The sequence below is a fragment of the Brienomyrus brachyistius genome, chromosome 8, assembly GCF_023856365.1.
Source record: "Brienomyrus brachyistius isolate T26 chromosome 8, BBRACH_0.4, whole genome shotgun sequence".
Lineage (NCBI taxonomy): Eukaryota > Metazoa > Chordata > Actinopteri > Osteoglossiformes > Mormyridae > Brienomyrus > Brienomyrus brachyistius.
Window position 1 is genome coordinate 11,450,154 of NC_064540.1, and position 72,089 is coordinate 11,522,242.

A 72,089-nucleotide genomic window follows, 5' to 3' on the forward strand; every position below is an offset into this window, starting at 1 on the left:
AAATTACCTCCTCTTGTAAAAGCACCAAATTAAAAACTGTTGGAGGCTTTGTGTTCTATGTCCTGGGCTAAAACATATGCTTTCACAGAATAACCACTAAATCAAAGAGTTCTGTTCAAAGGTCCTGGAAATATTTAAATTTTTAGATGGATTTGGACCCTTAATAAAGTCCAAGCTCACAGCCTCAGTATAATAATTCAATTAGCCATGTAACAAACAATAATGGTTAATTCCATCCATCGATTCCATCTATTAATCCATCCATTCAGCCACATTTCCTGGTTATGATCCCACTTGGGCTGGAGCCTATCCCAGGGCACAATGCCGGGGTATATCCTGGAAAGGATGCCAGGTCATCATCTGGCCCAGAGCTGTATACTAAGGACCAGTGTTAGGGCTTGGAGATTCAGCCAAAAATGTTATCGTGATAAAATAATTTAATATCAGTCAATATCAAGAATTATCACAATTTATGATAACCATTATTTCTTTTCAGTTTAAAAGCTGAGTTTTGCTTATAAGCGAAAATTCTGTGAAACCTTAATTTTGTGTCATTTGTAAGTTCTACCTTAAGTTGTATCCAAGTTGTTCTCTGAAACATCCTTATCTATGTATCACCTTATCTTGTGTCCGAGATACGAAGTTTGCTGTAATCCGGTCTTAGCTATAATTTATAGATATTGTCAGCTCATTATGCTAGTGGCCCCCATTGTTTGGACCACAACCTCTTACAATAGTGTACATCTTCAGTAAGGTATATCCCTCAAGTCTTCGTCACATGCTAAGAGACACTGATTTTGGAGATCTCACCCCAGATGGTTACTCATGGTTTTGAACTATTCTTTATCATGCGATAAATAACAAACACTTGCCAAGCAGCATTTCACATTTCACAAATCTGAGGTAAAAGTTGAACTGGTTATTTTAGATATCACCAAAAAACGCCACCTGTCATGCCCCAATCATCCAATCCTCCCATCTACCCCATGTGGATTCCCCGTGTTTACCAGCTGTTTTTGATCATTGTCATTAGTCCAATGTATTTAGTCTGTGCTAGTATCACCACCATACAGTAACACCACCGCTCACATTCTTCCAAGCATTTTTTAATTCTCTGTGGATTATTAGTGCTTGGTTTACTCGCAGACTGAATATTACTGTGGATATTCATTTTGGATTACTTTAATTTGTAAGACACATTAGGTCTTAAATTATATTGAAGTTTTATTAAGTAACTGTCATATTGATATAGAGGAAAAATGATTATCGTTATTGTTTTATTGCCCAGCCTTAGCCAGTGTTTCGATGAAGTTCACCTTAGATGATTCAGATTCAAGACCATATTTTTCTCAAACTGAGTCAGAGTCAAGACCAAGTCTGGACGGCAAATCTCAGATGGGACCAGGTTCATTTCAATTCTAGACCATGAATTTGAATAAAAATCATAAACTGAAGTGAATATAGATCTAAAAAAATCCACATTTTAAATTCACTATAAATATGTCAGATAAATGTAAATGTCCCCAGCCAGCTAACTTAATGTCCCCTCCTCCTGCATTACATGTTCAATGAATTCACACTTGCTTGCCATTTTTTTTTCTACTTGTAGAATTCCAAATGTTGCTATCGTTAATTTATCATTGTTAATTTCTACCTTAGTCCACCAATTACATGGTTTTTACAACTATCCAGTTAGTAGCTACCAACAGCAGATATAACATCATTGATTTAAAAAAATGCACCAATCACTTCACTTAAGCATATCAGTAACAATGTGTAGCTACCTAAGGTTTAATGTGTTAAATCAGAATGTAGTGTATGACTCATCAGGTTAAAACTGGTTTGATTCTGTTCCTAGCAGATCAATCACACCATCGTTAGGCCCTTGTGGGAGCGACTGGGGACAATTGCTAAACATGGTTTGTTGTTCAACAAACTTTAACCTACTTTAAAAAAGTCAGACATGAATTTCACACATTCACAATAAATCCCTGCTACATTTAAAGGCATTATTTTCTTGGCATTAAAGTGTGTTTAATAGTCCATTCAAGAACTTACCAAGGCTTCAGTAATATTAAAGTGATACATTATATTACTGAATTTTGATACATTATATCACTGAATTTTGGGTTTATATATTTTTGGAAATTTAGCAGCGAAATGTATCATGGGGAGCACCTATCTTATCAAAAAGATTTCAAAATACTGGAATAGTGTTGCTTTGTCGCCACCTCAGCATAAGCTTTCTAACTTTCCTATAATAAAACTTGCATAAATGTGACCATACATTGATATGAAAAACACATGACAGCATATTGTACCATATCACCCAGCCAGGCTGATATCAGAATTGATTTACAAACAACTGTTTTACATAGTCAGTGTTTTATTAGACTTTGTAGCCTTAATAATGCAGTATAAGGATATATAATATATAACATAAGGATAAAACACTCACCTTCAATAAGATTAGGCAATATTTTCTGGGAATTTCCCATACCCCAATTCCATGTGCATGACCAACCAGAAAATACCTGCATCTAAACTTTTATACTGCTCACGCATGTCCCACAAACAAGACACAGGGCAGGCCTGGGTATAATGTGAGATACTGTGCAATCCTGAACCTACCCTGTTCTTCAGTTGTCCCAGGCTCTCCTAAAATCTTTAAATGTCACCACCTCACAGAATCCAAACACTGGTTTGTGATGTGTAAGAATGATCCTTTCGGACATGGGGATTAATAAAGTATAATGTTGGTCATTAATAAAAATATTGAAATATTTAATAATAACTAATAAGATGTTGACTGGCTTGCTGGATAGCTATCGCTAGATTACTATATAAAAGATATTTTTGCTGAACTCTTACCAGCCATTGCCTCCCAACAAATTGAGTTCACCACAAATCAGTTAACAATGCTTTGCAGTACAGTGGTACTTCAGAACTCCAACTTAATCCGTTCAGAACTCTGGTTCGAATCCTAAAAAGTTCGAGTTCTGATTGAATTTTAAGAACTAATGGAAAACCAATTAATTGGTTCCTGGCCACAAAAAATGACACCTAATGTAAATACTGTATGTTTTTTTTTTTTAGCATTTAAACACAAAATGAACAGGATAACACAAGAAGAGCATTTTCTTTCTTAATGACTTCCAAGACAATAAAGAATGTAGCACAACACTACCCCTATCCAGCCCCGATGATCCGCTCCTTGCATGTGCCACGCCCCCTCGTTAACCTCATGTGGAATCCCCTTGTGATCAGCTGTTTCTGGTTGTTGTCATTAGTCCTCTGTATTTACTCCATGTTTCAGTTTCTTTCCCCAGTCTGGTCATTGTAACGTCATTGTGTTGTTCTGCCTGTTCTCAATTAAACCCCGTGTTTCCCGATCGCTTGAGTCCTGTCCCTGCTTCCCCGGTCCCGGCTCGACAGATTGTGACAACCACAAGCCATGCACCAACACTGCACCAACACTGCACCAACACTGTGCCAACACTGCACCAACACTGCGCCAACACTGCACCAACACTGCGCCAACACTGCGCCAACACTAGGCTATGCCATGCGGTCCTTTATTTATTTTTATTATTACTCTGTATTCGTTCATTTGTTTGTAAATCGCAAACTTTTAGGTTGTAACATTGTTGTATGTCAGGTTGTAACTGACTCATTGCCCCACGCGTACAAGTTATCTTAGGTCAGCGTTCACGGTTCGACTTCTGCGATTCAGTTCAAGTTCTAGCTAATTTTTTTTTCAAACTGGTTGGTTCGACTTTTAAGAAATTCGAGTTCTAAGGAGTTCGAGAACTGAGGTACCACTGTATTTGGATTCCACAATGTACTTCTTTTTACCTGATGTCTTGCACGGAAACTCATTAAGCATTATGACCACATGAGTTACTCAAGAAACATTGAAACTAATATAAGAAATTAGGGAAAGGCAGGGACGGATTACGGATTATGCAACACTTATCAACAATGTATTTTCGTTTGTCTATTTTAGAGGGCCTACATTCTTTGATCCTCTGCCTACAAGGGCCCCTGACCCTATAGGGAGGGTGTTTGGCTGCCAAGGGCCCATGAATTGTGGTGGTGGTGGTGGTGGTGCTGGTGGGGGTGGGGGGGGGGGGCCCTCGCGAATGTTTTGCCCAGGGGCCCACACAACCCATAATCCGTCCCTGGGGAGAGGGCGGGGATAAAGCTGTTTATAGGCTGCCGATACACGATTAGAGCCATGTAACAATCGATTATGATCCCCATATGTCATGTAGTATATAGGAAAGGAGACTATGTGCTTCATTTCCTCAGAGGACTTTTCATTTCTGTTCCTCACTCGGGAAGGTTTTTTGAGACACGAGTGTTTGAGTCTGAGTCAAGATCGAGGAAAAATTCACCTGAGTACATGACGAGCCGAGTTATATATTCATATGTAGACTTGAGACCGCTCTGCTCTGGGCAGTACAGTGATACCAATTAGCTTAACTTAAATGTCTTTGGACTGCACGGGGAAACCAGAATACCTGAAGAAAACCCACCTGGTTTATTTATTTGCATAAATGATTAAACGTTTGTGAACAAACCCAGAAACCATGGTGTTTATGGTGTGGATAAAGTACCCGACTCCTAGACAATAGCTCAAATTGTTTTCCGACTTAATAGTTCATGTTTCTCCCTCAATATACTTGCCATAACTTCCATTCTTTGATGTCAGAATTGGTCTGGATTTTGACACGTAAAAAAAAAAAACAACCCAGAGTGCCTCAGCTATATTATTAGCTGGAATATTGCCAGGAGGTTATTGCACTGCCTGGTCTACAATAACAGCAAGAGATGTACTCAGACACTTTGATTTAATAGCCCAGTGAAGTCCATTCCAATTGTTTTAAAGGGATCAACAGAAGGAGGCAGTTTCTGATTCCCAGATGACCCTGGACTAATTGTCTCATTAGGCTTAAATCATCTGCTGGTAAGATTTGGATTTTGGGATGCTGGTTCCATTTGTGACCTTGTTAGGCTAATTATTTCATTTAGCTGTGTTCCTTTTATTGGAGTTTTTGCTTGGGTTGCTGCACAATTACCTTTATTTAAAGGGGTAATTAAGTCGTCTCGTATAATTGTGTCTGTTTATTTGATTGTGTTGCTTTGCCCCAACCTCCTCTGGTTAACGGAAACTACATGGTAATAACATTGCCGGTTGTGCAGCATTAGCTGCTAAGGTCACGACATTCTTGTGTCAGATTTTCACTGTAGCTCAGAACCTTTTTTCTCTAGTGAGAACTAATTAGGGGTGTTTCAGTCTACTCTTGAAGATGAAGTGTTTGGAAATGATAGGTACGTTATTTTATTTAAACGAAAACCTCTGTTAAATGGCTGAAATAAGTTATCAGGGTCTGGGGAAAAGTCTAAGAGATGTCCAGGGGTTGAAAGGTGTAGGGCAGAGTCAGATTGATGGCATTGTCAACAAATTTGATCTGTAGGCAAACTGTAGAGCAGGGGTTCCTGATATTTACCTGAGAACAGGTGTGGCTCATCAGAAGCCAGGTAGGATAGAAAACCTACTGGACGGAAGCCCTCCAGGACTGGAGTTGGAGACCCCTGCTGTAGAGGGTCTCACAGAGCTTCAGTTATGGTTTTGAATGCTTGTTAGATTAAATTTTGCAAAACAATTCATACTCAGAGAGGTCAGGGTCACCAATCTGCAGTCAGTCACACGAGATATTTTGTTTTTTAGGGACTGGCCCTTGTTCCAATGCCAACAAGAGAGCTAGCGCTTCCTTCTCGATAGCACTATAGGCTAATTGGTGCTTCACAAATTTCTTGGAGAAATAGCATACCGGGTGATCAAGTCTTGGGCGATCCTCCTGCAGAAGGACTGCACCGGCACCCACGCCACTAGCGTCTACCTCCAGCTTGAAGGGCCTAGTGAAGTCTGGGGCAGCCAAAACAGCAGCAGTTTAAGAGCATCGAAGGCGGCCTGGAGCACAGGGGGACCAAACAAACTTCACCCCTTTAGGGAGCAACTGAGTAAGGGGTGCAACCACATTTGAAAGGTTCCGGCAGAAACGACGATAATAACCAGCTATTGCCAGGAAACGTTTTAACTCCCGCGGAGTCTGCGGAGTTGGGAAGGCATGTAACACTAAGAGTACATGTAACAGTAAGAGTACATGTAACAGTAAGAGTACATGTAACACTAAGAGTACATGTAACAGTAAGAGTACTGACCGAAACCCGTCAGTTCGCAGAGCAGCTTGGGTCCAGCTCAGTTCTCGGTGGCAATGGAAAGACGCCATTACTAGCTGATCAGTGATGGTGATCGGGAGGTGGGATGCTGTGGGGGGGGTGGGGGGAGACATACCAGGTGTTGCAGGATGACTGTGGCCATGTTGTGGGAGGGGGGCGTCAGTCCTTGGCTTCTTAAATCTACTATTAAATCTATTGAGATGGTTGGGCAGTGAAGGTTCTGCTTCAATGTCTACCTGCATGTGTATGTTTGCGTTCCATGAGCTGGATGGATGGATGAACAGACTACGACTTTATTAGTGTGTACAGTATGTATTTTCTTTGACATTAGCTGTTTTCCATTTTGCCAGTTTTATCCATACGCACTATAGCCAGTAAAGAGCTGCTCTTTTCCTTTTTTTTTACTAGGAACTGAGATAAATGGAACAGGAATAATACAGAAAAGCTTCTTTACTTTAACTGACTCAATAAGGGCTTAATTGCCAATCTTTTAAAAGACTTTAGAATATGTACAAAAATGATGCTACACGTTTGTCACCTGGAACTCCATCCATACCAGAATACCATAACACACATTGTAATTTGTCATTTAAATGTAATATGATAATAAATACCGATTGTAATTAACATCTGTAAAGAAAACAGGTGTTCCATCCAGGGTGTCCCTTGCTGAAAGCCCTCTGTTTACTGGCACTGGATCCAGCCCACTGTGAAGCCGCAGTGGATAACTGTTTATGGAAAGTGGATGGATGAAAACAAAACAATCTTTTAAAAAACACGTTGTAACTCAGAGGTTTAAATCCACCCTTCTATTCTAGCACCTAACTGGAACTGTGATATGTGGATGTAAACAGTGATTTAAATAAGTCTTCCATGGAAATACATGCCAGTTACTTCAGGCACCAGCCAATTAGAAAAACTCAAAGAAAGTGTAGCTATGTAAATACCACCTATCATTATATTATGCACTGCCATGTCTGTGTAATACTCTGTTATTAATGCTTTCATATGGTGATCCAGTATTATTGGCTCACAGAATTCCCTTTTGCCCCCTCCACTGATTGTGACATGTCGCGCTGACTCATTATTGAAAAATACCCCCTGGCAAGACATCTTTAGAGCTGACATGAATAGCAGTTTATGAAAATACATATTTCCTTTAAGCCATCATCTGTAAATTTGACTCAAAGTCTGTTTCTTGCATCCCGGGGGGGCAATTGACTATGGTGGCTGGTCTTCTGCTCCTCACACTTATAAGTATCTGGTCATCAATTACCAGAGCCTTCTGAGGGTTCACTGCAGGTGCCTTGCCAAGCAGGGGAAACGGGGACTGAACAGGCATTTGGGCCAGACTCTGTAGTCTCCGGAAACAGGGAGAAACCCTCCACATCACAAAGACTGATACAGAAAAGAAGCCGGTTACTGATGTACTTGGCAAACTGGATTGTCACAGATGCTCGCTGCTGTGGATTTCCATGACACCTGGATGCACCTCGTTTTAAAATTCTACTGCCAGTACAGCGCTACTCTCACATGCTTCATAAGTTCAATGGCTGTTAAATCTGGATAGAAAAAAACAACAACAGAACATAAGCATACGCGTGTCCTCGTGCCAGAAGTGGACATGAAGGAGAATAAGCCTGTGAGGAAGGTGAAAATGAAGGAAGAGCTGCAGCCTTCATTACTGCTTCCTTTAAGGGGATCGTATGGTCACAGCATGTCAGGTGAAGCAGCACCAGAGCCAAAGGAGCACTGGAACGCAGACAGGGCACAACCTGCATGTGATGCAAGTTCACCAAAGGATCCCCAATCACTAAAGTTTTCAGATAACAGCTCATCCTTTATTTATATAGTTGGCCTATATGAGCAGCCAGTGTGAACTCATACATCGGGTGCACATGACATCTCCACAAACAGAGCAGGGTTCCCTATGAGGGATTTGAGCTTATAACCTTCCGGCTATACGATCACATCCTTAACCGCGTTTGTATCTTTTGTCTACATCCTTTGCTCCTTTGTGTTTCTTTCGTAGTCAAGCACACTCTGACTGTTGTGGACTCACTGGAGATTCTCTCCTTTTACTGTAAAAACTGACATGAACTCCTCTTAGTAAATGTAGCGTACAGGCTCCAGTTCTACACACTACATGAGCTATGGGAGTTTCGGCATAATAACACACATTAAGCAACAAAATAAAATGGGTGTCACTGGGCATTATTGGCATGAATGGAAAATAACATTATACAAGAGAATAACTTAACATGATGGACAATTCTAAAATTATAAAGGGGGAGGGGGGATACAAAGGCCTACCCCCTCGACAGTATGTATTGGATCTGGTGAGGACTTACGCACGCGAAACATATGAATGTATGGGGAAAAGGGGTGGAGCCCGTATACAATACACATACAAGCAAGTACAGAGGACATAACTGTCAGGTATGGACTGCAATGAAACATAAAATACACTGGTTTGTGTGATTATACACAGGATAAAGCCGGTTACATTAATCACAGTGTGGATTATACTAGGGAGACTTACAAACAAAACAGCTGAAGGAGGTATAGTGGCCCACTAGCTTTCGTTCTGGCTTCGTGTGTTGGTGCGTTTTCTGTGCACGTTCCTTCCGTGTCTGTGTGGGTATCCTACAGGGTCCGGTTTCTGCTCGGGGTCCAAAATAAAGTAGATGAGTGACCCGGTCTCTCTAAACAGGCAGCAGTGCCGGAGCACGTGTCCTACAGCACATGGGCGTCCGATGCCGGGTCTCCCTTCTTTCCTATAGGCGGCTTTAAGATATGCATCAAAAGGACTTCAAAGAAAAAAAAAACCCACTGGAGATCTTCAGAATATAGAAGCTCTTCAAATAAGACTAGATCTTTGCAGTATGTTGTAGAGATGTTTCAGAAATGCTTTGTAATTCATTTGTCAGTATGCACAATGTTTCTGGGGCTGTACCGAAAAAAAAAAAACTGCTGGAGGCCAGTTTTTCCACAACGCTTTCACAACCTCCTACAAATGTTGATCTATTTACGTTATGCACACACACACGGTTTGTAATTACATCTTTGTGGGGACTCTCCATTTATTTCCGTGGGGAAAACCCTGATCCCAACACCACGACCTAAAGCCCCACCCAGCCCTAACCTTAACCATAAGTAACCAAACAAAATACGGAACTTTTGGCATGTTTACTTTTTTGATTGCTGTCACAGATTTTTCTTAAAAAAAAAGAGGTTATCCTTGTGGGGACCGAAAAAATGTTCCCACAAGAAAAAAAGTTACCAGTTTTTATCACATAGTGGGGAAGGCTGGTCCCTGCAATGCAATAATTTCAAAAACGTGCACACACACACACACACACACAGACACACACACACACACACACACACACAGACACACACACACACACACAGTCACACGCACACACACCCATACACACACAGACACACACACACACAGACACACACACACACACACACAGACACACACACACACACAGACACACGCACACACACCCATACACACAGAGTGTTCGTTGACCCGAGGCAGCTTCCCCGATCCTGTCACATGCTTACATATTCACCCTGTCACACTCATTCCCTCTTCAAGCCTTGTCAGTCTTTGCTGTGCAAAACAATGAATCACACAAACCATTCCCCATTGCTTACCAAACCATCAAAATTAGTTTAAAACTTTCAAATTTACAACATAGTTTATCAAAACTGATCTGACCTGCAAGCTGAGTTGCTGCTGAAATTTTATGGTTCTACATTTTTTGTCCTCAAAGTCATCATGACCTGAAAGCCTAGAGCCAGATCCAGTCAACACGTTATCATCAGTTAGTATTTTTTGTTCATTATTTGTCTAATGTCTTCCATGCTATCTTTGAATAATTTTCAAAGACCCTAAAAACACGAATACTGCCCACGGAATATCTCCATAATCATGTTTCTCTCTCTATCACTCCATCATTTGTCCTGATCAGAGACACAAGGCCTCTTCCTGAAATGATGTTTATTACTCTGAGGCAGCCTTGTGTCGTACAGCAGGAGATCCAATCATACATCACCACCCAAGGCCGTTCCCAGCCACTCATGCGCTGATCTAGGACAGTGGCGTCGCTTAGTTTCCGGGTCGACCTCCGCATACTTCAAAGCCAAAATAATCAATCAAATCATTAAATTATGGATGTGTGGTCGACAGTTATAGTCACTTTTCATTTGGATCTAGCCAAAAACTGGATGAATTGATTATCTGAGGCCTCTGAGGAGATACTTTGTTGCTTCCTTTTCTGACTCCAACAGCAAACCATTCAATTTCAGCTGCAGAAGATGTCTAGTCTATTCAAACTGCATAAGACATCTTTTTTTTCTAGGTAATTCTACCTAACAGCTCCTTGATAAGGATGCCACAATGGCTCAGTGGGTAGTGCTGTTGCCTTAGGCCTCCAGGGTAGGGGGATTGATCTTCTGCTGTATAGGTTGTGTGTATATTACATTTGGTCCCCACAATGTGATTAAAAAAACTGTTATTTTCACATTGTGTGGACCATTTTTTTCGGTCTGTGCTGTCCGGGATGGACTACAGGCTGCCAAGCCCGAACAGAGTACCCAGGTAGATGATGGATGGATGAGTTCATGGATAAATCATACATTCATCATACACTTCACCTTTATGTCAGAATATCTACAGTAATGGCAGGTGTTTTTGGAAAACAAAACTGTCATTATTGTTATAAAATTAACATTTCCATGCAGATGCTTTATAAATGACTAATAAACAGATTTTCACAACAGGAGTTCTAATTAGAAAAAAAAATACTGTCAAAAACACAGCCCCCAAATTTAAATTACCCCCTTCTTAACAACAGCCAGTTGTTTATTTATGAACATAACACTCGTGACCCTTGTGCTGTTAATAAGCTTCCTGTAAAGTGTGAATTAGACATTTCCCCCTCAATGAAATACATTTCAAAGGAAAACAGGGTTTACTAGTGAACACAAGGCACTAAGCAATTCACGGCGAAATAACAGATGGGGCTGCAGGCTCCCGGCAGACAGGCGCATTGTCTGATTCTCCGCCGCGGCGCATTGTCATCTCACTCGTAAACATTGTAACTTTGTATGCAGGCTGCTTCTCCTATGGTGCCGGGAAAGGTGAAAATAATGAACCAGGAAAGGAGACAGATCGTCAATTATCACCACAGTGAGTGGTAGTTGAAGGAAATTTAAACACTGTTCATGTAATCCTGAAGACAATATCAATGTATATCACAAAGTAGAGATCTGAGGTAATTCCCACTGATGCTGACAAAAGTCTCTTACTATTGCTGCTCACGTATCATTACAAAACAAAGTACCTTGTAAAAAAAAAGAAGCTGTCAAGTTAGGATGAAGACAAGCTTGAAGAAGGAAGTTTGCTTCTATTATGCATGACAGTCTTGGCTCATTATGAATGTGATTGCGTGTTATCTTGGGGCACCTGACTGTGATGAAGAAACTGGCAAATGTTCAGTATGCACTGGAGTAATAACATCTTCCCAATCTCACCTATGACAACGCAAACAGGCAAAGGGTAAACGTAACTGATTTAATTGCTATGTCCAGAGAATGTCTTTAATTCAGTGTTTCTCAACCTGGTCCTTGTGGAACCCCAGGCAGTTCACCGTTTTGCTACTGGGAGCTGGTAGGGAGCAAAAATATGAACTGTTGGTCAGGGAGCAAAAACGTGAACCGCCCGGGGGGTCGCTGAAGACCAGGTTGAGAAACACTGCTCTAATGGAATGAAGTTGTTCCTCAAAGCATTGCACCATAAATGCAGTTTTTCTGTTAAATAATGACTCATCATTATTCTACAGGTTTACCCTCATCTAACTGACATCTAACAGTAGTATGTACTGGGCCCTAAAGCCTCTGATGGAGTGTCATTAACACAGGGGCCGGCCTGCCACCAGAGCCCCGCAGTGCATATTCACTGGGTCTTTGCCTCCATCCAGTGGCCACTTGCCTTTTGCGGCAGCCCCTGTGTGTGCTCGCTCTGAGATGACACTCCAGCGACGGGAAAACAAGACGCAAAGACCTGTGCAGGCATTGTCTACGGCATACAAACACTGCTACTTGTTTATAATGTAAAACCAAAACATGACACTTTATTATTATTATTATTATTATTATTTTTATTTTATTTTTTATTATTATTATTGCAGCTAGGCTCTGCCCTAAAGCTAATATGTGCATTTTTATTATTAAATATTATAAATTTTTAAACATATATCGTGCAGTCCTTTCTAAAAATTCTTGTTTTATTTTGATGTGTCTGACTCAGTGGGCTAAGCCTCTGTGTCTGTGATTGGAAGGGTACTGGTTCAAGCCCAGCCTTGGCACATCTGCGGGTCCTTAAATTATACTCTTAACACCCCCCAGCTCCCTGGTTGCTGCTGTGGGTGGCTGCTCTTCGTGACCAGCTTGCTCTCACCTGTAGAGAGAATGATGGGGGAGGTATGAAAAAAGAATTATAGTTGATTATTAGAATTTTAAATTATAGCAACACATACCTTAGTTTCTCATTAATCTTGTCACTGCAATAAGTATTTGGTAGTTCAGCATGTGAGGGTTCATTCTTCATTTGTTTTCCATGCAGGATCTTACATCACAACAGAGTTAATACGCTTTTTTAAACATACTTTGTGAGTATGGGAGCATTCTTTAGCTATTTAAAAAAAGAGGGAAAACTTTAACATTTGGATTTCCTTTATTTAGTCAAAAAATAAACAATTGTAGCTATTGCAGCTATTGCATGTAACAAGATTTACGGTTAAAAAAAAAAAAGTACCATACAACTACAACTAGTCAGCCAAGGAAAAAAATTAACATTCAGCAATGACATGCTAATAACACCAGGGGGAGCCACAGGAATTAAGAGCACATTCTGAAAACAGCACATTTACCTAAGTGATGCACGATATTGCTGAGTTCCTACATATACAAAACACTCATGATGTCTAGAGTACATCGGCTGTTCGCAGTTTCTTAATTCTTTATAAAGAATTCATTCATAAAGTCTTTATGTACTGTGTCTTATTTCACTGTTTATTACAGTATAAACAATATGAACTTAATTTGCTAAATTGAAATAAGCAACCAAATTTACTGGAAGATCGGAGTGGAGAAGTTGGAGTAGAGGCACTAGACCCTAGTGATCTACCTCTGAAAAGGTATTTGACCTGAGCTGCACAGAAGTGGAAAAATGGTTAAATTTGTTGAACAGGAAACTCAGTCTCAGTTTGGAGAGAGAAACTGTTAAGGGCTTTATGCTCAACTGGTTGATTGAAACAAAATCTTGGGTTGGAGTTTTACTTTCTGGACCAGAACTATCCACCGCTGCCATTGTGTGAATAGTGCTGTGAATACTGAACTATTTTGAGCTATTTTAAAATAATAAACTTGTTCATCTACTCCTGTTTTGTTACCAATACTGTTAATTGCTATTGATCCACACATTAGCTGACCCTTGAGATTGTCACTATTCTCATGTCATTTGATTCATGGTTTACAATAATTTTTTGTGTTTTTCCTCTGTCTGTTTCTCTCTGCTCTGAGGCAAACGTGAAGCTTGATCTTTAAATTCTCACTTGGCATGTGTTTGCTGCTTCAAGTGTAAATCCAGTTCCAAAATCGCCTCTAACAGAACATCAGCTGACATCAAGGCCAATCTAGCTGAAAACAGGAAAGTCACCATCTTAGCAGAAACACATAAACAGAAGCAGAAAAAGTCCGTTAGTAATATAATATATTTGCGGAAATAGCTTGTGGAAATAATCGGCAGGAGAGTGGAGCTTCATATACATAACAACAACAACATGGGGTAGCATTACAAAATATTCTCAAAGTTCACGCGTCACATGACGAAAACGACCAATCACATTCTAAGAAATCCAAAGATTCTGATGCAACACAGTCTTCAGGCAATGAGTAAAATATCCCTAACATGAAATCCATTAAACATAAATGAACTGAAAAAGAACTGTTATGGTCCATGAATGAGAAGCATAGATGATTATATGGAACTGAAATTTGCAGTTTCCTAAAATGGTCCAGCTTTTGTTACATGCACTTGCTGGAGATGAATATAACTAACTCCACCAGGGACTGCATTTTTAAACTTTTGACATATGCAATACTGCAAACTGTGGCTTCTTTCAGTGAAGAATGTTACCTGAAAAAATAGGGTCATAAACTATGTGAGGAGGCTGACAACTGCCACTTAGATCATGAGATCTATGAGAATATTCAGCTACTAAAGAACAAGATGTGTGTAACTATTCCACAGAGTGTGTTTAGAAGTAGGTGCCATACTTCCTCTGAACTTGCATAAATATTTTCTTCAAATGACAGTTTATTTTTGCCAACTTACATTTATTTAGGAAATACTTTTTTTTTTCGTTTGAAAAAGCAGGGTCAGCCTGTCCATGGAGTAATTGGGATTGAGGGCTTTGCCCAAGGGCCCAATGGTGACATCACACTGACATCCACAGGTTTTGAACCAGCGATCTTCTGATCACATTAATTTGTTATCCTACATGGGCTTTGTCCCCTTTTGTCAAATCCTTGTTTTTGGGACATTTTTTAAATAATGTTTGTTGCATTTGGCATGGATACACAGTGAACAAGTTTAAAGCAAATCTCCTTATTGCTAATTTCAATAGTGATTCCATTAATACTGTCAATGTTGTTTCAAACTATACAGACGAAGTACATTTTCAGCCATTCGGAGTCACAGGATATCATTGCCCTCGATGTTTTGCACAGCATGGTGAGAAGCAGAAGCGGCTCAGAATAAAAAGGCATGAAGAGACCCAAAGGAGCCCAGCTTTGCTGGAGGTCCCCTTTTCAGGGGTGGAAAGAATGTAGAGAAGTTGGGAGAGCAAAAGGCATTCTGAGAAAACGTATGTAAAAATCAGCATTTCAGCGGGGAATATAAAAAGACAAACAGTGCACAGATTAACATGGGGGGTGGGGTAGGGTTACCATCAAAACAAAGGCAGCACAAACAGACCGATATATAGAAATGCTGCAACGAGAAACGAGCGGAATGAGTCAATACGCAAAAAAGCCAGGGACCTCACCCATGCAGAACTGACAGCGGCCGTGCCTTCCATTCTCTCACAGGCAGATTATCAAGTGTTATTCTATGTCAGAAGTATAATTTGACTCAGAGGGGAGCCTCACACCTTCAGGGCTGGGGTTCGAGCCCCACCTCTCTTCTGTATGTGTGTGGAGTTTGTTTGTTCTCCCCGTGTCATGTGGGTCTCTAAATTGCGTACCGGGTGCGCCCTCCGAGTGCCAGATACCCGGAATTTAACTATCGTGTGAGATGTTGAATCCAGTTCGCCCTTTGAACACTAGGTGTCCCTCTTACATCTCTTTCCAGAATTTCTACCATATTCTGAGGAAATGCGTATCTGCCTCTTGCTATGACCGACTTGAAAATGTTTTAATTTTTTTTTAACTAAAGCGTTCGCATATCTGGTTTGTGGTATATAGTACCTATTAATTTTCAATTCATTATGTAATGTCTCTTCTAGCATTGTCGAACCTATTTAGGTTAATAAAAACATTTTAAAATATAATGAAAATAATTATAATTACTGTAACTATGTGTTTAAATTATAATAAATTTAAATTCTATTATTTTTTATAACTACTTTGTGCAATGTATACAGCTTATTAAAGATTAAACATTTGACAGAAGAATTTATAAGCTTCTGGTATTTTAATGTTATTTTAATTTTCAAGGCTACCGTTTATATGCAAAGATGTTGCGAGTGATCTTTTGTTAAATATTTTCTTGCCGTAGTGAAGCGACATTTAAACAAGCAGTGTTAGTTATAAACAACGGTTGGTGTTTTCATTTGGGATGTTTTGTAAAATATCATGAGAGTGATCATTTTAATCAGTCCGATCATTTTTGAAATATCTATTAATCGAATATAAATAATACATAATATATGCTTAAAATAAATAAAACTAGAAGTAGAACAAGGGTTTTGTTTACCTATATTTGCATAGCACAGACACAAGATGGCAAACCATTTCACATTATAAAACACTAAAATCATTGTCCAGTAACAGCAATTATTCTTATTGATTGTCTATAGAAAAATGCTGCACGTGCATATAATATAATAGCAATTGTGCAAACATGTTATGCATATAAAAGCTTGCAAACGTTTCCCCCAATTTATGAACAACGATCAATAAATGTTTTTTTTTACATTATAATGCAACATTTCCACTAATTAGTAAATATTAAACCTCTAAATCTGTAAACCAGTTTTGTGCTTTAAAAGTAGAAAAAAGGTAACAGGTGCCACATGTAACACTTTTATCACTGACGATTAGATACAGTTTTTAATGCTTGTTTGCGGGACGAGGTGAAAGTCACCTGGAAATGAATGCTAACTTTCTGGATCCTTTGCTCGGCTCAGCCCGGCATCTCGCAGTGGAGCAGAGCAAGGCAGCGGTGTCTGGTAACGTAACTCCACCCTCCGCTTCCCCTGCACCAGGGGCCGATAATGTCAGCCTAACGTCTTCAATGAAAAGCTCTGGCCGATTTTGTTTAGTCTCGGCTTCGGGAGGCGGTAACAGAGCCTGGAGCCGTGTGGGCTCAGGATGCTTTTCAGGCCTGCAGGCCTCCGCCCGGGGTCTGCCGCTCCCCCCAGACACAGTGCAACCCATCTGAAAGACATTTACGATCCCCCAGCCCCCTATGCACCCCCGTCCCCAACTCTCCCTGCCCCTTTGCTTTGTGCTCTGACACGGGCCCAGCCCAGGCCTGCCTCCCTCACCTCGCGATACTATCCCTCCCGCAGCACCACACCTCACCCCCCCCGCCACTAATTACAATCATCGGCGACCCCACCCTAGTTCAAATAGTCACATGTGAAACATAAAGGGTTTCTGGAACTTTCATGGGCGGCTCAGTAATGGGGCCAGGGTCTCAAGGTCCCTGACTGCTTCCAGCGGGGGAAAAAACACAAGTGGCACTAGCTGAGCTTCAGGTCACGCCGTGGCTTGACATTCATTCCATGACATGTTTTTTTTTCCTTTTTTTTTGTCCCAGCCAGCTCCCGAATACTCCTTGCCTGAGTGCCGTGCTCTGCTTTTGCATAAACCTCTTCTGTGGGCTGATGTGCCTCTTCGTAGTGCGCATTCTTAGTGCCACATGTGCATGTCTGTGTGCCACATGGCTTCCAAAGGCATCTCCACTACTCCTTAGACTCAGAAGTGAGGTGATATTTGATGATCTGGTGATACCGTTTATTAATTTGCTTAGCGTTCAGCCAGTTGTGTGTTCGCGAGATCGTCATAACCGCTTGATATTTTTATATCTTCTGAGCAAATAGGAGCCATATTAAACCCACAATATGGAAGTTGCAGAAACTGGTTCCCCTGCGTCCCTTCCCAGCCTCTCGTGTAGTATGCCCCCCCGACGTTTTCATCAGATTTCCTTTTGTAGGCCTGTGTGGATAAACTACAGATTTATTTTAGACAACATAGGGAATAGTCACGTCTTCTGCTTTCTCCACCTGACATGGCCAGCAGTGATCCTTACTTATTTCACATGGTTCTGTTTGAGATGGACTGATCCTGAGAAAGTCAGACTAACCAGAAAGGAAGCCAGTGAAGTGGGAACAGGGTCGATCAGACCGCAAGTGCGAACGCTGCTCTTTCATTTCAGTGCTTATCCTGTTTACATGTTTCAATGCTCCCGTCCGGGTCCCAGCACCTCACGAGATGCTGGGCTGCATATGGCACCTCTGCTTCTTATTGTCCTCTTTGTTCATGGGAAGGTTGCGAGGGGGCATTGAAATGGGATGGAATCTGCATAACCCACACTTTCCAGCCACTTTCCATAACCGAGGCTGCTGTCTGTGATTTAGCAGGACAGGTAAACTGGGCCCTAACTCTTCGAAATGTTACAGCAGCAGGCCAGCATATATTATATACATTGCCTGAGAAGCTGGATAGTATAAAATAACTGACACACACACACACACACACATTTCCCCTGCTATTTACATTTTAAATAGAGTGTGTGAAATAAAAAAAAAGAGTGTAACCCTTTACTGGATAAGTGGCTATGATTAAAGTAAGAGAAGCTCCAAGATAAAATTCCAAATCTGAACAACAACACAAGTTAGTCTATATGCATCAACAAAGGCTGAATTTTTCACTGTCTAGAAATACTAATTGTACTAATCACAGATACAGCGAAATTTCTCACTTCCTTTGCTTACCAGGAAATCTATATTACATCACTGATTCAACCTCTATATTTATGGAAATGGAGTAAAGTAGGAGTGTGTTTAAGGAATTTTAAGGACAATCTAGACAATCATTTGTCATCGATGGTCATTTTTTAATCAGCTGCAGTCAATGTTTGATCACTATTTGGGTTTTAGAAAAATATTACTAAATTAATTGTTCATTTTTTTTCCAGGTTAACTAGCTATACAGTTGATTAGTAGAACAATGACTTTCACTTAATTTCAAATCCCAATATTTGGAATATTATGCCTGCTTAACAGTCAGCAAAACAGCAGAATATAGCTTCAGAAATGGTCTAGTGGAGGTGGAGTTGGATATTGAATACAAGGGAACTGCGCCCAGTTTTATATAATCTTCCCTATAGTGTGGTTAATCCTGCCAACCCAAATTAAGTTTTTTCTACAGCATGGGAAAAAAGCTTCAAAACCGTGTGCCGTCTATGTGTGTGGGTGGACTGCTTTATAGAAAATATGCCATTAGACTGAACAACATTAGAGAGCTATTCACATGAGCCACTTGTGTTTTGAATGCTTTTCATAGTAACCATTACTCATTGCTCTAACTGCAGCATCTATGCTTGTTGCTGTTTGGTGGTTTTCCTCTTCCATGCACGCTATGTAGAGCTACTTTTCCAGAAAACCATTAAGCATTAAGTCATCAAAGAATAACTGAATTGAAAATGAATTTTAATCTTTTAAGTTCTAGCTTTCTCTCTTTAAACAAAATCAGTCCCATGCGCCATCTCTTTAAATAATCTGTGCTGATGTAATGGTGATTTTTTTCCCAAGAATCCTATAGTTAAAGAGGTGGTGGTATATCATACAAACAAAAGGAACAGGGTGAGCTTTTTGGGGGGCAGGTGTCCAGTGGCACTTTAGCGGGGGTGTAGTTAGACCCCTGTGGCCTGAGGGTCTGACTCCACACCCTAAGCTCCCTGCTGACCAACAGAGAGGTGACAGGGTCACCTGACCAGTCTGTATAGCTCAACAATTCTTTCTTTTCTAAGGCATCTCAGATTCCAGGTAACTGATCTCGCCAGTGTGTTTTCTCAGCGTATATTTTTAACTACATTTTGCATTTTGTTTCGCGATGTGAGCAGGGATTGCAAGTAAGTTGAATGTACTCAAAAGAAATAAAGAAAAAATAGTTATCATATTAATATTAATATATTAAGTATATTAAGTATATTAAGTGCTTTATAATTATTGTGTAGTTTTACTTAAAGTTTCATTCAATTAAGTTTTTAAATATATCTATTGTCATACACACCATATATAGCATACTTTAATACATATTGTTTAAAGGTGCATTGTGTGAAGAGATATGTATTGCTTGAATTGTGTTGAATTGTGTTTCGTTACTATGAATCATTACACTGCTATAATCCAATCAGTCAAACATTTAGGATCAGCGTAATAGGATAAATGAGGGTGGCCATTCCATACAGACAAACAGTATATCGCAGTGACCTCCCCATAGTCTGTGTACTGTTGGTAAGCAACAATCGGCATGATTAAACGGCCTCGCTGTGTGATCCGGTTTTCATGCAAGGGTGCATATTTGTACTGTGACAAAAACAAAACATCCTGAGTCTGTTGAGTGAATATGTGGCACAGATGCTCGGGGGAACAGGAAAGAGGCTCGGTTTTGTGCGGAAGGACCCGTCAGAGCAGAGAAAAACACACCTAGATGCGTTTCTGTAATTATTACATTGTGGGGACCCAATTTTTCCACAAGGTGATAAAAACCTGTAACCTTTTACCTTGTGGGCACTTTTTTTGGTCCCCACAAGGTTAACCTCAAATTTATAATAATTTGTAATAATTTGTATAATAATTATAATGAACTGCGTTCAAAAAGTAAAAATGACAAAAATCTTTTGTATGTTGTTTGGGAAGTGATGCTTGAGGTTAAGGCTGGGTGGGGTTTAAGGTTGGCCTTTTTGGCATCAAGGTTATGTCCATAGAAATGAACGGAGAGTCCCCACAAAGATATGAATACATGGACTTTGTCTGTGTCTGTGTGTGTATCTGTGTGTTTGTCACTCTTAACTAGAATCAATGATCATGTAATGATCCTTTAGTAATATAAAAGTTCTTCATTGCTTTGTCCTTGATTGAAACAAAAACTATATCTCAAGATGAGTCTTGTTAATTATTAATTTTAATAGGTTAAATATTAGTTTGCTGATTAACTGATTTGTTTCTCATAAACAGTTGTGGCCCAAAATTTTTATATCATAAACCAGTAGTTATATATAGCAGGCGTCTGTACTTCACATATAATGAAAAGCGTTTAAGATTATGACTGAATAGTTATGGAAAAACTTTAGCGGCCATTTTTGTTTTTTTTGGATTATCAGGACCATTTGAGGAGCGGCATGATTACTCAGTGGGTAGAACTGTGCTTGTGTATTGCCACGATTGCGTGTCTTCAAGTGAATTATCTCAGTGTGTCCCTTTTGCATATTCTCTCAGGGTTCAAGTGGGTACACAATGTTCCCCTACGTACTCCCACTTTCATTCTATGCCCCAAATGACTAAAACAATTGTGTTTGTGTCTTTGTGCTGGATTTTCGTCCTGTCAATGATGTGTCCTGCCTTGTGTCTTGTGCTTAGCAGAGTTCAAAGCTCAGGGTAACTCTGCATGGGTTTAATTGTTACGGGTGGAATTATTATTAAATTGGGGTTTGGGGTTTATATTTTGTATTTTGTTTTATCTGGTAATCCTGTTGAGATTGAAGAATATTTTTCAGGCGTGAGACCTCAGTATGAAAGCAGCTCACCATATGAAAAAACCATGTGGAATCTCATGTGTAACCTGAAAACAGCTTAAAAACCTACTCTGTTTATGTACTTCATGTGTGGATGTTATTCTTTTTTTTAGCATCTACAGGTTCCCAGTCTTATCCATCAAAGCTTTTGAATAAATGGTTTGCCTTTAGGGTTGAGGCATGGTGGCACACTGGTTAGCACTGTTGCCTCACACCTCTGGGACCCGGGATTTGAGTGTCTGCTCGTTGGCTCCGTGTGTAACGTTTGCATTTGTCTCCCCGTGTTATGGGGCTTCCTCTGGCTGCGCAGGTTTCCCCTGCAGTCCAAACACATGCTAGGTGAATTGCAGTTACCATATGGTGTTTGTGCCCTCTCATAGGTTGGCACCCCATCCTGGGTCATTCCCTGCCTTGCGCCCATAGCTTCTGGGACAGCAATAGAAAATGGACAGGTTTGCCTCAGCTACCATGTATTTGTTGGCTTGTTGATAATGTTGTTTGTTGAGGATGGTGCAGTAGCCAGCTCTTAGCATTTCCCCTTCTTACCTTCAGTGCTGTGGGTACGACGTGTGGAGTTTGCCTGTTCCCCCTGTGTTTATGTGGCTTTCCTTCAAGTCTTCCAGTTTCCTGCCAAACATGCTCAGTTATGTAAATGGGTGTCTGTAAATTGCTCCGCAATCGACAGCCATCCTGTCCCAGGTTTCTCCTGCCTTGTACCCTGTGATTCCTGGGAAGCCTCTAGGCTCACTCTGCCGCTTTATTCGACAAAAGGTTAATTGAAAAATGGTTGGATGGATTCAGTGAAACATGCAATGAGATGAATATAGTCATACATCATATGACAATGTTTCAGTCAACAGTGGACCGCATAGCAGTGGTCAATAAGATTATACTACATGGCAATGATAATAAACAGGTATGTTACTGTTTTCTATATTCACTATAACGTACTTTTTATCATTATTTTAAAGTGTACTTTTTCTACTTATAAAAAAGTTTACTGTAAAACAGTATGAAGTGTTATACACTCCATATTTTATAAGAATCCGCATTATTAATTCCTAGTTTAATCCTGATTATACTGCCAGAAGTCTATGCTGGGTGGCAGGTTGCTTCCAGGCTGAAAATGTCTATGACCGCACTGCACAAGAACAATATGAAACAGGAGACACTGGGAATGACCAAAAACAAGCCAGGTAGATGGCAGAAGTGACTTTCTAATGTCAGAGATGATCATCAATTTATCGGACAGTTTCTCATGAATCGGAGGATGACATCAAGTGGGTTTCTAAAAGAATGGAAAACATAAAGTTGTGTGAAATGCGCTGCTAGGACAGTTCATAACAGGCTCCAAGAAGCAGGACTGAAAATCCATAAAGCAAGGAAGAAGCCCTTCATCAATGGAAAACAGAGAAGAGCCAGGCTGGAGTTCACAAATAAAGGTATGTTTTACACAAAAAGATACCTATAAATTGAGAAATGAGTGAAACTAAAAATAATGCTGTGGTCTCCTAATTTTTTCCAGAGCTGTAGTGTGTAAGTATATTCAGTGAAGTTTGCACAACAGCAAAATCGCCTACTAACACATTTTTCACAGTTGGGAAGCGATGCGTGACTATAAGTGAGATACCCAGTTACTTAGCCGTGACTAAACGCCACACTGTAGCTGAGTATTACGTTACAATATTGATCGCTATCATTGTTTGACCAGAATAATGTTTCCTTGCCTTCAATTAATATTAATCCTTTTAAATTCATCACACTTGCCTGCAGCACCTTTGTGAAATTCAGCGACATGAAACTGAACACAGCTTATTCTCTGTAATTTATTGCATTACTTCACATACTTCACTTTGAAAAACTCTGTTTCCAGGATTCTGCTGCACCCTTTCTTGATAGTCACTCTTTCTTTTTTTGAGCATTACTGGAAAAAAAATTGGACGTCTATATTTGCTTTTTGTTGAATCCTGGGAGGATGAAGTTTTGACACAAGAGTCTGCATCTTGTTGTATAACAGATGCTGATAAGTCACTGTGTCGGTTCATCAACAAACTGTGAATCTGTCTGATAAGCTATTAACTGCAAGTGTTTGTGGGAATCTCACAAAAAAAAAAACAAAAAAAAAAAACCCTTTAAGGAAAAAAAAATCCTACAAATCAAGTGGTTCTTTACCATTGTGACATTACATTACTCGGGATAAAAAAATGTCTCTAATTATGGGAATTAGGTCTCTTGGATTACTCTGTAAAACTCTCATTTATATGAATAGTACCCTGTAGCAGCAAGGTAAAAATCTTAATGCTTGAGTCTGCCCCCTCATCCTGTCCTGTGTTGCTTCTCAATAGAGACATGATTCTTCTTCTGTATCCATCTGTATAGCTGTTGCCCTTCGATGTGACGAGTCCCTGTTATTTGTCGCTGAAAGTCGCTGTTACATTGTGGGAAAACAGCCCAGCCCCCCCCCCCCCCCAGGGATTCCTGCAGTCATCTTTTTAAGTACAAAAAAAAGGAAAAACTACAGTTGACAAATAGGATTTTAGTGAAAACATGTTTTTATAAAAGGGATTGACTTGCCTGGGAATAAGATATTTTTTAGAAGCAAAAGAAAATGTTTGCCATACATGTATTGGCCGTGTCATATATAAGGAACTATACAGTACAACGAAATTGATATTTTAAATCTCGTTTTTCCATAGTCTGTACAGTTTACTAACAAGCAAAATAAAACGAATGAATTATATACAGTATACATATGTTTTGCATTTATTTTTCCCTTTATACAGAAAGGGTTAACATATTTTTTCCAAAAACATCCAGGGATCATATTTGGGGCATTGCAGTGTGCATCTGAACTCACAAACATTTGTATTTTTAGTTTTACTTCTACAGTTTTAGGCTAAATTTCAGGACTATAACATTTCACAAAGAGACTATTAGATGAATAAACACACAAACAAGCACAGATGTTCAAAGGTACTATCCGATAACAGGAGACAAGAGCCAGGGCATGCAGCTCTCCATCCTGCAAGGGGATTATTTCTAAGCATATTCTGCTGAAACTCTGCTTTACCTGATGCATTTCGCATACAGGCTTATTTTAGTATACTAACCTCTAATGGTAAATTCGTGTTTCACACAGACACCTATCTAACTTCACTAAGCCTCTCCACTATAAGGCTTCTCGGAATGGCAATGGGTTTGTCATATTGAAACTCTTAGCTCTTCATTCTAGCTGCATAGATTATGCCTGACAAAGTGGGTTTGATTTACTCGCATGCGGTGGGGGGCGGGGGGGGGCTGATTTGAATTAAACGGAAAGAGGTCTTACGAGGCGAAGCAACCACTTCATTGTAAGTACATTTGATAATCGGTTCCAAATGCTCTGGCTCATCTGAGTGCGATTTTCACAACAATTTATTGCATGTAAACAAGCGATTGAGTAAATGAACTGTAAAACCCTATTGTAAGTACTTCCTGTCACATACTTCGGTGGAGCATTTGAACAAAACCGCCGAGCGGAGTTGCTAAGGGGAAGGAGAGAGGCAGGAAGCGGAAAAGTCAAGTGTCGCCACAGAAAGTCGTGTACTTTGGTCAGAAGGACAAGCCGTCATTTGTATCTTCCATGATACATGTGTCGCATCTGCTAGTGTGGTGAGGCCCCCTTACTTTTTATAATTTATTGATGTCCGCTCACAGTCCCTATAAATCTAAAACCAAAATGTCACAAATTTTTATTAGGCGACTGGCTGATTAATTTGTACACACAGAACTGAGCTATAATAGTAGTAACATTTTTAAGAAAAGTAGCCTGAAAAACAATGTTACATGCACAAAATCAGGATTTCTGCTGCACTATATAATTAGTTAATAAGCTCCCTACTTCAGGACCTTTGACTGAAGTTATACTTACACATAATGTGTGTTTGTAACATAGTATCAAGGCATGTTTTCAACACCCAAGACTAAATCACCAAAAACACACATTAACAAACAAGATAGACATAAAAGTGCATTAAAACAAACTAGCATGATGAGTCCAGATCATCCAGGTCCCTGAAAATATTTATCATAGATGAACTTCTACCTAAATCTCTCAGCTATCAACTGTCCTTCACTAATTCATAGTCTGGTATCTGTGTTTTTACGTTTGTGACTGTGAAAAAAGGCTAAAAGAAACACGACGTAATGAGCTTTATTTAGAAAAAAACTTACACATTCAGGTCCTTGTCATTTTAAAAGTGACTAAATGCCCTCATTTGCCTGGTGGGAATTTAGGAAAATGACGGTCGTCCCACAATTCCTAACTGAGGATGGAGTATCTCTGGGTGTAACCCCCCCCCCCCCTTCGAAAAGTGGAAACAAAAGAACAACAGAGACACCAGGTGTTTAACATTGTGGAGTTTCTCCATAATAAAGGAGAGAGAGGATGTTTGGAGGATGAAGAATGAAAAGGAAAAAAATGCCGTTTTTAATTTGCACAGGGTGCAATTTTTTTTCTCATTTGATGAGGCTGTCTTTTTTCCCTCCATTTTATTGTCCTTCCTGCTGTCGCTCCTTTAGCCACGCCCCTCCTTCCCCCGCCCGCCACGCCCCTCCTTCCCTCGCCCGCCACGCCCCTCCTTCCCCCGCCCGCCACGCCTGCTTCTGCGGCCGCTTTTCCACCAGTCACTGTTACTGAGCCTTTAGCGGCGAATCTAAGGTAAAGAGCAAGGCACCGCGATTCTTGGCTGACCTCTTACAGCAGAGCCATACGTTACCAGGACACTGCTACCTGGAGAGCCGCATGCCGATACCAAAGACAGCGGCATTTTGCTCAACTGCGCACGTCTACTGGAGTTCACAGATATTTCATGTTTTATTATTGCAATCTGTCAGCCTACATGGTGCTACGCTGCAAATTAGCAACACGGAATTTTTCAGCTCAATAGTTGTTATTTAATGGATGAGTTATAGGTGAGATTAATCTCTGTTATTAGTTTTTTTGGCTATTATAATTTGGGCAATGGTAGTGTGTGTTTGCGTAATATGAATTTTTCAAAGAATGGTTGCTTCTACCGCCTTCCGTAATTCATTTAATATGAATTATAATTTGGTCTAATGTGTGTGAAGCATGCATTGAGACACGTGCTCCTCTGTGGTGAGGCCCTGACTCGCCTCATCGCTGTAACCCCACATGAGGCTCCTCTGCTCGCTCATTATCCACTTGAAAGACCATAAGTCATGACAGTGCAGGAGCCAAAGTGGTTCGAAACTGTCCTCTCTCCCTCAGCACGCCCCAGGAGGAATGTGGCAGACCTTCATGTAATTCCTCGCCAGCCAGTCACACCGACAATTTGACCTGTCAGTGTGGCCGTGAATCTACTTGAAAGGGGCTCATTACAGCCTGGCAGATTTATTGGGAATACATAAGCCACATTCTCATCTACAGGACAGCTCATAGGAGAGAACAGGCCCTGTGCTGAGGCCTGGCACTGGGCATTACCCGGATGTGTGCGACACGATAAGGGCCATTCAGCATGTCACACATGGCTGGATAATTTCTTGAAGAAGAATTCTGGGAGGAATGGCAAACTTTCAGTGGCTTCTCCATTAAGAAAATCCACCACTAAAACAAAATTACTTTTTAGCACATTTCAAACCCACAGAAATGCATTCATGAACCATGTTTCTTTGCTTTTGTTTACCTTTATATCATATTGTATTCATATGGATATAGGCTTATTTTCTCAATTCTATTACTATCACTCTATCACCATCATTTTAGCTAACCGTTTTCCAGAACCAGTGGCAGGGAAAAGTGAATGAGACAGAGGACACTATTGACATGGTGCTGATCCATCTCAGGTTCACACTCTCATGTACTATGGGAATTTTAAAGATGCTAATTCAGCTAAACTGCTGTAACCGGAGTTCCCAGAGGAAACTCACATAGACAGAGGGAAAAAAATGTTACTTCCTACATGTAGAGCTGAGACAGAAATCGATCCTTATCAATGGTACAGTTGTGAGGCCAAAGTATTATCCGCTCGATCACCGTTTACGATTTGATAGTATATCAAATCTACTTCTTCATTGTTAACATTTCTGAAAATGAATTTTTGCCGGGAAAATTTGTTTATTCATTTACTAAAGAAATTTATACTGACGATACTTGATATGTTTTTAAGATGAAAACAGTAGGTCAGCTGTCAGGGATTTTTCAAAGATAATAATTCCGAGTTGAATACCATCAAAGAATAAAGCCAGATTAATGCAGAAATTCACAAGTGAAGACTTGAGGAACCACATGTCACTGATATAATGAGTCTTCAAAGGCAGGGGAACAAAGGTGAAGATGACAATTTCATTCATTTTGAAGAGTCGGGGTTTTTTTTTTTTAAAGTGTGACTGAGTGATATATTAATTTCATTACTGGCATGACACATTACTGTTGAATTGATACTGATACCATCACAGCTGAACAACTGAAAAACACCGGGTGTTTATTGAGTTACAATGAAGGTTTTTCTTAATATTTCATCTTGTACATGATTTTTTAAAAGCCGAGATATAAAAGGACACTTTGTGCTCTCATCTGTTAGGTAGTGGGGTTTTTTTCGGGGGGGGGGGGGGGGGGGGGGATGAGGACGGCGGAAGGTATTTCACACTGCTCACTTCTTTAAAAGCAACAGGGGGATTTGAATAATACAACGGCGGCTTTGACACCCCCAGCGCATCTGCCTTTCTGTGACTAAAAGCTCGAAGCAGAACCTCCTGATCCAGGACAGAAGGTCCCAGGAGTGATGCAGAGCAGAGTTCAAAGGGCTGGCAAGGCGCTAATCATGTCTGACATAAATCTGCGACGGATCAAAGTGCTTTTGCTGCCTAATTCAGGAATTGTGCGCAGCCCTTAAGTCTCATTGCTAAATAGTGCTGAGGGTTGTATAAAAGTTACTATTTAGTTACAATCGTTACTAATACTCTAGTCTAAGGTGAATTTCACTCCACATTCTGTATGTTTCTCTACATAGCTCTGCAGACACACACACACACACACACACACACACACACGTGCACACACACACAAACTGCCATGCGTATTCAAAAAAAAAAAAACTCACTTCCTGCTTTCATACCTGCCTAGGCAACCCCCTGATTCAGCTTAAGGAGTTACAGTTTAACTGCTGCTTTAATAAGCTGAGGTTATCATGTCTTCCTAAGTGTCCAACTGCCAAAACAAATACGCGCCAACTATCTGCCACCACTGACAGCGCTGACTGCTGAAGATCTACCACATCTAACACATTTAATTAAATCAGTATTTACTCTATTATACTCTCTCTCTTCCTCTCTTTCCCTTAATGTTTTTGTGTAATTTACTTGTATACTTTTGTAGTCATTGAAGGGAAGTGCAAACAAAATGCTATTGATTAAATTATTCTTTTTTTCTGTTGAGGATTTCATTCCCTTGAGTGCGCAAACATTTTGTAAGTGGAACAATAATGCATCCTAAATGTCAAACAGCTGGCTAGAATACTGCTAACATCCATCCATCCATCCATCCTTCCACTTTCTCATCATTGTCCAGTATTGGGCTGTGGGATCAGGAGCTCATCCCAAGCAGCCTGGGACACAAGGCAGGGGATCACGCTTTGAAAGATGTCAGCAAGGTAAATCACATGCAGAGAAATCATAAAGCCATGTCACATACATAAAGCCATGTCACATACATAAAGCCATGTCACATACATAATGTCACATACATAAAGCTATGTCACATACATAAAGCCATGTCACATACATAATGTCACATACATAAACCATGCCACATACATAAACCATGCCACATACATAAAGCCATGCCACATACATAAAGCTATGTCACATGCATAAAGCCATGTCACATACATAATGTCACATACATAAACCATGCCACATACATAAAGCCATGCCACATACATAAAGCTGTGCCACATACATAAAGCCGTGCCACATACATAAAGCCATGTCACATACATAATGTCACATACATAAACCATGCCACATACATAAACCATGTCACATACATAAAGCCATGTCACATACATAAAGATATGTCACATACATAAAGCCATGCCACATACATAAAGCTATGTCACATACATAAAGCCATGTCACATACATAAAGCCATGTCACATACATAAAGCCATGTCACATACATAAGCATATTATATATAATATAATACATATAATACATATTCTTTAGACATTATGATTTAATGCTGTTGTTTATATTTCTTTATATTAAATTACAACTGTCTCACAACAATATAACACATTTTTTGTTGCCATAACAAGCAGTAACTGAAAATAAAAGTCAAAACAAATGAGATACAACAACTCTATGTTGACCAGTTTAGTTTTATCTTGAAATGGGGAAACCCTAGGAGTTCAACTACATACATAGCTTCAAGTGCCGCAAGTGAACTATTCACTAATACAGTGGAGTTTATATGCATTTGAGGCACATGCAGGTGTAAATCATACATTTTATTTATTTAGTAGACATAGACATTTCTATCCAAAGTGACTTACATTTATGAAAGCAGAGTGAGGCGGTCCCTGGAGCAATTGGGGCTTAGGGGCCCTGGCCTGGTTCCCAACGATGACATCATTCTGGGATTTTAATCGGCAACCTTCCTATCACTGAGTCCTAGACTCAGCACTCTGCAAAACTGAAGTTTCTGCTTTGGTTTTTATCCAAAAAGAACAAAGGCAGCCAAGTATGCAAAATCTGGTCTTGAATTAATTCTCTAGGTGTTAACGGAGCGGTGTATTATCTACTGCCCATCAATGTATATGTATTTACAATAAAAATATTTAAACTCCTGAGTAATGATCTTTCTGCAATATGCTGGTGAAACCGTCACCGCAACATGTCAGTCATGTCTCAGAAATATCGCTCAGGCCACCAGTGCGGAAACATAAAAACAAATATGAAAATACATTAGGCTTCACAGTGGCTTGTTGAGGTGGTATTTGCTGAGCTTAAAGTAGCCGCAAAGATGGTTGTCTCACGAATGCATCAATCCATCATCGGCTTGGCACTGTGCCTGTTTCCTGTGAAAGTGTCCCGCAGCTGAGGGTCACCTGTCCTTTCAAGACCCACAGAAGTGCCTAAGGGGCTCTTTGAGTGAGCATGATTACACAGATTCACACATCACAGGTGTTTTGCCGTCACAGACATTTCTGCAACCCCAGCTGACTAAAATTAATTTAACACCGTGCAGATCCTAGCAAAAAGCCCTTGTACTTAATAACAGAAACAACTGCACATTGTAAAGAGTTCTACATATTAGACCAGGCTTTATTATTACGATTATTTTCATTAGTAGTAGCAGTACCGGTATTGTTGTTGTTATAGTTTCGGTTTAATTGTTTATTTTTTTCTTCTTGTATCACAGCAGATGAATTAGTTGCTCTGATCTCTGGACACCCCAGATGACTGTCAACACTTTGATATAAACATCTCCCCATTGCCTGCTGGGAAATGGGTACAGACTCCATTATACTGTAGTAAAAAGGCCAGCATTTGAATGCTTGCATCCCCTGGCATGTTTATTTCCTCTGCATGTGAGACAGACAAATAAGACCCTGGACATCATGTGACCGGTTCTGACTTAACCCCGTGAGATCCAGCTGCTTTTCTTCAAATAAACTGCAGGCAAAAATGAGCCTCGACACTAATTTTGTGCTCAATAGACAGGAACTTCGGCGCTTCCTGAATCTTATTTTTAAATTAATTCTGTAATTCAAAAATGCACTGGAAACAAGATGCGGTCAGTCCAAAGGAAAGGATGTCACATGATGGCAATGGTTTACTGGAAAAATTACATTTTACGAAACAGTTTAACACAATTCAATACCCTTTTTAGTTTCGCGAAGATTTTAAAAAATGCATTTAGCTGCCATTTCATTAAACAAACTACAATATTAAATCCACCGGACACATTTATTTGCTGTGCCTTACAGAGCTGAATGACTGCCGTGCAGGAACCTCGGTACGGTGTTAGATGCTGGCTCAAAATGGATCAAACTGTAATCCAGCACAACTTTTCCTGAGATCCTTCTCTTCACTGCAGCCTCTGAGAAGAAAGACGGCATTAAAAAAGAGCCACGCCAGCCATTTCTCTCCAAGTGGCACTTTCACTAATTGCCCGGGGTCCCGGGCTATAAATTCGTCAAAGTCAAATGCGGTGAGGGCAGATCACGGCTTCAAAGCGGCAGAAGCCAGCTAATCATGTCAACACCGAGATATTTCATTTCTAATTAGAAACGCATTGGGGACGACCTCTGGACCATTTATGCAATTTTGATACAAAAAAAGGCATCACAAATAACCAAACACTTCAAAAGACTGTTACATAAAGTTGCATATAAATTTATATAACGGTTTACATGTATATACTGTATTACTATACATAATTTAGATTTCCCCTTGTCTTGTGTTTTTGCCCTGTATTCTGTTGTTATTACCTGGTTATTTTGCACTGCACAAATTCTAGGAAGAATACTGAACACTGCAAATACAAACAATGGCCAACCTTACTTGCGATAGGTTTCAAAGTCTTGAAACCTGTCCCATGTACTGAAATTGGCTTAGTAAAAATACCGGGTGAAACAGATAGTAAAATTTCAGACCGCGCCATACAAATATCTTACAGTACACAGCGAGTAAGAAAAAAAACCATGATATGTAACAGGGATGAATGCAAAGCAACCTGACTGTGCCAAGTATGTTTGTTCATCACACCCCACTGATTTACAATTAGAGGAAAATTAAAATGCAACAATAACACGTTCCCACCTGCTCTGTTTACTCCCACTGACAGCTGGAGAATCTTCCAGTGCCTGCTTGCCTCTGGGAAGGATTCCCAGTCTTGTCAGGCTCAGAAGATGGGGTTAGATCGGAGACTGGAAACGTGGTGAGTATGGGCTACAGACTTTTCAAGCAGATGATTTGATTTATTTATCATCTATTTATGTGGAGTTTTTCTCTGCCGTATGCCCCTAGCTTCTGGGATTGACTGTGGACCTCCCACGGCCCTGCCTAGGATAGGCTGGTATGGAAAATGGATGGATGGATGGATGGATGGATGGATGGATGGATGGATGGATGGATGGATGGATGGATGGATGGACAGATTTTCTTTCAGTTATAATTCATGTTGAGTTCCTTCACTTTAGAGTTATCTAAAATATTAAGGACATACAAAGTTAGCAATGAAAAACGTGAATATGCCGTGTCAAATGTATTTTTATTTTTTAATATGTTGTTTCTGATATTTTAAAAAAAGTGAAAAATGCACTTAAATGCAAAATTAACTGTGCATCAAGACAGAAATCATGCATCATTAGCTGCAGTGCACCTCTCCTTCAGACTGAAATCTTAGATTTCATGTTTACTTCTGCAGGTTATAATGCCATCGGCGTTATGCTTTTCGTATTTCCTGGTTTGGGGACTGCAGCTGGTAGCAGGATGTTTTATCCTATCAAAAAACAGAATCTCACCATCCTGTAGAATTTCCTTACCTCTCTGTAGCAGCAAGGATGTATGGAAATCTACTGATTAGAATCTAGAAAAAGACAGGAGGGGTCTTCTCCCTACGCCACTCACGACAGGAGTCTGAGGGAGAAGATTTCAAACTTTCCCACAATCTACACCCATAAGCAGCAAACTCATTTCAAAGGTCCTATTATAGCATCCTCCAAAACACCCCCACATTCATCTGTGGGGCCCATGACAGTTACAGAACCCCCTTACCCCCCCCCCCCGGGGCTCTAAAGCAGGTATAATCACTCATCCACCCCAAAACAATTAAAATGTAAAGGTCGAACTGCAAGTACTGTGATATAAGCATGTTGCTGCAGAACAGATCAAATCATCCTGCAATAGACAATCATGAATAAAGGCAGTGGCTATTCTATATATATATATATATTTTCACTTTCATTTTTAATTTTGAATATTTCTATTTAAGAGCAATAGGTAAGGAAACGCAAGGAAAAGTAAGGCTGTAGTGCAAAGGCTAATACACATTTTGGTATCCATGGCGATGCTCATTTTCAAGGTGTGTGTAATTTAACTCACACTCGCGGGTGGAGTGTGGCTCTGTGCCCGTCATTGGAAGGTTGCCGGTTCAATATCCCCGGATTGGCAGAGTGATGTCACCGTTGGGCCCTTGAGCAAGGCTCTTAAACCCCAGTCGCTCCGGGGACTGGCTGACCCCGCTTTCTCAATCATACGTCGCTTCAGATAAAAGCGCTTACCAAATAATGTAAATTTAATGGAAACATCAAACATCATCTTGTAAAGGAAAATAACTCACCTGCATGCATGGAATTCTCCTTTTCAACCTTTCTTAACCATCCTTGAAATGACAGTTATCGCAGTAAAAACATTCATAGCAGCAGTCAGTTAAGTTGAACGTTAATTAAGCTATTGAGTGCTAAACCGACTGTGTATTTTTTTCTCATGTCCGACGGGAAGGTTTAGTGACAAGATACATAAATGTCATTGTCACAAATGCTATATACATCCACATATATTATCTTGAAAAACTGGGTTGTAGTTTAAAGGTAATTTTTCACTGCAAAATGAACACAGACCAAATAGAGATGTTACCTTTATATCTGCCGACAGCATTGTTAGTGGGAAGGCAGTGGATTTAGAACAGACTCTTCCTATGTGCCCTATGGAAAGACACTTCAGCGGAATCGCCTGTTAGGTCTTCTTCCGCATGACGGATACTGTTTCGTTTGTTCTCTATACTCATGGATGATAGCACCTGTTGAGCAAGCAAATGAGAAACAAACACACAGCACTCTTTATTATGACACCTAATAATGCCATAAAAGTAATTTAAGAAGAAAAGGATAGAGAGACTTAAGTCTGAGGACATATCCCCATGTCTCCCTCTTCTACAGAGAAGGGGAGACCTTCAAGGCGGAAAGGAATTTAGCTCTTTATTTTATTTTTCACACTGATCTAGCACAACACAGATCAAAGGAAAGCCTTTTTTGGTGGGGGAAGGGACTACTATAATTCAGCACATCTATCTCACACTCTGAAAACATCATTTTTTCTTTTCTTTTTTAGATTGCTTTCCATACACTCATACACTTGTGTGAATTTCGCTCCAGTTTCTTAATAAGTTAAGTAAATGTTTTGCCGCCTTCATTAAATTCTTTAAAGCTTTAAATGTACACTTAATTTTTTTGTTATTATTATTACTTCGGGCGGAGAATAAGTGCTATATTTCACACATTCGCAAGAAATGGGATAAATCCTGCTGTGTGCGGTCAGTCAGGCAAGGAGAACTGTCCTCCCGAGGGAACAATGATATACGGCAAACTGAGATTAATTTCTGCGTAAAATACTGCACGTTCATGTACGACTCACTATACTAATTGGTATATATTATATATATTCGGTATATAATATATATAATATATAATATAGTATATAATATTCGGTTCGTCTCAATATAATACAATGCAGTTTTTAATAAGCACTCCGACATGCAATGATAAATAAAACGTAAGATGAATATATTAAATAAAAAATACTAGACCCGGTAAAACTTCACCATTTTTACCTTCATTTTTTACGCTGGTGCCTTAAGCAATGAAACGAATGTCTGACAACAGAGAATAAGTTTTACATTTTTGAAATATTAATATTAAGAAGAGCCGTAATGAAAATACATTGTCAGAATCTGTTTAGGTGGATGTTTTATTTTAACGCTCTCTGAATGGTTTAACCGTGCAAGTACGTGTCCGTTTTAATTTTTATTATTTCTGGAAACGTAAACAAATAAAGTATTAGTTTAACTACATAGGCCTGACAATATTTAGTCATGGAAACAAGTAGTCCTATTTACACAGTTTATCAGCAGTGACAGTAATCCGTAGATCGCGGATATAACCTGTTGCAGTCACGTTGCTGGACGGCAATTATAAACTGTGGAAATTATTATTATTATTATGCAATCTCACTTGCAATGACTTGGTAACACATAAAATTTTGGATAATTGTGCCCCGTCCCAACCCAAAGTTTTACACTTCACTTTTAATTGTGGATTCAACGCTGCTCCCGCTTATTAAAATAAAATACATGTAAGGGAAATCGCCTAATGCCGGTTCAAGCAATTTGAAATCCGTGCCCCGAATCTGCAAAACCTCCTATTCAATATTACCAACATGCGCTCGTGTACGGCCTTTGGCCGGCGGTCTAAAATGCGTTTTCAAAGTTAGGCCTAATATATGGCGTATGCGACTGTTCTGAGTCTATGTGGGTAAAGATAACTAATGAGTCACGGTGAGCTATATATGTTTACTAAGCAGCAGGGTTGCTCCTATAAATCATATGGCCTTCCTGTTCAGTGTGCTTTAAAGAAGCTATATCCAGAAATATATTGATGGTTACTTTGTCGTATAAAGGAAAAAACTAAATCCCTAAGAATATTTGGTTAGTCAATTATACGCCTCCACCTGCATTTTTCTTCTCATTTTTCAAGATTGATTGCGCGGAGTTCGGCCAGCTCTCTTTCCGCCCGGGGGCTTAGCCGTCACCCAGCCGCAGATAAGGATGCCTTCGCTGCTGCGAGTCCCCGAAGACCACGGCGCGTGTCTTTGTTGCTTGTGGATAAAAATCGCAGCCGAGTCAAGCTGTCCATCACTGCCTAATTGTAGCAAGCGCAGTCACGCCACTCCGTGAATCGCTCCCTGTTTTCTACATGTTGAGGTTCACAAGGAAAACTACAACAAAAGAGTTTTTTTTTTGGTCACACGGTGATCTACTCTAAAGTCATAAGCACATTCAAAGATAATACATATTTACAGGCTTTGTCAGTATTGCATGTTTGTGTGTGTGTGCATGTATATTCGTGCTGTATTATTATGTACCTTCTTAGGTGTGTTTTGTTTTATTTGTTTTTTTAATCTTTATTATTTTAAACAGAATATGAACTGATTTCAATAGTAACGTTTTATAGTTAATACATTACTGAAAATATTAATCAATTCAGCTCCTCTAAATCTAGGCGCACCACACTTTAATCTTATTCCATAGGGGGTTTATAATGCTCACAAGAAGAAAACCTGCCATTTGATGATCTTACCTCAAGGGTTTTGTCCTCAAGATGGATATCATGCTGTTTACAGTAAACAAACCATAAAAGGGATCACAGCTAAGCTTGGTACATTGAATTGACAATGCTGATTGAATTAAAAGAAATGGGAAGAATTCTTTGAAAATACCCCAAGAAGAAAAGTTCTATTCTTTTAGTGATCATTCTGGGAAAAAAAAAAGAAGAAAAAAAACAACCCAATTAAAACAAAATGGAACAAAAATGCCACCACCACCCCACCATTACCACCATTGTTGGACATACATTGTCACAATGGCGACTTAAAATGGTTAAGAATCCAATTTGCATAAAAGATTCCATTGTTACATGGCATTGTTGTTTTTTTTCTGGTTTTGTTTTTTTTCTGCATTGTGTATCAAGAGTTTCAAAGCAATCTCTACCAGATGAGAAGTCTCGTGTGAGGGACGTTGCTGGTAAATGCAAAGCAAATGTCTCATTGCAATGAAAATCATTTCTTTCTGTTTAATAACTTTGAGGGAACATCTATGGTACGTTTGAATGCATTTCGGTATACAATGTTATTTTGTTCATATTTAATTCCTATCAACCTTTATTAAATGACCATTCCTGTGTCCACTTCTTTCTGTTTAAAAGTTTAAAAGTCCATTTTTCAGAGAAATATAGCAATAAATCTGCTGTAATGTGGACACGTGTTACGACTTAAAAAACAGCTGCGAAAAGCGTAGTTCCTTTGGCTTTTATGGTGTTTGTTCTGTCCTAATTTCACTTGCAGTTAACATGAGCAGTGTCAGTCAATCCGGCAGACATGAAAGTGGCTCCGCTTCGGCGTACGGCAGCTTCTCCGGAGAAGCATCTCTCTGAACTCCGCCTATGGGGATGTTTGTCCTGTAAACTAAATAACCCATTTAATGGCAGTCAGAGGCTCCTAATACCGGAAGTCACAAAAAAGGTCAGTGCTGTTGTTTCTTTTTTTTTTAATGCAGAAATCTGCAGGTTTCCTGACCTCTGAGTATATGGGAATATCTTCCCCTTCGGAAAGGCATGTCGTTTTATGTCAAAGTTCATCATTTTTTTCTGTGTTGTTGTTGTTTTGTCGTAGTACTGCATTGTAGTATTGTGTGTGTGCGTAGATAGATAGATAGATAGATAGATAGATAGATAGATAGATAGATAGATAGATAGATAGATAGATAGATAGATAGATAGATAGATAGATAGATAGATAGATGAGGAAAATGAGGAAAGACAGCAGTCAAACTGGCAAGCTGATTAAGTAGTATTTGTGGTATGGACCTGTGCTGTCTCTAGCTGTCCAATGTGTCACGGGTGTTTAGGGCCGTTAAGGTCCTGAGATAATTAGGGGCGGCGTTGATCTCGGTGACCTACCCCACCCGACACTTAGCATGGCATGCATTCTGCACGCCCTGAGCTCCGTCCAACCGTCTGCATGTGACAGTTAAGCTAGAAGTGAGCCCTGCATTTAAAGGCAACCTGAAGACTGCCCACCAGTGTCAGGTGTGGGAGCCAAACACAGTCAGGTCAGATCAAAGATTATGCAGGCAGATGGATATTTCATGACAGCCCATTATATTTTTGTTTTTCCATAACAGTAGTTATTATTGCTATTTTTATGACTACTCTTCAGGTTTTATCAACGTCTGCCGGATTCGTGAGCTGCGGAGATATTTATCGCGTAAAGATGTTTTCGCCCTACTGGATAATGAACACAAGAGGGCGCCCTACCTCCTCCTTTTCCCGGGATATTCTGAGCTGTAACTGGAAAAGGACATTAACAAAGTGAAGTACAGTACTTTTTTTTGTCATAACATTTGGTTTCTGTTGCCTGGGAGTAGTATTTGTAAATGTAATCATGTTGTTAAAATGTATGTACATATGCTTGTATTTTATAAAAACCTATTTCTGTTGTTAATTCTTTACTTCTTTTTTAAAAAAATATATATATGTGACATTTGAGTGTGAATTACATATATAAAGACAGTTAATAAACATCCAAATAAAAAAAGCGAAATATATAAGTTTATTGTATGGAAATAGAATCTGTGTGCATATAAAGTATGAACCATCAATATTCATATGTAAAAAGATAATACAAGCCAGCCGTGTGAGAGCCATTCTGTTTTCATGTTCTAAAGTAATTTGAATAAGCCCCTTGGGTGCATATCATTGATGAAGATGTTCCCGTTAACACGGCAGATTGCCCCCAAATGATCCGCTGAAATCACAGCTTCTGTTGCAGTACATTGAAGCACATTACAGTAACAGTCCAATTAGAACGACATGCTTATGTGTGATGTGTCTTCATAGATATGAGATCTTGGACAGAGCAACATATAATGATTTCCAATACATTAAAGCTGTACCTGGCATGTGTTTTATGTCTGCTGCTTCTGAGAGGATCATCACACATCATTCTTTGCCTTCAGCAAAAGGATGTTCATGCAAACTTGATAACTTTCTGATTCACTTACTGAACTTAAATTTTGGATTTTGAGTCACCATTATCACATTATGTGAGTTTATCACAACTGTCCTGCATCGTATAATGTGAAAAGCGAAAGATTATGAATGAACTTCAATGCAGTCTATCACTTCCATGTAGCCATATTATTACAGTTTAAAATTAACGATTAACACGTGTTTATAAAATGTGCTTATTAAATATGTTTTGAAGATGTGTATTTTAAACTCTTAAACTTCCAACCGCTTATCCCGAGCCTGGTCACATGGTAAAGCACACGTTTGTGGGCTGGTTTAAAAGATGCTCTGGGTTTATGGAGACACCAAGAAAAGACTAAGTGTAACTGAAGGTCGTGGTGTTGCAGTTTTGATGACGCCTTGGAATGTGACTTTATCTCAGTAGACTAATTCCTGAAAAGTGTTAGAAGCTGCCATAGTGGTTAAGATTGTGGAATTCTGATTGAATTCTTAGGTATTTAACCTGTCAGCAAAATCTATCCATGTGAAAATAATTTAAATACAATTTCAATTATAATTTTAATTCAATCTGGATAAACATGTCTACTAACAATCGAAATAAACTGGTGTTTTCACAGCCCAGCTTCCCAGTCTTGTGTTGCACAGCAGCACTGGGATTGCATGGTGTGTGACAGGTTATAAAGTAGCATGGTAGTGATGATCTGTGGAGCATGGACCAGGTTTCCCAACACAGTCCTTGCTCCCTCTCAGCTCTCAAAGACATGGACTGCCTGGCAGAGAGCAGGGAGGGAGTAAAAACATGGACCGTCTGTGGGTCCCTGAGGAGCGGATCGGGAAACATAGGCACTGGGGATACACACGTCTTCATTGTCGCCCTATCACATGCCTCAAGGCCCCTGGCAAGATCATCCTGGTAGGCAGGACACAGTAGCTACCTTTAATTCATTTTGACAAGTGATTGGCTCAAGGCTAAACCTGTAACCCTATATGCAATGTTTTTAAAAAATGAAACTGGAATTCGAGTGAAAGCTTTGCTCATATTCCAGAAGTCCTGCCAATGACTTACCTCCCAAGTGATAAAAACAGCTTATAATTTTACACTCTACCTGTGCAAAGGACCCAGTAAAGAGAAATCAAGCAACTGCCCCCACCGGGCCCAGAACTAAACTATACATCATAAGTCTACTTCATTGACAAAAAACTGTTGATCTTAGGCCAGTATCTCTTCCTCCATAGCCTGTTAATTTGAAACACTGGAGCTAAGAAACTATATCACAGTTTCTCTACAATAACTTCTGCTGTCATCAATTTTTTAAATTTGTGAACACTTTTTTAAATATTTGCTTAACTTAATTTCTCTTATGGTGGATAACATTAGGAATACTGGGAAGTTGGCGTTAGTGTGTTTATTTTTATACAGAAATGTTCATACAAAGGGATGTCATGTGGGTAACTCTCCCAGGGTTGTTGGTTCGAATCCCATTTCTGTGTGTGAAGTTTGCATGTTTGAACCACATCACCGCATTCTGTGTGTAGAGTTTGGATCTTTGAATCTTTTGAATCCTATTCCCATTCTTTGTTTCTGGAGTTTGCGTATTTGAATCCCATCTCTACTCTCTGTGTGAGGAGTTTGAATGTGTTGAATCCCACCTCCACTCTCTGTGTATAGAATGTGCATGGCCAGATCCCCCCTCTGCTATCTGTGTGTGGAGTTTAAATGCTCCACCCATGTTTGGAGGGATTCCTGCAGGTGCTCTGGAATCCTCTCAAAGTCCTCAGGCTGTGCAGGGTGTACTCTAGCCCCCCACCATCATGATCGGGGTAAGCTCTTAGAAATTGTCAGCCATCTGAAAATTTCAGCTCAGCACATGTAATAGAAGTACTGTGAATATTACACTCTGTGCAGTAAAATCTGACTAGTCTTACATCCTCTCCATCTAGTAATAAGTAATTTCTGCCAAATGTCTCTAGCTGTTCCAGCAGGAAATAAAAGGAGGAGGTTATATTGTTCTGATTCTTCTCAAGGTAGGTGGGTAGTGGCACTGAGACTATGTGTAAGGGGACTGATTACTGCAGCACTGCGCATAACAGCAGCATCAGCTTCTATTGCACAGCAATGATGTAAAGTAGTTTTGTTCAAACACCATACAAGCCCCATCCAGGTCCATTGTTATAGTGTTCATACTTTAGGGACACACCCTTTCAATAATCTGCAAATGCATGATATTCTTTCTTTAATTCTCAGGGAACTCTTCAGTAGAAAAAGGTTGCAACACCTATTATAAATATTGGCTGAACGGATATTTCCCGTGTGGCGACATATTAGGGGCCTCCCGCTACCATCTTGTTAAGCAGCAGGCGTCCCTGTAACCATGGAGATTTCCCTCTCTGCCGCAGAATCCCTGTCTCTTTTCATCCTTTCTGTTGACCTTTTGTCCCTTTGGGGCTGTTTGTTTTGAGGGGATCCTCCCCAGAAGCTCTGTGTATATCTGTTCATACCCCTTCTGTCACTCCCTCTCCCGTCAGAAATCCTGATGCTAATCACCCGGCTAATATCTGCGACACAACGATGTTCTGGCTAAATGCGTAAACATTACAGAGGAGTTCTCCAACTCGACAGCCAACCAGCAGAGCAGTCAGTACAGTATCTAATACGGTAGCTTAAAACCTGTGGTAAGAAGGTGCGCGTTCATGTTGCAGGCTTTGCGTTCTGTTCCGCGCTCCCCAGAAGACCCTGAAACCCCTTTAATTCACGTTTACCCTTGACTGAGGGCACAAGTCTGCCACCAATAGGAAAACACTTGATATTGGGCCCTTTGCATTGGGACAGATCCCTAAATAAAACTGAAAAAAAATGCCGATGTCTAATACTGTCAGCGCCAAAGGCTGACAAGTTTTCACTGCTGAATGTTCAGGTTGTCCACCTCACTTAATTACACGCTCATTAATGATTTTACAACATCACACTGCCTCATCAAACATAACGGATGACTTGCATATAAAATTGAACACAAAACATTTCTTCATTACAGAAAATATTAAAAATCTATTGTTTGTGGGCAACTTGCATTTACATATAACATTATTAAATATGTACAATACATTTTCATTTTAAATATTTGAATGTGGATAATGTAAAATGTTATTTGCAAAATAACAATTTATAATCTATAAGCTGCACACAAGACTGAGGAATATCAGAGGTATTATCAATCTTAAAATATATTTTTGAGGCTCCTATTGTTTGTCTTCCGATTTTTTGTAGTATTTAATTAATACCAACTACAAGGAAATTAGATATCTATATGTGCCCCCCATACCTCAAAAAAAAAAAAAATACAGCACATTGTTAAAATATATTAGTTAGCAATTAATGTAATCATTAAAGTCAGTGGCAAAAAAGGCTAGATAGGATGAAATTTAAATTCCAGTTAAACAAACATGACCACTTAATGTAAGTGCAATTAGACCATTTGCTGAACATACTGTAGTCGCATTTAGAAAAATACAACAGGTTTATTTGATTCAGTAAGTCATAGCGTAAAATAAACTTTCTTTCTTGCGAAAAGCAATTTGGTTGGTAGTGTTTATATTTAACCGCAATGTCTATTTATAATACATTAACAACATTTCTGTAAAAATGTGTTATTTAAAATGTTACTCATATGCATCTTTACAGAGAGCTGATTATGTCTTGCCAGTTTGGTAGAATTAGATTATTTCCAGAAAGATCATCAAAGTATTTTTTTTTTTCAGGGAGTTTTTGCCAAACCAATCAGCATCTGCGTCTGAAAAGCCACGTGTTACAGTCCAAATGAGCCTGGGAACATAGTCATTATGTCGGGTTATGTAGAGTAGTCATCAATCTCTCATTAGCTTACAAACTGCAGTTATTATATGATATTTGTTAGGAAGCTTTTCCTGTTTTTGGTGCAGGGACGATTTGAACGTGGCTTTATGTGTTGTTGAATGTAAGCAGAGCACATGTGCTTCTGGTTAGGTGATGTTTTCATGCTCAATTTGTTTCCTGAAGCCTCGATGCTGTTAAATATGAAAAATTGCAAATACGTCCTGGGGATACGGTACAAGCACGTTAATACAGGCCATATAAAACGTTAAACCTGAGCCGCACTTCAGCTCTATAGCTGCAAATGATAGTACGTGTAAATTTGACGGTGACACCAAACTGATAATTTACTGCGGTACTCAGTAAGCTGGTGGCTGCTGAGAGGCATGAGGATCGAATAGGTCTTCCTGTTTCTGTAGCGAACTCAGAGTGGAGAAGTAGCTGCATCTGCACGTGGATGGAAGCAATTAGGGGGGAACAAAGCCGAAAAATTAAAGTCTAGAGGAAATGTTGAAAACACGAGTTTGGTAAATGACCTCATAAACACCAGCCACCCCCTTCCCTTACCCCCAAACCACTGTTTTGTCCCAGCCCCCAGCTTGTCTTCTGCCCAGCTTGGCTTCATGTTTGACTCATCTGGTATTCATATAGGCTTACAGCCCCCACCCCCAAACCCCCTCCACTGCCATCCATCCCAAAACTATTTCCTTTTTCAATTTCCAGGGGAAGTCGTTAAATGGTTCCTGAACCAAACAAGTTCTCTCTCTCTCTCCCTCTCACTGCCTCTCCCTTCCCGTCTCTCTCTACTTTGCTACTTTACACCTTTCTTAAAATTCACCTACAAAACGCTCGCTATTAAAATTAAATAATAAAAAAAAAAGCATATTGGATTCACACTTCAGTGGGCTGTTACGCAGCCTTTTATCCACCCTCGGGAAAAGGGGTAAAGCAGGTGAACGTTGCTCTCTCTTTACTCTATGGGTCAACAGGAGAGCCTGGGCCTGTAATCCCAGTCGACCCCTATCTCACACCCCCAAATTCACTAGACGAGCTATAAATATGTGTAGTGAGCAACCCAGCACTGATTGGCCGTCGCGGTGGGAACCTATATTCCATGGTATGTCTGTGCCCAGAGGCACGCCAGGGGCCGGGCGAAAAAGGAACTCCTTATTCTTCAGAAGGACAGACGTGGAGCTTGTAAGGCTTTCCCAGCCTGTGTAGGGTTCCCCGGGTGCTGCTCTGGGCCGTCCACGCTCCCCCCCCCCCATACCCCCCATCTGTACCTAAATGCGGGGGAGGCCCAGGGACAGGAATAGCGGCTCTTCACCGTAAGCGGCCATGACAGGTGTCAGGCAGCCTCTCAGCATGACCTGTGATGCGTGTCCCGCCCGCTCACAATCGCCAGCTTTCTGCTTTTCACAACCCGCTAACTGATGGGTGCCAAAGAGGTGGCATGAGGCCTGCCACTCCCCGCCCCCTGTCCTTTCACCATGTCCTCCAACCTGGCACTGCACACACGCCTGCTGCCAGTCTTGCTTAGTGTTTGCTGCGAGGGATGGTCCATCCGAGGGTGGGGTGGAGGAGGCAAAGCACGGCCTGCAGGATAATGCAGTCTCTAAATAAGTTACATTTCTCAAGAAGGCGATCAGAACCTCTGAGTTTATAGTAGTATATACAGATTAGCACCCATTAGCAAACTGATGATATTGAAACAATACCTAGAGGACTTTACTTCCACAGTCCAGATTGTGGTTATAAAATATTTTATGTACCATAATCATGATATAACCTTGTACTATACCTTCTTATTTGTTTTTATTTGTGAAAAAAGAAGTAGTTCTCAAGTTGTAGTTTATGAAACTTTTAGGGCTTTTAAATTCCCTTTACTGTATCTATGCAAAGTTGTTCTATTTCTATAATCTTCTAACTTGCTATGCAAGTTCATACTCATTTCATTGCATCTTTAGATCTTTGGAGGTCTATGTTCTACTTAATCAATATCAATGTCTTCCTATCAAAATGTGGTGCATGTGGGAATGCTAATGAGTGACTGGTTGGCTGCAACTTTGCTACCAGAAGTTCACAAGTTGAGGTCTTACCCTCTTCTCAGAGAGACTGCAGTAACATCCCCATACCGAATAGCAGACCCCCACTGCTCCGGGTTTGGCTGTTCTGTGCCAGTGACGGTCTAGAGCTGCAACAGAATAAATCTTTGTGATTCCATCATCTTGCCGACACGTGTGCTGTACAGAATGTGGGTGATGCAGGGATGTTTTGAATGTGGGGGGGGGACACTGGCATAAAAGTAATATTTGAAATTAATTTTAATATTTTAATATTTTAAATTAAAACTAAAAGTATTGCTGACTGTGTCTTAGTATCCATTAGCTACTTCCTATAAGAAATCATAGTATCTATCGGTAATAATATACATATTATTAATTAGTGTGGCTACATACAGTTTGTTAGCCATTTTGTACCAGGTCACCTTATAAACCTTGTTTGGATTTTCCCTTTTTGCTTTTCCAAACCTGGATGCCCTTAAATAAGTCATGCTTAGACATCGCTAAACAGATTTACCGTGGTCACAGTGCAGTACAAGTCCAAGTGCAATTCAGGCTTTGCAGAATCAGTGCGTGTCTGTGGCTCTGCCTCTTCTGTTTCTCTATCAGATGCTGTTTTATTCGAAGGTGCAGGTCTTAGGTCTAAGTTGCCATTTTGCTGGGTGTTTAACGTTCTCCTGTCCTTGCGGAGCGCATGTGCGTGTGATGACTGAAAAGGAGACGCCGAGGTTGATTTGCATGTAAGCCACATGACAGGAATGTTGGCCGGAGAGATCGGGAGATCGCAGTCGGGCCGAGGATCTCCAAGAGCTGACCCCTACAGTCTGCTCACTACCAAACCCGGCTGCTGAGCCGATTGTCTTTTATCTCCCTGAACCTCCCCCCACCCCCCCAGACCACTGACTTGCTAGTCAAGCATGATGGGAGCCCAGTAGGAACCCAGGTTGGGGGGAGGAGCCACCATCAGATCATGGCAATAACGGCATTTCCATCACAGTGGGTCCCCAGTGGGGAGTCAGGGGCTCATCAAGTGCTTCCCTCAGCGGCCCGGGACCCAACGGGCTAATGAGCAGCCCCCCCTCACCCCCTGTCCCATTCACCACTCCATACAAGTGACTTTCTATTAACTCTCCCATTCATGCCAAGCGGTGCTGGCGAGGTCCTGCCAGCCCCTAACTCCTCCCCCTTACACTGAATGTTTATCAGGGGGTGGAGGGGTGGCTAGGGTGGGGACGGGGGGGGTAGCTGGCCACATTGGAACAAAAGCACTGTGTTTGTTTAAGTCCCTTTTAACGTGGAAAAAAAAAACTTGTTAAAAGTGGGCTGTAACCCATTCAGACTATCCAGCCTGTGACCTGAAAACAACATCAATCATGCAAACTTTTTAATCATATCACGCAAAGGCCACATTACTAGTTTAATCAAAGAGCATAACTTTGACTTGTACTGAGCCAGGAGATACCCCTTCCCATGGGCGTCGTTAGGTCTGATCATTCGGGGCTATAGCCCCGAGTATTTTAAGCCGAGCCCCGAGAATTTTAGCGCCGATGCCGACCTTTCTTAAAAAAAAAACGCCAGGCCCCAGGTAGACTTGACGTAGCACCTGATCTTTTCGGTAGCTAGAAATTCCCTTGCGCTTTCCTTTTTTTCCACTCCACACATGTACCTGCTTTCATATTGCAGGTAGCCAAAGATCACGATGATAAGTGATAAGGCTCCTGATTGGAGGAGAGTCCATCTCGCTGGCTGCCTCGGCCTTCTTGGCTTCCCGCTAACAGGGTGATTAACTTATGACTGTATTTGCCTGAAGTGCGAAGAGCGTCTTGGCATCGCAGCACCCAGAGATGTGCAGTAACTTTTAGATGGAAAAAGGGACATAAACAGTGTCAATCCACCCAGGAGGCGTTTAGCGCAACACCAAACGGGTATTAAACTGGCTATTTAATAGGGATTTTCAGCCTGGGAACGCAAATCATTATGAAGCTTGTACTGGGGATTCCACTGAAGAATCCAAGAACTGTTTATGGGATATGTTTCCATAAAATTCATTTAGGTTTACTTTTTTGTTTTTAGAATTTTTGTTTTTTTCCTATAACATTCATGTATTCCCTATCATGTGTAGACTTCAATGAGAATGTTTTAGAGCTGTGAATGTTTTAGTTGAAAGGCTTAATGTCACCCAACTGCATATTTGCAGCAATAAAAACAATTAGAGGGACATGGGTTGTACATAAGCAAATGTTTTCCTTAAAAAAAACCATGATTTTGGTCTTATAAAATCTGAAATTATTTATTTAACATAATAAATATTTAAATCATTCCATACTTTAGATCAAAACAATACCTCATATTTATTAACAATGTATTTATATCTTCTGTTTTTTCAGCGAGGGTCTCAGACGTGTTCAAATGAAACTTGCAACGTGTCTCTTGATTTTCTGGCATTATGCTGCATATTGTTTTAATTTTAATTTTTTATCTTGTCACATGTAATTCGTAACTAATTTCTCCTAAATGTCTGCTTTTTGTAATTTAAGAATGCATTTTAAAACATATTATTTTATTATTTAGAGTAAATAATTTTGCAAAAAGGTCGAGCTGGATTGCTGTCGGTGCATCCTTTTCATCTGACAGACTCGTACTGCGTTATACGAAGCTCCAAAAAGATTAACAATATCGGGTGATTTATCTGTTTGCACCTGTACCCTGCGTTTTAGTCATATCAAGCTTTTAGAAAGAAAATACTCATGAAACCTTCCGGTGTTAATCGTGACCTATTTTGCTAAGCATTTTACCTGAAAATGTACTTTCCCTAATACAACAATAATGTAAAACAGAGTAAATTAGACCATTTGAATGTACTGGCTTCAGAGACATAAAATGAAGATTCTCCTAATGTAGGTATGTGTCACTTCCATCCTCATACCCCAGGAAAAACGAAGACAGAGGACTATTAATCAGTATAATTTGCATTAAGTGAATTCATGTATATTTAATGAGTTAATGAAGTTCACGTCCCGAAACAATGGTGATGAAGACTATTAGAGTATTTTATGTTCAAACCTAATTAGTGATGTGTGAGAAGATGGGCCGCATGACAATGAAGTTCAGCTTCGACTAATGAACACCGCACTCTGACATTTTAAACCACAAAGCATCACGAAAGATGGATAGAGCTAGTTTTGCATTCACACTTAGCATAAGGCGATATTAATATGACGTTAATATTTGAAAAAGTTATTAAACTAAGTGGTTAATAAACCTAAGTGGAACAAACAAGAACATTTGCAATTCAGACGACCTGCTATCATAAGCCACTGGTGTATAAGGGTTTATGGCAGCAATGAAAATGTAGGGATTTCTTAGTATGTTGATATCTTGCGGCACTGCAGAGGATGGGTTAATTAGTCAGTCTGTGTTTACCATTCGTAAAAGGTCAAACATTGCCGAAGGCTTGAATATATTCTTTGATCTCGACATGCCATAAAGTGACAAGTGCAATGACAGTTATGCATTAATTTATATATTTATTTATTTATATGTTGGGCAGTTTCAGTTCCAGTATCTAGCAAAACGTTTTCAATTACATATCATAAAACGACCATCTTTTCCTTTTTTTTGCTTTTATTTTTCACCTATATGTTCCATGTTCTCTGTTACTGAATGAGATAATATCCAAGTTACCTACGGCACAAGGCTGTTGGACCCTTAAGTGAAATACTTTCCCAGATCTTAACATATAAAATAGCTATGGGTTAAAAAGTACGCTGCAAAGAAACCATAATAGTATGTTTGCTATTATTACGTTTATTTCGCATCTTCTGAAAACATTTGGCCAGTGATTCCTGCTCATTCACTAACTTCACAGTCCAGACTCCCCAGGCCACAGAGACTGTTTACTGTTTATTACTACAATGCTTTCCTCAATACTCAAGATGATGTCATCATTGCCAATGAAAACAGGCTCTGTGTGGCATATCCTCTGTGGTTCTTTCTTTCTTTTTTTGGTCTGCCACAGCATTTCTTTCAAAGACCTGTTGCAGGCTCAAGTCTGAGAACAACTCCAGCTATTTTTGGGACGTTCGGGACCACATCTGAGGCTTAGTGTTCTCTAGCCGCAATATCTTTCGCAGGAAAATAAAAAAAAAAAACGGATTTATTTGAAAAAATGTTCCAGCGTTAAATGCGAAAGACGTGATCAGCATTATCAGTACCAGTTGAGTATTCCATCCGTTAAATGGCGAGTTGGAATCTCTACTGTCTAGTTGAAAGTGCATTTATGTATTTAGTTTCTCATTTGAACAGCTAAGAAATCCAGAAGCAGGGCCTGCATGCAGTATGAGTGCGATGGTAACACTCTCACCGCTGCCCCGTTCAGTGTTTCAGCTCCTTAGATCTACTTGAAGTTGATGCCCAGAGACAGGCTCCCCTCGCAGTGACAGTCTGACAGGACAAGCTAAGGACAAAACAGTTAAGCCCAGGTCACCACGTCTTCCCAACGCTGTTTGTATATTTATTTATTTGCACTTCCGCTTGTCTTGTACTCCATTTAATTGGGGAGGGAATGAAATTGACAGCTTTGAGAGATAAGAGGTGCCGATGGCCCTGGCTCTGAAGGGCATGTCACTGATGGGACGGAGCTGTGCTGCCCAGTGGTGACGTGCAGCAAAGGCCCAAGGAAGAGTCACTCTGAAGCAGCAAAGCTTTGTGACATTCAGCATGTCATACTCCGGAGAGTATAAACGTTCAGAGGCCGTTCATCTGCCTCTTCTTCAGACTTCAGAAAACCTTTACGATTTACTTTCTTTCAAAGTAAATGACTTACTTTTTCACTCTTCTTCTTCAAAACACCAAAGGAGAACACTGACAAAAAAAAAGTTGAGAACAGAAAATAGTAACTGATTACTGGTTCTCTTCCAGAACACTAAAACAAAATAAATGTTACTGCAAATTGGACATTAGATATACAGTATTCTTTTTGTACCGTCATGCTTGACACAGCGATTATCTTCTACATAAAAGCTTCTACTAAAAATTCACTGTAAAAGAGCATAACATTAATTTAATTAATTCAAGTTTATAAAAAAAAGTGCAAAATATCCAGATTGAATGTTCATGCTGTATTTTATCACAGTGAGGATACTAAAAAGTTGGTGGAAACTATTTTAAGTCAGGCTTTCGGAAAATCTTGTTTTAATTGCATTTAATCCCTCCAATGTTTCAGGAAGGAAGAAATTATGAGAGCAATAAGATAACCGTTGTGATAAAGTTGATTCAATCAACCTCTAAATCTAAACATTTGTCTGTGAGAAGAAATAAAAGTAAATAAGAAGTTGCATACTATTGGACAACATAATAAACCAGTATTTATAATGTCGCTAACTGCAAAAACAAAACATTTTAAACTTTTATTATTGTATTGATGCTGGATGTGCCATGAATTATTCCTTCCATCTGTTAGTAACAAAAATGAGCTGAAGTTTGAAAGGACAAATAATCTAGCTTCAGCTTTGGTTGAAATTATATCAGTACATTGCTCTACAAAATAATTATTTCTCATATCTGTATTTCCTCAGTATTTACCATAGTAATACCTCCTATATTATTATTTTTATTTCAAATTGGTGGTGTTGGTCATATGTCTTAATGTAAAAATTGTTGATGATTACACTGAATATAATCTGTTCGGACAGGTTTTCGGTTCGCCAAATTATACCTGCAAGAATCAGTTGAAAGCCTGCTTCCTAGGCTTAAGCAAACCTTTGATCTTTATGTGTAAACAAAAAGCAATCATTGAATAGTTGGCAATTGTTACACTTCAAAAATAATCCTGTAACTTATGTTACATATCTCTGTTTTCCTTATTCCTGTTTTTAATATTATTAACTTGTTGGGGCAGTTAGCTAGGATTTTCTTCTGTGTGGAATCAAATCTCGACCTGTTTAACAACTTTTTTTTTTTGTCTTCATTTGGGTTGGATGCCATATTTCAAAGGTGTTACACAAATCTGATGGTCATGTGAAAAAATGAGTCTATGATTCGGAACCTGCTGCGAAATTAGAAGTTTTATGTTAGCACTGCAATTATAAATTCACTCGAGAGAGAGAGTGTGCTTCTTTAATTTATTTACTCTTCCTTGACTACAGAAATAAATATTTGACTGTTAAATGTTACATCAGCAATCTCTTGTTAGTACTTCTAAAGTTTTAATGCATTTCAAAGCTTAATGTTTGCACGACTCCATAGCATTTATTAATTTGTATGTGTAATACTTTTTTTTTAATTGCTTAAACTTCTTATGAATTCTGAAAAATTCTTTCAGCCAAGATCATAAGCTTAGACCATATTTTAAGCATGAGCATATTTGTTAATATTGTGTAAAATGAAAACCATAAGGGTCATTGTTTATTCCTAGCCAAAGAAAAATGACTGAAGAAAAGACATTCGCAATGGCAACATCCTTGATTACGAGTGATTAAAAGAAATGGTAGAGACTGTGAGCCATTTTTATCTAGGCAGAAGGGCTCAACCAATCTTGAGATAGAAAAATGTTTCCATGTTTAGGTAGATACAAAATGTTTTTTTAATGAAAAAGTGTATTCAAATTGCAGTTTTTGGCCTGATTATCATTGATTTAAAGTGTTGTGATTGATGGAAATGTGGCTTTGAGGATGGGGGTAAATGGAATAGCCATATGCTGCCATTCACACGCTGTTTAACCCATTTTCCTTTATTAAATTTTCAGTTCTAACTGGGTTAAACCACATAAAGTCCCCATCACTAAATGATCCACAGGATATATGGAATAATATGAATAAGCTAACATAGGCCGCTATCGTAGCTGCGCAGCCTGAATCGCTTCGGCGAAAATGTCCGACTCTTTAAATTGGGAATGCTAGGAAATGTTAAGTAACTACCCTTTTAAAAAAACCACTTATTGCATACTGCCCTGTTAAGTACAATGTTTTACACTCTCTGTTAGTTTTGCCTGTGTAACCAAAGTGACTGCGTTTCTCTACAAGGCTCTAAGGGTGACCGCAGAAAGAGCTACACAGATGATTATTATAGCTACTTGAACCAATTAAACCTCCATGCTATTTGTTCTGGTGTTTACCCAGTAATAACAGCAATGGTTACTCCGTTTATGCATTATAAATGTTGCAGAACAGGGAGTCTTTTATAACTGATTACATGACACGTACTTCTAAAATCATTATGATTGAAGGCTAAGTAAAGATGTAAATGTAAAAACCTTGAAATGATTTATGTAGATATTAGATGTATTGCTTTAATATTTTGATATTAATGTATTTTTCAATCTAAGGAAAGTTTGTGTGTGTGTGTTCATCCTGAGATTCCCCCCCAGTGTCCCTCCCCAGTGTGCCCCAACCCCCCCAGCCCCAGTCCTTCCCGCTATAGTGGATTGTCCCCGTCCCGCGGCCCCTCCCGACGTCTTTTGATGTCCCAAACGGGCAGTAAATTCCTCTGTCTTTTATCCTCTTTTCCTTCTCGATTAGCAAGGTTAACAAGCTTCTGCAGCCAACGCTAATGAGACGATGCCATGCAGGAGCGAGCGAGGGGGTGGGGGGAGCTGGCGGAGGGTGGGGCCCCTGCAACACGGGGTCCTAATGAAGGGCCCCAAACACCCCCCACGCCCTGGCCGTCTTTCCCGTCTCCCATGTTGGACCGCGCAGCAGCGTCAAGCTCGTCCCGCTGGGGAGGGATAGCGAGAGTACGAAGGGGGCCTCATTAAGACAGGATGTGCCAGGATGCAGTAAAAATGGTTTTTATGAAGCTCAGCACTTAAGGAGATCATTTACAGATGTACCTATGGCGCGCCTCTGGCTCAGCTCTCCTCCCCTAGCTGGAGTACTATCTTTCTGCAGTGCTTAAGGCTGGCGTTCCTGGTCCTGTCATAGGTCCAGCAGCCACACTGGAAGGGGATCTTTCCAAAACATGTGTCAGTACTTCTAAACTGTGAACTGGGCCTATTCCCGCTGCATTAGCAGACTTCGCAAAACTACATCCATCGCCGTGACTCACATGATTAAATATAAAGAGATAAAGAGTGTTATTTCAGAGACTTTAAGCAGAGCGGAGACTTGACCTTAAAGCAAAACAGATCCCCAAGTATTTAAACTCTCCAGCAGGGATTCCTGTCCCTCCTGCCAGCCACACAGCAGGACAGACGGTAACCCCCCCCCCCCCCCCCCCCTCCGAGGTCAAGCGAAGAGGCCGAGCAGGCCACACGACAGCTGCAGCAGCCGGCTTGTTAAGCAGCAATCTCTGGATCCCCCTCCCGTTCTTCATAGAGCAGCAGCGCGGACCAGCAGCACCGCTACACTAATCCACCACTTCGGACTGTGGTGCCCCGTTCTGTTCACTTTGAATGGAACAAAAACTGCGCTGGTCGAGGAGAAGAGAATCACTAAGGCTGAGACACCAGCACCGTCCGCGAACAACCAAAACACCAACGCTGTACAGATATGTCAGTGTTCTGAAGGCACTTTCAAGGCTTCTGCGGTACATCAGCACAAAATAAGAAACAGATTTTTCCAAGAAAGCAAGGAAGGGCACGCAACTAATTATTTGAAATAATATTTTAATTAAAAATGTGCACTTGCGGAGACGGCTGTTGATTTCTGCGAATACAAATGCGTGAAGGGTCCTTCCTCCCCTGCATGCAGAAGGTGATCTGGCTGATTATGCCTTAATGAAGCTACAGCCTGTATTTTTTTTTTCTCACACCTTTTTTTAATTTGCTCTCTAGGAGCTTTTATCTGAAGCAACTTTCATCGCCTCCATGTACTTTGTGCTGTTTTTTTCCTCTTTCCTTCTATTTTAATGAGCTGGTTGAGGTTAATTATTTTGCTTAACATCGCACTCCAAGTTTGTTTTTAAGTGAGCAATTGTAAACAGTATTTTATAATAAAATAGACAATGGGTAGAGCATAGTAGAGTAGTAAAGGGCCAAACAGTTGCAGGCTTGATCGAATAAATGGCCTGGACTGGAATATGTTGCTTAAACTAAACACTTTTGTGAAGCATTTCGCTATATACATGCATGGAAGTGGTAAGTCACACAGAGCACACAAATCTGCTACGCAGTTAAATAATGCACTGGATAAGGGATTGCACTGGATAAGGGAGAGAACAGCACACCCCACTGCTATCCCCTTTCTCTTTCTGTTGCTTTTTCAGAAGGTTTTTTTTTTTAAAGTGGAATAGAATTTATGTTTATGCACCGAATCAAATAACTGAAATAGTTTTCTATGCGGCGCTTTGAAGCAGTAGGCAGAGGTGAGTGATTGTAAGTATGAGGAAGTGCACTAGAAATCACAGGGGCATGTTTGTCGTCTACCCAGTGAAGCCCCCAACCCCACCCACATGTATTGCTGTGCTTTAAAATGATGATCTGCAGACTGAAAGAGAAACAATAGCACAAGATTCTTCTGAATAGTGACGATGGAAAGATATCACCTGATCTATTGTGACTCTAAGCAGTTTGAAGATGGATGGATGGATGGATGGATGGATGGATGGATGGATGGATGGATGGATGGATGAATGGATGGATGGATGAGCTTTTTTTAAATTACCAGAATCATTTATTTTTTCCTTCTGTCATATGAGATTCCAGCATAATTTGTGTTTCTCCTATGTAGGTATATACACCACATTGATTCAATGGATTCTGGCAAATCATAAAATATGTATTTTCAAATGTCATATTTTCTGTCACTTGTGGACTTTCTCAGTTGCAGATCTTGTTGCGTATGGAGGCCTGCTCCCTTAATGTAAAAAGCTTAATATAGAAGCGTTGCTTTTAAAACTGGTGAGGGCAAATGGTAATGCATGCTGTGAACATCGTCAACGATATCGGAAATATTTCTGGGCACATGAATCGTTTAGGTCCGACACGCGCGGCATAAATCCTTTTGGAAAAATAGAACACTGTCTGATGATAAAAAGGAACATTGGTTTTGGGTGGAAAACCCCTACAAGGAAATGTAAAGCAGACGACAGTGTCTGCGGGACTCATAAATGTGCTCAGACAGCTGCTTCGGACTGAATTTGTTCTCTTTCTGTTTCGTAAATCTCATCAAAGGTCCCCTGTCACGTCATCTCTTAGACTGAAGTTCTGGGGACGAGGCGATTGGCAAACAGGGTTGCCGACCCTAAAAGGCACAGCAGCAGAAGATGGGCCTGCATTTCATTTCCTTCCCATCGTCTAACTCACCAAACACTGCCAGACACTTTGGGTCTAGCTGCAACTATGGCAAATGAGTAATTAAAAGACGTAAGCTTTATACTAATTGAATTAAGAGACTGCTTTCTCCAGGTGATCCGCAAATTCCTCATCCTGTACCTAATTACAGCAGGGCGCTTAACTGAACTAAGCTCCTCGTTTACGACGACTGGCCCCACCTAACGTGTCCCTGAGTCTGACCTTTGACCTCTGAAATCTCTCTGACCTATCTTTGGAGAATATGGAACACACACAAGAGATGGGGGTCAACATATGACAGTGACTCAAGCCTAACTTTAAATGAGAATCTAGCTATGGAACTGCCAGTACTTCTAAAGACCAGGAACTTGGTCTTACTGCCTTTTTATCTCCATGCATTGGTTATATTGAAGAACCTTTTATGCTTAATGTGGTACTGGATTTCTGGATGTCACCAGAATACCGTTTAATTCATTCTTATTTACGAAACAGTGCTGTGGTGGTCATGGGCGGACTTGGCTTCCGGGAAGGGCAGGCAAAGGATGACGCTCACCAAAGGAGACAGACGCATTGCTTGCCTTTCCGAAACAACAGGCCCCTCCGCTGTTGCAGGATCTGCTGTCTTCTGTGTAAGGGAGTGATTTCTACATACGTTTTTGGTTTATGGATCATTTATTAATTACCTATTACTGCATATGATGTATATAATGCAATTGGAATTCAGGCCATACAAAATAGGTTTTGTGTATTTTTTACAACAAAAATTCTAAGTGTGCTATTTCGTATTTAGCAGACACTTTTGTCCAAAGTAACATACATGTGAGGAGAGCTTGGCCTCAGCCATTGTTCAGCACCCCTGCAGCAGTTGGGGTTAAGGGACCTGATTAAAGGTACAGCTCTGGCATTATTATTCTGCCTGCATAAGGATTTCAGTCCACACCCTTACGGACACAGGCACAGAACCTGAGCCTACTGTGCGACACAACGGTCTTATCAGAGTTGTTTGAAACCATCCATACAGACACAAGGCAGGAATGCCCAGGATGGGGCACCAACCCATCGCAGGGCACGCTCACACACCATTCACTTACACAAGCACACCTATGGGCAATTTGGTAACTCCAGTTAACGTCAGCATGTTTTTGGACTGTGAGGGGAAAAGCAGAGAAAACCCCATGCTATCATGGGGAGAGCATGCACACTGCAGACCCCAACCCCACCCGGGGTGGAATGAGGCTAATCACCGATCCCCTGCTTCACACATCAAATAATAAGCCATCCATACATTGTCTCTGACCGCTTGTCCTATTCAGGGTTGCGGATCAGACAATAATGTTAATATGATACTGCCTGCCTAAGGTAACTGTAGTGCTTCAGCCTTGGAGGTGAGAATGCTTCAGGGACAGATCATCATCGGCTAATTCCTTTCTTTTTGTTGCTACTGCCACCATTCTTTTGCTTGATTCCCAGACTGCTCACACTCACAGCCGCCTCCCTTTATAAACTCCATTTGTAGCTGGTTCCTGTCAGTGTCACATGAATTTTATTACCAGATGATAAGCTGCTATCAAAATGACATTAAAACGTTGTGGTGTCAATGTTTACACAATCAAATTGTCAAGTCGAAGTAGCAATAAATAATAATAGTCACTTTTATGCTCTTTTTACAATAAAACAACTTGTTATACAAGGTTTATATGACATATTTTAGAGTAAACGCTTGTGTAATATCCTGAGATACAGAAACATCACTTCTTATTCCCTGTATCATAACCGTAGGTCCTGGGACCAAAGTACACAGGGTTAGGGTGACTTTCCAGCTCGTGTCGGGAAAGTAACCTTTAGGCAGGAACATCTTGCAAAACATCCCCTACCTAAACAGTTCTGGTAGCAAATAGGTATAAATATGTCAGACAATAAAAACTTACAAAGCCACGAATCAACCCTGCATTTAAAGCATGCCATTTGCCCAGCACCTCCCACAAATGTTATGCTCAAGGCAAGTTCATAATATAAACCTAAGTACTACCTTACCATCAGACATGCACTCAAATGAGATAAATTAGTTTGATCTATTGCATTGAGGAAGATGTTCAAAACCCAATAAAATGCTGCAGATCAGCACCATAAGCTGAAAAACAAGTGAGCCTTGAAAGCTGGTTAATTGTCGGAGAATTGAGGCTGCCAATTACGAAGAAATCTAATTCTTAAAGATCTCTAGAAAATGTCCCAAGGGCACCATTTGCTTGTTCATCAACCTTCTTTAGTAGGAGGGAAGTTTTCATCATATAAACAGATAGTACAAAATTTTCCATGACTTCTGAAAAGGTCTAAAAGGTGTTTCGTTGTTAGGCTGCCATTATAGAGAATACCTGTCTGTGTATCTGTGCCTACCTGAAATTCTGATTAGATAGATAGATAGATAGATAGATAGATAGATAGATAGATAGATAGATAGATAGATAGATAGATAGATAGATAGATAGATAGATAGATAGATAGATAGATAGATAGATAGATAGATTTCATTTTCTGAATGCTGGCACTGCAAACCTAGTAAATAACGTAGAGACAAACCTGGCTCATAACCTGTCCTATCCTGCAGAAACTCCACAGCCAATCAGCAGAGCTCTAGGCAACAGGTCCAACTTGCTCACCATACAAATGACCCATGGCTATTACATACAGAAGCTCATTAAATATATGAGACTATGGGGAGTTGGCGTCTCTGTTCCTGCTCCCAGATCAGTTACGCATAAACTTCCTGCAGCCAGTTCACTTGGGAAAAGCTTCTCCGGTCATTGTCATTAGTATTATTAGTATCATCAGATGCATGTTTCTAGTTTTCGAGTTTTAAATTCTATTGTGTATTTGGGGAATACAGAGAAATTCTTCTGCCACATTTGCTGGGGAAGGAACGGGTATATGCAATGGGGTAAACAGCAGGGCAATATACCAATAAAAAGGCATGATAATGAATAAATAATACATAAGTAGTATAATATGGGGATGAGGTAGCTTTGCAGCATGTGCAAAATGACAATAGAGTTTAAAGTGTTGAAAAAGTGCATTAAGTACATTGAAGTACAAGATACATTTGCAGTAATGCTACAAAAGTTCTAAATTGTTTGTTTCTAGTAATGTCTCTTGTTAGTTGGTGTTCATACATTTATGCCAGCTGATATCCCATCCAGGGTGTCCCCCAGCCTCGTGTCTCGCGTCCATAATCTCCAGGAGCTCTCTTACTCTGTGACCAGGACATGCAGCTGGAAGATTCTATATCATGTTTGACCAGTCTTAACAAGTAAATGCTTTTCGGCTCATCTTCACATGCATATCTATTGTTTTCTTGCAAAAAAAAAAGCCACAGCATTTGGTAAAAGAAAAAGTGACAAATGAGGGAAATATGTTTTACATTTTTAAACTCTCTAAATGATCATCCATATGGTCAAGTTAAAAAACATTGATTGTTAGGTTAAAGTATCACTAAGTCATTCTGCAAAGAGTCGCTTTTCACTAAGAATACATGTGATGCCTTTTCTATTTTTCAACTGTTTGTTCTGCAGTCCTTGTTTCTATAACCACACATCATTGCACAGTATATCAACCATAGTAGTCATTTTCTGTTTAGAGCATGAAACTGAACACCCGCATTTCCATTGTTAGAAAGAGAGAGGAGCATCTGACGGGGATAACAAGCTTTGTGTGAAAGGGTTCTCTGAACAAACTGAGGACTGTCCTAATGAAAGAAGAGTTGCATGCTATACAATATCTAATCCAGATAACCCTTGCATCCCAGCTCTGCACGGTAACCACAAAAATAGCTGCCCAAACCACAAGGTAATCCTAAATATACATCAAGGTGTGGCATGATAAAGCTGGATCATAGGCCCGATATCTGAGGGACGTTTTGAGGCCGATTCATTGCTATGCTTTTGACTTCATCTCCTATTGTCACAACATGCCAAAGCAGGCATTCGTTTTTCAAGTTGCCCCCAGTTAGCATCAGAATCATCCGCTAAAAAAAACACTGGCAGTAAAGAAAGAAATTAACTGAACATGTATATAACTGCATAATATGCTGATAATTGCAATACTGTGCCTTTAAAACCTCCAAAACAAGCGAGACAGGAAAAACTTGACCCTTGTACACTGATGCAACATGTTTTCCATGTATAAGCAGGTAAGTTTTTGGCTTTACAACTTTACGACTGTAAGACTGCACAGATGTATGTTACCTAGACAGTGCAACATTACAAGATCCCACTTACTCTTAATTATATGTAAAAACTGCACACTCGTAACACTCAGATAATGGAGATAGATAAATATTGTCTTGCACGTAGTTATATAGCTAACAAATAGAAGAACACAAACGTTTAAAATTAGCTGATTGATTTCAGGAAATCTTTACCTTTTAGTGGCAGAAATTAAGTTATTACTGCATTAATGTTTGCCATGAAAAGTGAAACCTTCACAATAAAACATAACCTAACCTAAAAAGTTATGAAAAACCAAGGACATAGAAATGAAACCATAGCATTGACTTAGTGGAGGTTAACCTTTGAATGTGCATTACCTCTCATACAATCCAGTGTCTTTGCAGAAGATTTTAGAAATCTTGAAAACCATGAATGGAGTTTAGTGGAGTGGTGACATTGTTTTCATGTCTCCATGGTTGCAGGCACAAATCTGGCTGCGGGTCTGTTTTGGTTTATACCGGATACTGCTATCCTGCAGGAGTCTAAATAGGCAGAGTTGCAGTTCAGGTAAGCTGGCATTTCTGAACTTCCCCAGTGTGGGTGGCTGTGTGTGTGTGTGTGTGTGTGTGTGTGTGTGTGTGTGTGTGTGTGTGTGTGTGTGCCCCTGAGCAGGACTCTAGTGGACCACGTTCCTTACGTTACACTCTCTGCTTAACAATTTCAGATGCAGATCCCCCGATTGTCGTAGCGGGTTTATGTCAGAAACCAAATAAAATGCATTCTAAAAATGTGTTTTGAACGTACGGTTGCTACAGTTGCGCTGTCAGGTAAATTGGTCCTGAAGACTCTTTGTCTGCCGTTCAAATTTATTGCAGTTAATTTGAAATAGCGCAGGCATGCACTCACAAGCACGCCAGGCAGAATTATAGCCCAGGCATTCCTACCTCTTCTACAATAAGCCGCCCCTCACAAAGGGCCTTTGCTGTAATAACCTATCCGAGCACTTAGCAGGATCTGAACTCACTGCCCCTTTTATTCCAGAGATCCTCTTCTTCCTAACGATGACAGGACTGCTGAATGCCTGTCTTAGCATGTGTCTCCCTGCCTCGCCTGTTGTTATAGTTTGTGTGCGAAGAAGTGTTTTCGTCCTTCTGGGAGAGTGAGTATTGGTACCGAACGAGCCTTCCTGGAAGGACATGCAGAGCAGGACACCTAACAGGCTGTGTCTGACATGACAGGGACACAAATATGTCATTTAGACATGTGTAGACACCCAGAGTGAATAGCTGAAAAGGATTTGAGCGGGGGGGGGGGGGGGTATCAGCAATTATTGCTCTCCCCCGCCCTCAATGGCCCACAGGACCCTGGGGGGGGGGGGCGCGAGGGGGGGTGGCACAGCTATGCATAGCTCCCAACTTGCATTCATTGTGTGAATTAATAGTAATGCAGTGAGGACTAGGAGGTTCAAGGAAATCATTTCTAACAGAGCACATATTTCATCACTGTGATTAAGTCAGAACATTAACAGTATTTAAAATACATATAGATATACCATTATTCATAGCAGAACATAATATAATGTGTTTATGCTTGTCCATTATTTTAGCACTGCAGACAGGTTTTCTTTTGATTGCTGATACCCTTAAACAACACATATTGCAGGAAGTAATTCATCACTTTATTCCGAATAGAATAACGTCCGTCGCTTAGCTGCATTCAGAATCATGGGTGTTGTAGGGAAATAACGCAGGCAGGTTCTAAATTCTAGAAGGCCTTGGCTGTGTGGGCACTGGATGATAGAGCGACGTCTGTGTGGGCGGGTGAAAGTGCAGGCAAAAGCGGGAAGAGGCTGACAGACACGCAGTGACGTAACGCGGCTTAGTGGGCCGGCAGGGGCCACTCACAAGCGCGGTCAGAGAACATCAGGGTGGTGTCACCCTCTGTCATGAGACCTGCGCCTAATTCTGGATCATGCTAAAATATGAGCCAAAGCCAAGGGGGGCAGCGTGGGGGCCTGAGGCCCAGGCAATCTCCCGGAGTAATATTTCGGTTGGCCATCAGGAAATGCGACGCAGCCGTCGCATTGATTTCCATGTGTGAACATGTCTGAGACCAGCTCAATTTACACAATAAAAACATGTAAACTCCAGACAGTCGCAGGAACAATAACACGGACAATCCCTCTACTTCCTGCACACAAATAATGACCAAGCCCCACACCCTCGCCAAATAAAAACTCCTGACTGAATCAAACACAAGATCAGTAAAGAAGAATTTTAATAGCTATTATGATTAAGGTCTCTTCAAAAGCCACTCATCACGTTTTATTGAAAAGAAGATTCGCCAGTGATCTTCTTCCAACATTCACTGCAGTGTTACACTGTTCGCTCTTTGTTTCCCTTGGACTCAAACGCGGCGTCACCATGCTGAGGTATGCAAATAGTTTCGTGTTTTACTTTGTAACAGATGTGTGGCCTTGGACTGTTAATTGCCTTGAAGACAATGTTTTTTTTTTTCATCTGAAATGTAATTTATCTTGATACTCTTGGTATTCATAGCTAGATGCAAATTACAGTTTATAAAACCATTTAAGTAACTCACACAATGGAAAAACAGATGCTTTCCATTCTGGAACTGAACCTCAAGCCGTTTTGTTCCAAAGTCTAGTTTACTGACCAGAATGCTGCAAAGTTTTGCATCTAGTCAGCGCTCCTCAAGCTAATAATATGTTCTCCATATCAACAACTTCCCAGACTCCCAGAGCCCCCCCTCCCGCAGTCATAATCTCCATAAATAACACAGGAATCATTTTATGATGCACTGTTTGCCACGTGTTTGCGCAGCTAATGATACTGGATATTGTTATTTCTGTCGCTGAGTGTCAGCGTTGACTAGGTGCATCTGTGAATTTGTCTGTATCATGGTGGGGGGGATTCATACCTGACAAGGCTGACTGGGCGATGCCTCACTAGAGACTAGGTTTAAATAACCCAAATTGTGTACGTGGAGAATCCTGGTCACAAGCTCTTATCACGTAACCTTCTCTAAAATCATGTGGCATTTTTTCTTTATGCTGTTAAAAAAACATTTGAAAAACGACACTCTGTAATATGCACAATTTGTTACGCTTTCTGTGAAACGACATGCATTTCTAGTTTCTTGTTTTTGATCTCATATGCTGTTCACATTTCTCTTGTGCTTTAAATATTATTGCCATTCCCCTCCTGAATTTCAAGTCAAAGGCTGCTTTATGAAATAAATATTGCACATTTTGCATTAAAACCAGCTGAGTGCTTTGGATCATCAGACACACACACACACACACACACACAGATCTGATTAGGATAACAGTGTTATTGAACTGGATCTTGGAACTGAAGAGAAGTCTGGAACTGGAGTCCATTGTGAATTAGTAAAAGCTTGCAAACACAGAATAACTGGGCTGTTTAAGCATGAATTCTTTTATTCAAGCCCTAAAAAAAACATATTTTTTTGAGTCTAAGTGTCACTTTGGATCTGTACCCTTTTGGGATGGTGTGTCGCGTAGCAGGTTGGGCTTTAGTGCCTCTGTCTGAAAATCCTTGGGTTTGAATCTTATCTGTAATTTTGTCACCATTGTGCCCTTGAGCAAGGTTCTCAACCCCAGAGATGTTAGATGCTGCACTCTGATCCCAAAACTCTCAGCTGCAGAAAGGGATAGTTCAAGTCCAGAGAGTAAAAGTCTAGACCAAGATTTTGTTTCAACCAACCAGTTGAGTACTGTGTGTCAGTAACTCTTCATACTAAACTGGTGGCTGGAAACAAAATCTTGGTCTGGACTTTTGCTCTCTGGACCCGAATTACCCGCCTTGCTCAGTTGTATATATATGTCTTTCATGATGAGCAAGTTGGTATATCTGATGTTTCTCAATGTGGATGGCAAAGGTGATGTTTTACGTAATAATATTGTGAATGCAAGTGATTTTATACCCGTGCACCTCCAGGAATTTGTATGCACTACAGCCCCATTTCCCATTCCGATCCTGGGAAACCCACAGCAGTCCACGTTTTTGCTCCCTCTAAGCTCCCTGCCAGACAGTCCACATTTAGGTAGGGATCTGGGAGGGAGCAAAAATGATGAATTCCAATATTATAAACTTAAACGTGTCTGCTTGTCATGTGTGCTGCTTTGCTGAGAGCTTGTATAAAAAACACTTGCAAATGTTAACGTGTTCATGTGGTCATCTAAAATCTGAACAAATCGACTGTGGTGTAGATGACTGATTGTTGTGGATCGGTCTTCTGTGTGTGTAGGGGGGGGGGGGGAGGGGTGGCTGAATTGGGGGCGTGTGTCGGCATGCGCTCCGCTGTTCTCAGTAGGAACGTCTAAGAGAATGCGAATGCTGTCAAAAGAGATTTTCCCCCGGTGAGATTTTGCGAGGCTCCGCACTTCACATTGAATCAGCGATATGGCGCCAGCTGCCCCGAGACACCGCGACCGTCTCCCGTAGCCCTGCTCCTCACCTCCACTGCGGCCCCCCTCGTCGCCCCTTAAAGCACAGCGGACGTCATGAATCCAGCACGCCTCACTGCCCAACCCCGTAGGGCTTCACTCATTCTGGACTCGCCCCTCTGCCACGCTAGTCCTGTCCAAACTTATCTGTCGCTTCCGCTCCCAGTCCCCCTCTTCCTCTTCCACCGTTCTCTCTCATAACCTCCAATCCCTCTGAAGAAAAGTGTCCCCACCAACCCTAACTCCCTACCCCCCTCGATTTCAAAGCAAATAGCTAAAGGCCAGATTAGTGTTTGGCTGCCTCTTCGCGTTACCAGCTGAGATGAACATTCCCAGGATGACATGAGCCTGCCTTTGGGGTGTTTATGCACGTACATGCTCTTCAAATGATATCCCCTCCATCAAACATAACACAAGCAACAAGCATATCCTTTTCCTTACAGTATGAAAGAGGATCTGTGAAAGGAGGAAAAATCGCCAAAACACCTTCGAAATATCAGACCATTTCCTTTTTATTGTATCCAATTTCCTTTGCCCAGAATGCAAACTTGGCTGACATTACTTAAAACCCCACAGTGCTAACATTGTCAGAGTAGGTAATAGTGTAATGGTTATGATCCTCAAGGATTCTATGAATGACATTTTAAAACTGGTAACCTTCATATTAAGCCTTTAGAATAAATTAAGCAAGTGTGTATTATATCCACGCAAGTCAATGGAGTGCGGAAGATTAAAATTCATTATAAGTCATTTGAGATTTTCTGTGAATGGCATGCAAGTTAAAGACTGTAACTATCTGTTGATGATAAGAGATACAGTATACTTCTCAAGCACATGTGTCATGTGCACTTTCTGCTCTATTTTTCATGTGAGAACTCATTATTAATGCTTCTTATATGATTTCTGGAGTTATGTAGTAATTGTTTTGTGGTTAAAATGTGACCTTTTAGTCTCTGCATCACATTTCTGTAGCAGAAAAGTTGCAGTTTAAAGGTTCTTTTGATTTTGAAAGAATTGATACTTATTTGATCTTCTGAACAAGTATTATTTATGTTTATCTGTATCTATATTGTCTATATACTAAAATATTTGTGTTTTACAGAACCAGTTAAGTTTTAAACAACTGTTTCATCCCCATTTTTAGCAACAAAAAGTCACAGGAAGAAAAACCTGTTTAGCAGAGAAACATGCAGCTTTGTCTCTTACTGAACTGCTTTAAGAATATTGTTTGACACATATTTTAAATAGGCTTAGCAAGGTGTATATTTTACATGTAAGATTTCAGTGCAATCAAATGCTGTAATGAAATTTAAATAGCAAAAAACCTGCTTCGGTGGGGGAATTTTATTAAAATGAAAATTAAATATTTTGCTGCAGTAACAATAAGCTGATTGGAAACTGGATTTCAAACAGACAGCATTTTGTCTAACACAAGCAGCAGTCTACATGGAGGCTTCAGCACTGACTATTTCACTGCTATCAAACTTCACCTTATCAAGGGATTTGTCCAGTACCTTCAGAAACGTAAGATATCCTGTGAAGGTTTTTTTTCTGCTTGGTCATGTATTCATTCCTGACCTCATCCAGTGAAACCTGACTTGCAGTTCGCTCAGAATTTGGCCATCTGATGACACGTTTTAGTTTCTGTTCACCTTCTAGGTGAGTCGTCATGCCTTATTAGACATTCCCCAAGTACTAACACCGAACGTTTTCAACATGCCAGAACATGACAGACTATCCCAGTGTTTCTGCAAGAATCCGAGTTCAGGACACAGTGTGAGAGAACATGACTAGATATCAAATGTGTTGAGTGTTTATATTTATTTGATGGTGTTTTTTTTTTCCCAAGACATGTTAAACGTTTAACCATTTTTTACAGATGTTTTACGGGAGAACTGGATGAACATACCACCGCACTGTCACTGCCCCAAGACTGGATCCAGTACATCTCACGATAAGAGTGCATGTCCTAAAACGCAGTGCAGGTTAACAGTCACACTGGAAGCTATGAGCTGGTATGTTGATGTAATGTTTTTTTAACGTGTTCAAAAGCATTTGAAATGAAAAGGCAGCCTCGGTCTGACTTCAGTCTAGTTCTGCATGTTTGTCAAATCCAAAATTGACGAAAACATTCTGATGCAACACTTTCACACACCTTTCATGTACTGTATTCATCAAGGACACGAATCGAACTCTGAAGTGACTAATACTAATAATGTTGAAATGCTGATTTTGCACGATTAGCTTTCCTTTAGCTCTTATTTCTTTTCTCAAGGTGCAATGCTTCTTGTTCTCCCTAATAACATTCGCACATGATCTGCACGTGAAACTCGACCTGGTTTAAACATCTCTGTCCTCAAACACGAGGCTGGGTTAGTCAGCCAGGTGCCGACGTTTCCCAAGATGTCACCATTGGTCCCGCCCAACCATCCGATGCCAAGGTGTCCTCAGCTTACTGTATTAACGTGACCTAACATGACGGCTTGCCTTTTTTTTTTTCACTGCAAGGAAGTTAGATGAGATTCCTCGTTGAAATCTCCCAGTATTCTCTCCAGCACAAAAAAGGAGCAATCCTCTAGATTCAGCAGGATTATCCAAGTGCTACAAATGCCCCTAGATCAATGAGACATTTTGAAAAATTTGCCTAAAGTAACGGTAATATAATAATTGTAAAAACCTAAGCTACATATATGAGTGCAATACAGCCTGAGGTCTCTCTGGGAATAAAGAATGTGAATGATAAACTCACTGACTCCTCAGTGGCATCCTTTATTTGAAACCTCAAAAGAAAAACACCGAAGATGAATCCCATATCTGCATCATATACTTTTCCTAAAAAGATTTTACCATTGTTTCCAATCCAATTGGCACTTTTTTTAATTGAAAGTAACAGTTTCCATCCATATGCATAGTGTAAACACATTACTCCAGGTAAAAATATTGAAGAAGGAAATTCAGTTTATTAAAATGTACGTGATTAAAATATACATACACTATGATGATATCAAGGCAGAAGACCTGCAGGTATACATTTCTAGTTTTTGGCCTCGAGCTGCCTGGAGTTAATACATATAATTGAAGGTGACACTAGTGCATAAGAAAAATAAAATTAAATCAGAAATTGCTTTCTATAAAAATAATTCTCCTTGAAATATGATAGCAAAAAACCGGCATAGCCTATTTTGGGAATGTGCTAAGGAGTGGTCACAGAATTGGACTGGCTTGGGCTTAAAAGAAGTTTGGCTACATAATGTAATATTTCCCTGTAAAAAAAATTTATATTATGTATTTTTTTTGTTGGGGGGGGGGGGGGGCGTTAACACTGTCGCCTCACACCTCTGGGACCTGGGTTCGAGTCTCAACTATAGCTTGATATTTATGGAGTTTTTATGCTCACTCTGTGTTGTGGTGGGGTTTCCTCCGGCTACTCCAGTTTCCCCCCACAGTCCCCCCACGCAAACTGAGGATAATTGCAGTTACCAAATTGCCTGTAGGTGTGCCTGTGTGAGTGATTGGTGTGTGACTGTGCCCTGTGATGGGCTGGTGCCCCATCCTGGGTTGTTCCCTGCCTTGTGCCCACAGCCTCTGGGATTGGCTCCAAACCCCCTGTGGCCCTGAATAGATCAAGCAGTTACAGAAAATGGATGGATGGATGTTATGTTATATTGTAGTCAAAGAGTTCTGGCAAGCAAAAGTTGAAGGATTAAGTGGAAAATCACTTAGCAGAAACTTCTCAAACAGACACATGTTCTCACATGCCCTGCTGACAAGTTGCCTTGCAGGTGTCTTACAGATAACTATTGTTCCAATCAGCTCACTGCCTGCTTACTCACAATGGCCCTGCACTGAGATGCTTCTTAAGAAAACCACACCAAATTGTCGTGGCCGATTAATACCAGACTGCCACAGAAACTAATGTACTTCTAAGAATCATGCACCCCAAATAAAGAAAAATGTTGTTACACTGAGCACTCATGTCCTGTAATCCGCTTTCCAACAGTCAGGTATATGTCATTTTGCTTTTGTGACAATTACTCAGTCTGGCAAATATAGTTGAATGACATGTTTTCTTTCATAATTAAGGACTTGCTTCACTGAAAAATTACTTTGCAAACTAAAAACTGATTAAATTATTTTAATTCATTTTTATTCAGACCTTTTTCATTTAAAAAGTATAAATAAACGGTATTAATAGACTTTTACGACAACAGAAAATGTTGCTCAATAAATTTTAATAAAATCAAAATGTGTACTGAGTTAGTCAGCCATGTTTCTGAGCAGAGCTGCAGCTCCATTTTAAGTGCAGCTCGGCACATGGTCCTGATAGCATCATGTTTACTGTGAAGAGTGGTGGACAGTGCGTTGCATTCTGGGAATGGGTTTTGCAAGCAGGGGCCGGCATGCTTGTCAGAATATAGGTGAAGCAGCGACGTCTTCAGATCCAGCAGTGGTATCGAGGCACGTACCCAGAGCAATGTCGGAGTAACTTAACCTTACAAGCTTCCTCTGCTGTGGTGGCATCCGAAACACTCCCCGCATTCACCTTTTTTAACAGATAAATTGTCCGGTTTTATTGCTTTGTAGGTACTGACTCTCATTCTGACTGGGATGTTGTGCTTCTTAGGTTGAAATCGCTAAAGACAAGAAAATGAAGATAAAGTCTGATCATGAAACCAAATGGCCTGAACTTTTCTGTCTGCCAACAATCCCCTGACAATAGTACGAATAGAGCCTGAATCATACCTGCGATGCTGGTACATCTGGTGACAAACTGGTGAATATGTTATTAAATGTAAGAGAAAGACTTCTATTTGATAGCTAGTACAGGCTTTATAGTACAGTTCCTCTTGTACAGGTTTATCTAGAACAGCCTCAGCAGCGTACAATTGAATAAGAGGAGTAAGGCTTGGGTGGGTCCATCACATGATACACAGAAAAAACTGCAGATATGAGAGATTTTTTGGAATGTGTGAGGAAATGAGTAGCTGGAGGAAACCCATGGCGACACGAGGGCAGCATGCAAACTCCACACTCACGAGGTGGGGGCACGGTTCAGTGCCCTGGAGGGGTGAGGCGGTGGTGCTACCCAGAAGGCCACTGCACCACCAACAGTCAACAAAGATCCGTACAAGAAATTCAAAGAATGAGTTGTTTCAATACGAGTTTGACCGAAAACATAGTAGTTTCAATTTTGCAGGCTATTGTTTTATTTTAATATGTACATACACCTGTCAAGAGGAAGACAAAGGGGTTATGTGGCTCACTGTGCATGTGTCCAGGTGGTGATGGCTTCAAATCCAAATTGCCAGCAGTCATATCACCATTTGGCCCTTAAGAAAGGCCCTTATAACAAATTACATTAGGTCCTCTCTTGTATATCACTTTGGACAAAAGCAACTTATAAATAACTAAATGGTAATGATCTTCCATTAAGCAAGATTCCACACCCAAAAAAAACAGTATCATTAGACTGTCCTTCTGCGGGAACTGAGTGTTGAGCATATAGGCTTCTCTTGGCATCCACCAGATATGTAGTCCATCTTGTTGAGGTTGAAGGATGACGTGTCTGACTCTAAAACTGTCTTCCTGCTGCTCAGCAGACCAGGGCTTACGTTCTTTGTACCTCTGTACTTGTTAGCCTACATATGATTCCAGATTCAAAACGTTTATTGTCATATGTACAGTAGAAAAGTGCACTTCTCTGCGCAATGAAATTCTTACTTTGCTGTCCACACAAAATGCCGAGGTACAATGTAATAGAAAAAAATAGAAAATAAATACTTTGAATTGTAATGTACAAATAGGTTTTGCCGAAAGTTATGAGGTTATACATTGTGCCCTACTCTCAAAGACACTGGCATTTGCAATCAATTGATTCCATTTCTTTTCTGTTTTCACCCTGCATCACTATACAGTCGACGCATAACCATAGCAAAGAAGTATCTGCCGTCAGCCTGCTCCAGCTGTGCCTCAACCCTCTATATACGTATCGCTGGGGTCTCTTCTTATTGTCATGTTGGGCTGCTCTGCATTTTCATTGTTTTCCTAAACATTCTGTGATCTGAATTTAGGACTTTTAATTGCATTCTCTTTCATTTTTTTTCTAGCCTATATTTCCTCAACAATTTCTTAGTTAGTGAAACACAGTTAAATGCATCTAAATCAGTGCTTACTTCATTTTACTGTAGACGTATGCTATCTAGGATACACAGTCTTGCATAAGCATAACCAGAAGGAGATAAGGCATGCCATTTCTTTTGTGCTATTCATATCCGCGTTTTGAATCTCTAAACTCCACAATCATACCAACACTTTCATTTTATGTCTCTCTCTGGAGTCTGGCATTCAGACCATTTATTCTTATCCCCGAGTCATAGTATCAGCAAAATAATCTCCCCTCAAGCCTGCCATGCTCATTCAGCCTCCTTTGTTGCTATTGATGTCTTTGTTGTTGTTCTTGGCTTGAGGGAAAATGTAGGATTGACAGGTGCGTGCCACACGTTTCCATTCATCGATATCAAGTTGTGCATGGGTTCTCTTCACTTAGGATGCTCTGCACTGGTTTGCACTATGGGTGCACCAGAGTGCACAATGCACAAGTTTTTAGTGCGCAAAACTACCCAACAATGGGAAGCTCAACCTATTCATTCACCTTCCAATACAAGACAATGGAAACTCAAGCAATAGACACTGCATGGTGGTAATCACTGGGGTAGAGTGGATCTCAGGGCCTAGACAGGGGTAACCCTTGACCCTGAATGCTCCAGGAAGTCTGATCGTGCTTTCTCAAATAAAGTGTGCTGCTTTGGATAAAAAAGTCTGCTAAAAAAATCAAATGTAATAACGCATTCATAGAAAACAATAGTAAGTGCATCTGTAAGATAATGAACATCTTTCAGCGTATATTACAAATAGGAGAGGAAACAGGTTTAAATAGCGAGGCAAGAAATAAGGCAAATAAAGGTGTCAGTGAATCAGTAAATGGATTCTGTACGTCACATAAAGTCACAAAAGGGGCATTTTATCTTTCATGTGTGGTGATCAACTGTTGCATCTTTCATCAGCTAAAAGAGTTCGGTTTTTTTTAACACATTGTGCAAACATAACAAAATAAAGGCCAACACTGGATCCATAGTCAGGAAAAAGGAAGTGACGTCTCAATCTCGTGACTCTCCATCCTACCGATGGGAGATCATTCAGACTGGAGCAAAACATGCCATCATTTCTTCTGTAAAGTTTCTCCTAGCTGAGCACTGAGCATATGCTAAGCAGGCAGCTAATGGCACATTGTTTCATGAATCACTCATAGAGCCAAAATTCCTGGGAGTTTTTGCCCTTAAGCATAGCTCAGAGGAATACTGCAGTACTGCCCTTGAGTAAAATACTTCACTGCACTTAGTAGTACTGTAATTAGAAACAACCAGAAGCAAATAGACAACGGTATTAATGGATGAAAAGGGAAATTTAAATAAGTATGTAGTGAATGAGCCATAAATATACTATTAGAGAATATTTTATGCTACAAAATATTATTGTGATTAGCTAACTAATTCTGTTGGGAAAAGGGAGGGGATACATTTTCCATGACAGTGCAAGACTGAGTAAGATGGGCTTACCAGAGGAAAGGAGGACTCAGTGTATGTCTCACGGAGGACTCAGTGTATGTCTAACGGAAGACTCAGTGTATGTCTAACGGAGGACTCAGTGTATGTCTCACAGAGGACTCAGTGTATGTCTAACGGAGGACTCAGTGTATGTCTAACAGAGGACTCAGTGTATGTCTCATGGAGGACTCAGTGTATGTCTAATGGCAGACCCAGTGTATGTCTAACGGAGGACTCAGTGTATGTCTAACGGAGGACTCAGTGTTTGTCTCATGGAGGACTCAGTATATGTCTAACGGCAGACCCAGTGTATGTCTAACGGAGGACTCAGTGTTTGTCTCACGGAGGACTCAGTGTATATCTAACGGAGGACTCAGTGTATGTCTCACGGAGGACTCAGTGTATGTCTAACGGAGGACTCAGTGTTTGTCTCACGGAGGACTCAGTGTATGTCTAACGGAGGACTCAGTGTATGTCTCACGGAGGACTCAGTGTTTGTCTCACGGAGGACTCAGTGTATGTCTCACGGAGGACTCAGTGTATGTCTAACGGAGGACTCAGTGTATGTCTCACGGAGGACTCAGTGTTTGTCTCATGGCAGACTCAGTGTTTGTCTCACGGAGGACTCAGTGTATGTCTCACGGAGGACTCTGTGTATTTCTATGCTGGGCTGTCGGGTTGCTCTCTTAACCAGCATCAGCTAAACCGTCAGCA

The 72,089-nt window shown here is 40.4% G+C and overlaps 3 long non-coding RNA genes across 3 annotated transcripts; 1 reads left to right on the forward strand and 2 right to left on the reverse strand.

Moving 5' to 3' along the window:
- Positions 1–29,845: 29,845 nt before the first annotated feature.
- On the reverse strand, positions 29,846–35,997 carry LOC125747078 (uncharacterized). Its single transcript, XR_007399170.1, has 3 exons — positions 35,863–35,997; positions 32,176–34,156; positions 29,846–31,453 (listed from the first exon to the last, which is right to left on the reverse strand). It is a non-coding gene; the product is annotated as an uncharacterized LOC125747078 (long non-coding RNA).
- A 593-nt stretch (positions 35,998–36,590) lies between these two features.
- Positions 36,591–38,595, forward strand: LOC125747077 (uncharacterized). Its single transcript, XR_007399169.1, has 2 exons — positions 36,591–37,431; positions 38,128–38,595. It is a non-coding gene; the product is annotated as an uncharacterized LOC125747077 (long non-coding RNA).
- Positions 38,596–43,478: 4,883 nt separating this feature from the next.
- LOC125747079 (uncharacterized) lies at positions 43,479–59,790 on the reverse strand. The gene is made up of 3 exons (XR_007399171.1): positions 59,657–59,790; positions 44,886–44,980; positions 43,479–44,382 (listed from the first exon to the last, which is right to left on the reverse strand). It is a non-coding gene; the product is annotated as an uncharacterized LOC125747079 (long non-coding RNA).
- Between the last annotated feature and the right edge of the window lie 12,299 nt (positions 59,791–72,089).